This window comes from Trichosurus vulpecula, chromosome 2, assembly GCF_011100635.1.
Source record: "Trichosurus vulpecula isolate mTriVul1 chromosome 2, mTriVul1.pri, whole genome shotgun sequence".
NCBI classification, from domain to species: domain Eukaryota; kingdom Metazoa; phylum Chordata; class Mammalia; order Diprotodontia; family Phalangeridae; genus Trichosurus; species Trichosurus vulpecula.
The window spans coordinates 264,702,923-264,775,011 of NC_050574.1; the positions used below are offsets into that span (position 1 = coordinate 264,702,923).

General features: G+C 36.6%; 2 protein-coding genes and 1 pseudogene across 2 annotated transcripts; all 3 read right to left on the minus strand.

The window, feature by feature from the left end:
* Positions 1–7,055: 7,055 nt before the first annotated feature.
* Positions 7,056–7,997, minus strand: LOC118840166 (olfactory receptor 10G4-like). Its single transcript, XM_036747663.1, has one exon. It carries the CDS (start codon positions 7,995–7,997, stop codon positions 7,056–7,058), a length of 942 nt encoding a protein of 313 aa, XP_036603558.1.
* A 25,919-nt stretch (positions 7,998–33,916) lies between these two features.
* On the minus strand, positions 33,917–35,295 carry LOC118839463 (annotated as a pseudogene).
* Positions 35,296–40,905: 5,610 nt separating this feature from the next.
* LOC118836985 (olfactory receptor 10G9-like) lies at positions 40,906–41,832 on the minus strand. Its single transcript, XM_036744044.1, has one exon. The coding sequence runs from the start codon at positions 41,830–41,832 to the stop codon at positions 40,906–40,908; it is 927 nt and encodes a 308-aa protein (XP_036599939.1).
* Positions 41,833–72,089: the final 30,257 nt, after the last annotated feature.

A 72,089-nucleotide genomic window follows, 5' to 3' on the forward strand; every position in this document is an offset into this window, starting at 1 on the left:
TGTGGTGGTGTGAGGAAAAGTGCTAGGAGAAAAGGGAAAGAAGAAAAGATGCCATGAAAGGGTTAAGGAGAAAAGAGAAGCTTTCAAACAGTTGTGGGGAATGGGACAGATTAAGGAGAAGTAGAATGTTTGCCTTGTTGCTATGAGTGTTCCATTGTTATTAGAAAATTATTAGAAGCAGCTAGGTGATGCAGTGGATAGAGGGCTACACTTGGAAACTAATCTAGTCTCAGATAGTTACTAGCTGTGTTACACTGGGCTCATCACTTAGCCTCTGCCTCAGTTTTCTTTCCTAGAAAATGGTGATGATAATAGTACCCACCTCACGAAATTATTATATCAGATAAAAGATCACAAACACTTTGCAAACACTGAAGTACTACATAAATGCTAGACATTATTATTGTTGACATAAATTTGAAGTGAACCTAGTCAGCATCTTTTCATTATTTCCTCCCATTTACATGAATAGGAGTGAAAGAGGTAGATGGTGGGAGTGACTGAAACTTGGGGTTTGGCAAAGCATCATTAGTGATAGTATAAAAAAGCAAGAGATTTGATAAAGATACATGACAGTCAAATTAGTTCACCAACAAAATGACTTTAAAAAGAGAGAAGTATGCAGCCAATACAGGGGTGATAGCCTGGGAAAGAACAGAAAAGTGGGTAAAATAGAGGTCTTGTTGAAGAGAACAGTTAGATATTGAAAGACATAGGGAAAGATGGAATAATAACATATTATGATTAGATAAAAGAATTTCTGAGTTCATGAACATAGAAGTGGAACACTTGTGGGTTAGAGCAGGATCCAGGGTAGGACTATCTCTGTGTAGCTAAGGTAGAGTGGAGATGTATGTCATGAGAATCAACTAGGTTGAAGAACTGGTGAGAGTGAGAAGTTAAGAAATTTGTGGGAGTATACACACATATGTACAGTATATATACACACACATAGCAATCCTTGCATCCTCTTCCATTTTATAGGTGAATTCATCCCATTCACATTTACAGTTACAATTTCTAACTATGTATTTACCTCCATACCATTCCCTCCTTTTTATTTATCTTTTTTTTACCTTGTCCCCAATCTGAATTTTTCTTTAAGTTTTGCTTGTAGATGCTTTCAAGTTGTTGTCTTCTGATTTTTTCTTAATCTTCCTTATCATCATACAAGCTTTTAATAGTGAGGTTATTTTTCATTTATATGTGAGGCTGTTTGTTCATTTTGCCAGCTTACTTCTTGGCTTTAGACTATATGTTAGAGTTGGGCTCTGCTTGCCACCAGGGTGACTGACTTGAGCTTCTTTTATGTCCTGTTTTCACAGCTAGATCTGGGAGCCTCTAAGTTTGTAATGCTTTCCATGTGGTTTGGTCCACAGTGTAGCCTGGTCATTGTCCTCCTTATCTGCATTTTTGTCTTCACTCAGGTAGGGCCTTGCCCTTTTACGACCACAGTGGTTCCCCTCTTCCCTGGAACTGTGATATAAAACTGGATGGTAGATGATAGAGCTGCCAAAAGGTACCTGATCCTACACCCTGTGCTAGGAGTCCCCCCGGAATCTCTTTCTGACTAGGTTTTAGTCTCTTTACCAGTCCTATGCTTTGAGCATTCCTGGGCTACCACCCTGTTGCTGTTACTGCTATCTCCACCTCTGCATCACAAATCTCACTTTCCAGCATCCTAAGTTATCTGGGAATGGAGAAATGTCTCACTCTGATATTTTGCTGGCTCTGCCACTCCAGAATTCAGTTTTGAAAGTTGTTTGGAGGAGTATGTAGGGAGAGCTCAGCAGAGCGCTTTCCCTACTATGCCATATATTTGAACTTAAAGGTAAGAGTCACTGGAGCTTATTGAGAAAGTGTGGGGAGCAGAATTGGGAGTAATATGGTCAGTCTAACTCTAAAAATTCACTTGGGAGTCTTCCAATTACCATGTCACCAACAAAATGGAGGACTAGAGATTTTCTTCAGTCCTCATGACCTCTCAAATATCTCCAAAATAGCAATTATGTGCAAGAGATAAAAGCAATTTCTGTTGTCTCTACAGGCTGCCACCAAGAACCCAAAGTAAAAACCCAATGAACTTAAAACATAAAATCATCCCTAAACCCTAACATGTTCACCCAGCACAGCATTCCCTACCACCACTCATCATATAGAAGAACTCAACCCTTCACCCCAACTCCACCCTCCTCCCAGTGCCAAGGAGATCCAAATGGCAGAAATGTTCTGAGGCTGTGATAGCATTGTAGCAATGTTCTGTGCCAAACTCAATTTAACCAGAGAATTGAGAAATAAAGAAAAATTAGCCTGGAAGTGCGTGTGGTTGTGTGGTGTTCCACTAAACTGGAGGAAAATAGTTCAAAATCCAGCTGGTGCCAAATCCGACTCCATCCCTAAGCCACTTGGGTCAGGACAGGTCAACCCTGAATGGTCTACTTTGAAAGGAGGCTGAGACACTTTGATGTGACCTAATTCCTACAGAAACCATCATCCAAAGATGATCAAAAGGGAAAAATAAGGGAGTGAAGGAACTAAGATTAAAATAGATTTTAGGAGGAAGAAAATTAAATTAAGACCCTAAGCATAAGCTGATAAATGATCAGGGAAACTATTAATGATAGAAGGAAATGTTGTCTCCCAATGATATAGAGAGTTCAGGCATTTTTGAATAAACATTGTATCACGAAGGAAAATTATTCAACACCTGATGAGGTAGAGGACACTATAGATTCCCAAGAAAGCACGGAATCACAGCATGATATTCTTGAATGGTTTCAAAGAGAAAAAAATCAATAACCATCTAATAAATCATGTTTCCCATATTCCCAGAGAAGTGGAATGGGGGTACAGAAGAGATTTTTCTAGGAAAAGTAAACATGCAAAATTATTTTGCTTGACTATGTTTATTTGTTGTAAGGGAGGTCTTCTATTGTAGGTTAGTGATGGAGATGTTGGGGTATATGTAATAGATAATGATAATGATGCAGGAAAAGCAAGAGAAAAGAAAGAAGAGTGATAATGAAACATTTTAAAATTCATAAGAGAATAGAAGGAAGTTCAATAGGGACATAGAAAAGGAGGACAAGTTTTGTTTTTTTAAAAATCAGTTTATATTTATATATAGGGATTAAAGTATAATTTCATATAAACTCCTCTTTTTATTCTTTGTATATTAAATGTTAATATTTGTTGATGTTTCTAAAATCCACATCAAAAATGAAAAAAATATGAAGAATTGGAAAAAGACCTCCAGAACTGTGTTAGAGAGCATTTCCCCTTACAATTCACTGTCTGCTTTGAATCATTTTGGGGGTTGAGGATCCTCAGAAGGTCCTTTGAAAAAAAGACTTTTAAACGTTTTAAAATCAATCAGATCAAAATTTTTATTCACACAGATGTGCTTGTTAGAAACCAAAACTTTCGTCTCCCAGAAGACACACAATACAAGAAACAAGGGACATGTTTAATATGCTCTACCTCTCTTAAAGTTTCTACTCATACTTCCACCTGCCTTTGTAAACTTGTCATTAACTCAATGCTTGTGGGTTATGTTTTAACTTAGGTTAAATTCCTTTGAATTTGGTTGTTCTTACTCTTGTATTCTGAGTGGCTTATTACTCATTTTACTCAGCATTCATAGAGTCCACACCAATGTCAAGGCTGACAATCTCCTTCTTAGAGCCTGTTGACACTTAGCTTGAATTATTGCCAAGGATATACTTTAGGCTAAGGGAGATAACTGGCCTCAGGTCATTTTTCATCCCCCTTTCCATTAGGAAGAATATCTTTGTTCACTATCCTTAGATTATGCACTGTGTTCTGTTGCCTCTATCTTTTGCTCCTCACCCAATTTCTCTCACCTAGTTCTCTTTGGGTGGCTTGACAGAATTAATCAATTTTCTTTGGTAGAGGGGGTGGAGCTTAAGGCTGGGTCACTAAAAAATGGTAACTGGTCAGGGACCCACCGTAGAGAGACATCCCCTGAATCACAAGCCAACAAAGTTGCTAGGGCTCTCTGTACCCAGCACATAGAGTAGTTTGGGGATGGCAGGGGAAGAGGGAGGGCAAATACTTATATATCACTTGTAGTTGTCACCTGAATGTACCTATGATTGAAAATTAGAGCACCAGGCCTGGAGTCAGGAAGACTCGAGTTCAAATCCAACCTCAGAAACTTGTGACCCTGGGCAAGTCACTTCACCCTGTTTACCTCAGTTTCCACATCTATAAAATGGGCTGGAAAAGTAAATGGCAAAGAACGCCAATATCTTTGCCAAGGAAACCCCCAAAGCAGCCACAAAGAGTCAGACATGACTGAAAAATTACTAACAACGACATACCCCTTTTATTTTTCCAAGAATTACTTGAAGGCTTTGTTGGTTCTAAAGACACACCTTATAGCTTGATGGCTTTGTAGGCTCTAAAGATGCAATGTACAGCAACTAATAGCCACAATGGATCTGCATCTGCCTTTATGAAATATAGGAGAGTATGGATTTCTAATATAATCTAGTCCAATCCAATTTAAGCTAAATTAATCCAAGCCAAACCAAGTAAATCCAAGCCAAGCCAATAACCATTTATGAAGTAACTATCATATGCTAGGCACTTTACTAGGTTCACAGATACAAAGACATGATGGAAAGTATCCTGAAAGTAGTTTTATAGCAATGACTCTCTACACATTTCTCATTGACTACTGGAGCAGTGATTCTCTGCCCAAGTTCTATTATGTCGTAACAAGCTAGAAAGACTTCATGTATAGTTTTGGTGATGGACTGCTTATCTTTTATCCAAGGACCACACTAGGTTATTTCAAAGAATCTTGTTACTAAAAAATAACCCAAAATTTGCACTCCTTAGGAGTCTTAGGCTCCTTTTCCCCTTCCTACTGGCCACAGTAATGGATCTTGGCCTCCATAGGGCACATATGGTCACCCATTCCACTTGATAAGCATAGTGTCACCCACAACAATCCTTCTGGTACGGTGGAAGAATACCAAGGTCTATTATATGGCCTGACAGTACAACCTTCTGACCCCTGAATTTTGCCATCTGATCTGTCAATTCACCATGCTCCCTTGACATCCCCTCTGCAGCTGGGCTTTCCTATATGTCTTGTGTCTACCAGTTAGAATATGAAATCCATAAGAGAAGTGATGGCCTTGTTTTTCTGTTCGTATACTCAGCTCTTGTCATGGTGCTTGGCACATAATTAATATTTAATAATTTCCTCATTAAACTTAATAAACCACTTACTAAAAGAAAGAGGGGTTGTAATTTGTGTCCTGCAAAAAGTATTTCAAATACTCCAATGTATCTATGATTTCATTAGTGTGGACATTGCCTCTAACAATTCAGATGGCAACCCATCCATTCCTGTCCATTTTGAATGATTCTAGTTCATTTCCTTCTATGTTCTTCAGACAGTAGGAGTCCACCCAATATACTTGCAGTGTTAAAGTAACAATTGAAATCATGCCCCAGATATTACTAACTACATCACTCCAGACAAGTCACTTAACCTTTTAGCCTCAGTTTCCTCACCTATAAAATGGAAATAATAATAGCAACTATCACCCAAGGTTGCTGTGAGGATCAAATGAGATAATACATGCAAATCACTTCGAAAATCTTTAAGTGCTATATAAATATTAGGTATTACTATTTTTAATATTTCTTTATAAATCATAGCATTAAGTATTCATTGTAGATATTTTTCCGTGTTTTAAGAGTTACACCATTAGGTGTAGTGGTGATACAAAAAGCCAGGAGAGCAGAAAATTCAATTCACAATAAGATCTTGTGCTTGAAACATTTTTTCTAGCCACACACTACCCTAGAGAATGTTCTTCCTTGGTGGATTGTTATGACTAGCCTATTCTAAGGAGATCACAAACGTGCTAAAAGCAGCTGATAGACCACAAAAGATGGTTAGAGCATGTCTTATTAGATATTGGATGAAAGGAGATGTACACATATATACATACAGATTTCTTAGTAGAAAATAGAAATATAAATTTAATTGACTTTTACTTATTTTGTAGTTAGGTTTTCTGTTTTTGTTGTCTGGTTATATAAAAATGATTCTTCTTCCCTAGCAAAATGGGAGACTGGCCAATAAGCCCAACTCTTATTAGCTCACACAATGCTCAGCTGATGCAAACCATACACGAACTTTGGAGTATGCATAAGGATTCCATAACTGGTTTCAGTCTATCAAGCATATAGTGAAAAGGAGCCTCTTTTATTGACTATGTAGCTAGAACTTAGGGGGAAGGGAATTAAAAAAGTATTAGTCATCTATAGCCTTGCCCTTTTGTTTGCTGACTTCTCCTTTCCTGATGGCTAACGGTAGAGGAAACACACTTGAATGGGGGCTCAAACTGATGATTTGAGAAAGATATATCCAACCCTTTGGGAGTAGCCTAGACCCTTAAGGGGAGACATAGCCGGCAGTCCAGTACATGGAGGAATAATGGAATTTCAATAGAGATGGTGAAAAGAAATTAAATAAATCTTCACTTTCTTCATAATTTTTGCCTAGGAGAGGCCATACCTCTAAGTCCAAGGCATACATTCTCTCTATTCTCTCTCTCTCTCTCTTTCTCCCTCTGTCTCCCTCTCTCTCCATGTACACAAACACACATACACACACACACAAAGTATGTATACATATGCACAAACATAAGTATATGTATTTGTGAGCATACATATATACTTATATACACATATATATCCATATTTGTATGTGTATATTCATAAATATGTATGTATGTATAAAATTGATTCCAGGATATTCTAGTTTAATCTATTATAGAAGCATGAAAAACAGAAGTGGGAAGGAAACTTAGAAACCACTTAGTCTACATCTTCCACACAAATTTTACAGATGATGAAAATGAGGTCTATATAAGAAAACCCAAGACCACAGAGTTTTTTGGTAGCAAAAATTTAGTATCAGAAGTATTTCCACTATGCCATGACACAAACAAACCATTCATAAAAATGTAAAAATTTGTTTTATTGCAAAAATAGCCCATTTACAGATCTTACTTTATTTGTACAAACTTTCCTTGACCTTTTAGCCTAAGCAAAGCTGTTTTTACCTCTTTGTTCCTCAGTGTGTACACCATGGGATTCAACAGGGGTGTGATCACTGTTTGAAAAATGACCACAATCCTATCCACAGCATGCATGGAACCAGGTCTGAGGTAAACAATGAGACCAGGCACAAAGAAACAGAGGACCACAATGCAATGGGAAGCACAGGTCTGGAAGGCTTTGTGTCTGCCCTCTGCTGTGTGGATCTTCAAGATAGCACGAACAATAGATACATAGGAAAGAAAAATCAGGAAACAGCATCCAGAGGCCACTATGCCAATGTTGACAAAGATTACCATCTCATTTACTGAGGTTTCTGCACAGGCCAATTTGAGAATGGGTGGTGCATCACAGAAATAATGCTGGATCTGGTTGGGGCCACAGTAGGGCAGGCGGAAGGTCAGGGCAGTCTGGGCTGCTGAGTGGATAGCACCACTGAGCCATGTGCCTCCAGCTAGAAGGGCACAGGTTTTCCCACTCATCATGGTAGCGTAGCGCAGGGGATAAGTGATGGCCAGGTAGCGGTCATATGACATGACTGTGTAGAGGAAACACTCAGTGCTCCCCAGAATGTGGAAAGAATAGAGCTGAGCCACACAACTGTGAAAGGAGATAGCACCACCATCTGGGGAAAGAAGACCCATGAGTATCTTTGGCACAGTGACAGTGGAGAACCACATATCAATGAAGGAGAGGTTGGCCAGGAAATAGTACATGGGAGTATGGAGGTGAGAGTCTAATTTAATCACCAGCAAGATAAAGAAGTTCCCCACCAGAGTTAGTGCATAGATCACTAAGAAAATACCGAGTAAGGCAGTGTTTAGTTCTGGTGCATGGGGAATCCCCATTAAGATGAATGTGGTCACAAAGCTTTGATTATCCCTTTCCATTCAGACAGTAGACTCTTTCCCTAAAAAGAAAATAAATTGATCAATTAATTAACAAGCATCTATTAGTACCCAAGGCACTGTGCTAGGCACTAGGGACAGGACTACACACATACACACATTTATGACCTCAAGGAACTTATATTCTACTGGGAAAAACAATATTCATATGGAACCTAAATATAAAATATATAGAAATCACAGAATTCTAGGTGTATATATTACACATAGGATAATATATTTGCTCTTTTCCTGTTCATGTATAATAAAGCTACAAAAGTTTAACTGGGGCGGGGTTGGAACTGATATTAGAAAGCAGATGGCTTCAGAGAAACTTGGGAAGACTTTGGTGAACTAATAAGTCTCATATCAGAAGTGAGTAGGACCAACAGAATAATTATATAAATATAATGAAAATTTAACAGTGGGCTTGAATTAGACTATGTACCTGTAGAGGGCATCTGTAGGAGCATGAACTATTTCCAGTCAACCACACAGGAACTTTGTTTGCTTCTAGGGTGTGCAGTTTGAGAGTGCTTTTGATGACTGATGAGTTAGAAATTTGATGACTTAGTGAAATTTTAAAAGGGAGTAAGGTCAAACTCAGTGATTTCATTCCTTCTGCCTTCTATATTGAGTCACTCATTATGAGAGTAGTTTGTCGTATCCTCAACCAGGATTGCCATGGGACACTAAGCACATGTTATTTAAAGTGTAATTCCTGCCTAGTCCACCTCAGCCTGGGTTTTATGCTGTATCTTTTATGTTTTTTCTTTCCTGATCTTAGGAGGACAAGTAGCTATCCAGGGAGCAGGAGTTGTTTGAATAGAGGAGTTTTTAGGATTAGGAGTTTTTCCTTATCTGTAATCCTACAAACTGTTCTTTGTTCTATGGAGGTTTAAGTATGAATTATGTATTTATTTAAGTATGAGTTATTTTAAGTTACTGGATCCTTTTTTAAGTTGTTTTGTCAATGTACACAATAAGTCTTTTCTGTTATAATTTCTTTTTTGCGTAGGAAATAAATGTCCATCCAATAATTACTTTATATTGCATACTCAGTACCTTGTTAACTTCTACTGGGCGACATGATCTAATCTTTAAATAATCTGTAAATCTAATCTTTAAATAATTTTCTCCTGGAAATCTAGGGCAGGGATTTAAGGAATAAAAGCATATGAGAAAAAGCAGCCTAATTCCTTATATTAGAGATCAGGGTGCCCCAGGAATAAACCTAGTCTGGCCCACAAGCCTGCTTTCTCTTAGAGAGGTGGAAGTGTACAGTGTCATAGCACCTTGGAACCAGCAGCAGTTTCTTTAAGGTTAGATAAAGGAAAACAACTCTAAATGGTTAAAGATTGTTGATCAATTTCCATTATCAATAATCACTTCCTTCAGAAAATCAATGATAAGTTTTCCTTTCTGGGCTTACTGGACCAATCCCCACTCATAGTGGTAGGTTAGGTCCCTACATGGGTGGATGTTACTACTTTCTGAGTCCTATAAAAAAAACCCATGGAGAAATTTGCTAGTCTATTAACACTAGCTCACAAGCCCCTAGCAGTGTGCCTCTCATTAACAATAAGTGAGGAGAATTTGTTCTTTAGCAAAAATAGTTACTCAACTGGTATAGCAAGAGCAGTAGTTTAAAAGTATTTCCCTAAAAGCCTGGTGTTTAATGTTCCACAAGCACAAAGAAAGTCTAAGGGAAGAGAGAGTAGACACATATTTAAAATACAACATAGTGGAATGAAAGGAAAGAAAACACATGTGGCCAAGACAATTCACAATTTTGCAACTGCAGGGACCCCGTGCCTTTTCCTTCTCATGAAATGTTCTTAGTATTGGTGATAGATGGCATTCTGCTGATCAGGAACACTGAATCCTTTAAGGGCACGACTTCTTCCTCTGGATGGGTCAATTTCCTGATAGACTAGATGAACCTGAAAGCTCAGTTGCTGCATTAACTTCCTACTGGGGTTGACTGCTGCTAGATAGGGCCAGGAAGACTGCTTTGAAATGGCACAAGTTTTGCTGAACAGTGTCAAGCGGGTCATTCTGTCACATGGTTCCTGCTCAGCCACTTCTCAAGGTGTATGAATTGATCCATTGGACTTCCTTGCTTTTCAATGGACAGCTGCAGTTTTTCTCAGCTTTAACTACTGACTTAGCTAGATAGTACTGTGCTCTCTTCACCTAGAGTTCTTCAGTTGGACTGACTGGCCCGACTATTCATAGTGATAGATTGAGACCCAGAGGGGTAGATGTTACTATTTTCAGGGTCCTATGGAGAACCCTGAGGGTGGTTAGTCACTCAACACAAGCTCACAAGCCCCCACTGTGTATTTTTTAAACTAATCGTCTTAGCTTAGGATCAGAAGAAATAAATCTTCCTTTTGACTTTCTCAGAGGCTTTACTCTTAGGTTATTTACCATTTCCAGTTACAATGTAAGAGTAGTTTAGCCTCCTCTTGATTTAGCAATCCTTTCTAGTTCAAAAGCCCCTTCCTTCAATGAGGCACTCCACTTTGTTTTACTATGATCAGTCTTCTTTTCATTCTCCTTTAGGTACCTTAGGCAGGTGAGTATCTAGGGACAAAAATATAAAAGCATTCTTTGCCCTAGAGGCAAATTCATTTTTTGCTTATCTCTTCAAATGCAGTTGAATTATTCTAGTCTCAGCTCCCTCTAGGGGTGCGGAAATGTTTTTTACGTCTGAAGGTAATTCCTTTTACATTTCAATACCTGTCATACATACATACATGCATACATACGTACACACACATACATACACACATATAGTATTTTATATGATATAATTTTATTTTCTACTATATGCTGTAATTATATATGCTGTAATTATGTAATAAGTGATGTATCACATTTAATACAAATATTACATGTCATATATAATATTAATATACAGTAGATATATTGATATCGTGTGTAGATATATCTATATTATAAATAATACAAAATTCTATAACAAGCTTGTATTATGATCATATATAATCATATAATATGTGTTACATATTATACTTATATATTGTGTATGCTTAGTTGTAGTATACATTATATTATAGTAATGATAGTATATAGCATATACTATATAATATAATAATGTATAGTTTATATAACTACATTATATTTTAATATAATTATATTAATTATATTATATTAATTATAATATTATATATTAATATTATTTATATTAAATGATATAATAAATATAATATAAATAACAAATATACTAAATATAAATAACTATTTGTACAATTTATGTGTGTAGATGTCTTATTTATATACTATATACTATACTATATATAATTTTAATATATAATATACAGTATATCTATTCATAGATAGTTATAGACCTATACAAATATTTATATATGTAAAAGCATATACACACATATACAAAGAGAGGGAGAAAGAGAAAGAATAGAGAAACAGAAGGAGAGAGAGGGAGAAAGAGAATTCTATTAAAAGTCTTAGAGGACTTTGCATGTATAGTGTAGTCTAGAAACAATATTCCCCATAATGCTTGAAAAGAGAACAAAGGACATGTATCAATCCACCTTATTTCCCAAGACACTGAATTTAACACCTATTTTGAGGACAAATATGAAGAAGATTCTTTTTTTTTCTTTTTTTAATTTAATATATTTAGTTTTCAGCATTGATTTTCACAGGAGTTTGAGTTATAAATTTTCTCCACATTTCTACCCTCCCCCCCACTCCAAGATGGCATATGTTCTGGTTGTCCTGTTCCCCAGTCAGCCCTCCCTTCTGTCACCCCACTCCCCTCCCATCCCCTTTTCCCTTCCTTTCTTGTAGAGCAAGATAAATTTCTATGCCCCATTGCCTGTGTATCTTCTTTTCTAGCTGCACGCAAAAACTTTTTTTTTGTTTTTGAACATTTGTTTTTAAAACTTTGAGTTCCAAATTCTCTCCCCTCTTCCCTTCCCACCCACCCTCCCTAAGAAGGCAAACAATTCAACATAGGCCACATGCGTATCATTATGTAAAACCCTTCCACAATACTCATGTCGTGAAAGATTATATATTTTGCTGCTTCCTAACCTATACCCCTTTATCCAATTTTCTCCCTTGACCCTGTCCCTTTTTTGAAAGTGTTTGTTTTTGATTACTTCCTCCCTGATCTGTCCTCCCTTCTACCATTCCCCCCTTTTTTATCTTCTTCCTCCTTCTTTCCTGTGGGATAAGATACCCCATTGAATGCGTATGGTATTTACTTCTCAGGTCAAATCTGATGAGAGCAAGATTCACTCATTCCCCCTCACCTGCCTTCTCTTCTCTCCCTACAAAACTGCTTTTTCTTGCCACTTTTGTGTGAGATAATTTACCCCATTCTATCTCTCCCTTTCTCCCTCTCTCAATATATTCCTCTCTCATCCCTTAATTTGATTTTCTTTTAGATATCATCCCTTCATCTTCAACTCACCCTGTGCCCTCTCTCTCTCTCTCTCTCTCTCTCTCTCTCTATATATATATATATATATATATATATATATATACACATACATATATACATACACACACACACACACATATATATATATATATACATACACACACACACACATATATATGCATATTCCCTTCAGCTACCCTAATACTGAGGTCTCATGAATCATACACATCATCTTTCCGTGTAGGAATGTAAACAAAACAGTTCAACTTTAGTAAGTCCCTTGTGATTTCTTTTTCTTGTTCTTTTTCTGAATTACCTTTTCATGCTTCTCTTGATTCTTGTGTTTGAAAGTCAGATTTTCTATTCAGCTCTGGTCTTTTCACTGAGAAAGCTTGAAAGTCCTCTATTTTATTGAAAATCCATATTTTGCCTTGGAGCATGATACTTAGTTTTGCTGGGTGGGTGATTCTTGGTTTTAATCCTAGCTCCACTGACCTCCAAAATATCATATTCCAAGCCCTTTGATCTCTTAATGTAGAAGCTGCTAGATCCTGGGTTATTCTGATTGGGTTTCCACAATACTCAAATTGTTTCTTTCTGGCTGCTTGCAGTATTTTCTCCTTGATCTGGGAGCTCTGGAATTTGGCGACAATATTCCTAGGAGATTTCTTTTTGGGATCTATTTGAGGAGGTGATCTGTGGATTCTTTCCATTTCTATTTTGCCCTGTGGCTCTAGAATAGCAGGGCAGTTCTCCTTGATAATTTCTTGAAAGATGATATCTAGGCTCCTTTTTTGATCATGGCTTTCAGGTAGTCCAATAATTTTTAAATTATCTCTCCTGGATCTATTTTCCATGTCAGTGGTTTTTCCAATGAGATATTTCACATTGTCTTCCACTTTTTCATTCCTTTGGTTCTGTTTTATAATCTCTTGATTTCTCATAAAGTCACTAGCTTCCACTTGCTCCAATCTAATTTTTAAGGTAGTATTTTCTTCAGTGGTCTTTTGGACCTCCTTTTCCATTTGGGTAATTCTGCCTTTCAAGTCGTTCTTCTCCTCATTGGCTTTTTGGAGCTCTTTTGCCATTTGAGTTAGTCTATTTTTTAAGGTGTTGTTTTCTTCAGTATATTTTTCAGTGTTTTTTTGGGTCTCCTTTAGCAAGTCATTGACTTGTTTTTCATGGTTTTTTTCTCATTTCTCTTTCCAATTTTTCCTCTACTTCTCTAACTTGCTTTTCCAAATCCTTTTTGAGCTCTTCCATGGCCTGAGACCAGTTCATGTTTTACTTGGAGGCTTTTGTTGTAGGCTCTTTGACTTTGTTGACTTCTTCTGACTGTATGTTTTCATCTTCTTTGTCACCAAAGAAAGATTCCAAAGTCTGAGACTGAGTTTGGGCTTGTTTTCACTGCCTGGCCATGTTCCCAAACAACTTACTTGACCCTTGAGTTTTTCAGCAGGGTATGACTGCTTGTACAGTACAGAGTACTTTGTTCCAAGCTTGGGGGGATGCATTGTTGATTTCAGGGCTATTACAGCCAGCTCTGCCACACCAGCACTCCTCCTTCCCCAAGAACCCCCAACCTGGACTGGACTCAGATCTTCAGCAGGCTCTGCACTCCTCCTCTGATCTGCCACTTAATTCCTCCCACCAGGTGGGCCTGGGTCCAGAAGCAACTGCAGCTGTAGTTCTGTAGCTACCCCACCTCCGCTGCCCCCAGGGCAGTGGCTGAACCCCGAACTCTATCACCCTGTCCCCAGCAGCTTTTCCCACTAACCTTCTCTGTTGTCTTTGGTGTTTGTGGGTTGAGAATTCTGGTAACTGCTGCAGCTCACTGATTCAGGGCGCTAGGGCCTGCTCCACCCAGCTCCTGCTCTGGTTGATCCCTGCGGCCCATGCTGGGCTCAGCTTTGCTCCATTCTGCTCCCAGCTCCAGGGGCGAAAGATCTCACCCAGCAACCGTCCAGGCTGTCCTGGACTGGAGCCCTGCCTCCCTCTGCTATTTTGTGGGTTCTGCAGTTCTAGAATTGGTTCAGAGTCATTTTTTATAGGTTTTTGGAGGGACTTGGTGGGGAGCTCGCGCTAGTCCCTGCTTTCCAGCCGTCATCGAAGAAGATTCTTAAGAGATTTTAATCATATGTGGAGTGAACTCAATGGTGATTTTTTTCTTGATAAGGATTCACCTACTATTATATTGAAACTTTTAGATTATTCTGTGAACGTTTCATAATCAACATACTGCTAAAAATTACTTATATCTTTGCCCTACCATTAATTCAGTGGCTTAAAAACTGTATATTAGTACCTACTATTGGGAAAGGACATTATTTTACTCAATCCTCTGCAATTTCATATCTTTTGATTAAAAACATGTTAGTGCAATTTTGTGTTTCTAACACCCATATCATGGAGGTCCATGATTTCCTGCTAAGGATATTGTCTCTTCTCTTAGCCCATATTCCATGACAATGGAAACCCAGGAAAATCAATGCATAAGAAGTTGATGTATGAGGAGAAATCAAAAAAGAGGATGTGTGATGATTGAGAGTGGTTTGAGAAACATCTACAAATTTACGAAGTAAATGGACAATGTTAAACAAATACTAATATTTGTAGGACATAAACCAGTTGAAGATAGAATCACTAATAGGACTAATTTATGGAAGTAGCGGTTCACCCAATCGACATCAATTATAAAGCGTTCAAGTCCATACTTGCTAAGGATTACACATTAATTGTAGGGGGGCGGGGAAACAAGCAAACCAACCATGATCTAAGGAAGTGGGGGGGAGGGGAAATGTTGACAGATAAGGAGAAATCAGGGTAACAGTGGCCCGAACAGAAAAGCTAAATACATTGTAACAGGAATAAAACTTCAATAGTTATTGGTATTCTAGATTTCCTAATCACTCAAAGAAGTCATTATAACCAATAAATGATACACAATGAAAAAAATAGCTTCAAAAAGATTTAGATAAATTCCTTGGTCATAAGTTTTAGGCTTAAAATAGAACATAGAGACCACTTAAAACTACACTATTAATTTAACAGATGAAAAAGAGGAAGATGAAAGAAAGTATAAGTGACTGGCCTAAGATTACATGTCCATCAGGGAAATACAATATCAGACTGGAAGATGTTTCAAAAAGTAATCTAGAACAGAGGAAATAGTAGATAAGAATGATAATATCACTTGCCCAAGATGTATAGCAGGAATAGAGGTTTCAAACTCAATCCTGCTTTTGTGTTCTGACCTGAGTCCAGTTTTCCATATACTGTTTTTTTATAGGATTTGAAACCAAATCTTCCGACCCTAAAGGCAGTCCACACCATGGCCTAATTTACTAGTTAGAATGAAATTGTAATGTTTTATATTGATCAAGGAGAACACCAGAGTCCTCTCATAGCAGATTCCTACATGTTACTGTCAGGGACAGGATCTTGATTTGGATGTAGCATGTTGATAGTCCAGGATAGTTGCTTATCTTGTCATATCATATGATCTAATCTCCCTTTCAGTCTTCTTCTAGAAAAAAAATGTACTTAACCCCAATCTGGATTTCTCCTTTCTTAAGCTAATTCGTAAGGAAAAATTATTTCTGTAGAGCTAAGAACCTCCATTTCTTCCAGCAAAGTAGCATAGCCTAGCTTTCAAAAATGAGTAGCAGCAATTTCACTATGACATGGACAAATCCTATCCATACTGCTATAGTGCCATGGTCCAAGGCCTCCATGGGAAGAAGTAACCCCCACAGGTATATTGAGTAGATCAGCAAGGTCCAGAGAAAAGAGCAATTTTACATCTTTACCTTCCTAAAACTTCTTAGTGGTTGTATCAAAACATGATTCTAAGGAACTCTTAGGAAAAAAAAAGGTTTCAGCAGATAAGAAGAAATTAACCAAACCTGGGCCAAAGAGAACATAACATTAAAAAATGTTGCAAGAGAAAGAAAACTTTAACATTTACCAGTATTGTGGATTTTCTAAACCCTCAACAAAATTCCATTTCCTAATCCTATCCTCTAGTTCAAGTGCTTGCTTTTTGAGATAGCCCCAGAAATTAGAAAAAACCAGGTAAATGAAGTTAGAACAGCAATTTTAACATGGCAAGCTGAACACAATGTATTCTACTAATATAGAAGTTTTATCCAAAGCAATGGATTTTCTTCTTTGATTACTACTCTTATGTTGAATTTGCTGAATTATCTTTCCCTTGCTCAATATATGCCTCACCCCAGATTTTTCATTGACATTCTTCTTTTCTTTCTGTGTTTCTTCTTGTTTTGAAGCCTCATCTAGTCCCAGGTTTCAAGTTATCAACTCATAGGTAATTTATCAGTTGCAAATTTATATCACCCATGACTTCTCTCCTGCATTTCCAACTCCTTGATGGGTATCTTCACTTGGATGCCTCACCAGAACTTCCAACTCACATCCAAAGCCAAATCTAATTCCTTCCAAACTTAACTATGAAATTTTATAGTTCCATTTATGGTATTATTATTTTCTCAGTCATACAGTTTGAAATTCTTTTAATTAGAGTAATTTCTAATTCCTGTCTCTCATTCAACTTCCTTAAATCAGTCACCAAGGCAGCTAGGTGATAAAGGGTATAGAGTGCTAGGATTAGAGTCAAGAAGACCTAAGTTCAAATCCAGCCTCAGCCACTAGCTTTGTGACCCTGGGCAAGTCATTTAATCTTCATTTGTCTCAGTTTCTTCATCTATCAAATAGAGATGATAATAGCACCTACCCTGCAGGATGGTTGTAACGATCAAATGAGACAATATTTGTAAAATACTTTAGTGCAGTGCTTGGATTCCAGTAGGTACTATATAAATGCTTCCTCCTCTTGGTTTTGCCTACATAGTGCTTGAAAAACAAACTGCCCATTTCAATTCCTATTGCCATCATCTTAATTTAGGGCTTTATTCATTATTCTCTTCTGAACTGTTGTAACATCCACCTAATAACTTTATATAGTCCCATCTCTCCCACCCCTACCATTTCCATACCATACAGCACAATTAGGACAGTCTTCCCAATACACAGCTTTGATCATGTATCTCCATTGCTCAAATTCTCTCCATGGTTCCTAATTGCTGATCAAATAAATTCAAATTTTGTAGTCTGGCATTTATCAATCATAAGAAAGGAAGAGCCTTAGAAAGGATCATCTAGTTGAACATTTTGTTTTTTTTAATTTTTTGCTGCTGTGTTTTATCCTCTTATAGGTGGTATAGTGAACAGAAGAATAGTCTTAGGATCAGAAGACCTGAGTTCAAGTGTTTTGTCTAATTTCACTAATCTGAGTCTCATTTTTCATAAAATCACATAATCAGAAGGACCCTCATGAAACATCTAGTCAAATAAGTACCTGAAATGAATCCTCAACATACTATATCCATTGTCTAGTTTCTTTTTATATGGCCTTAAGGAAAGACCACCCATGACCTCTTAAGGCAGTTCCTTTTCCTTTAAGAAAGCTATAATTGTTAGGAAGTTGTTTCTGACATCATCTAAATTGACTTCTTTGCCACTCCAATGAATACTCTTATTTCTGTACTCTGGAGAATAACAAAGCAAATCTAATCACCATAAGAGTAAATTCTAAAAGCCCAAAGGCTCATCTGAAAAAATATGCTTCTTTTGACTAAATTTTCTTGTAATTAAGTATTGAAATAATAATTTTACTCACTATTTCAGAGAATTATTGTGAAGAAAGTACTTTATAAATTTTTAAATGCATTAAAATTTGACATTATTAAACTCCCTGAGAACAGGGACTGTACATTATTCATTTTTGCATTTCCTTCCACACCTAGCACAGAGTCTTGTAGTAGGCATCTAATAAATATTTCTTGGATGGTTGAGTGAATAAATCGATGAATCTTTCCTAAAAGGTGAAAAATATTTGAAATTTTTCCAAATTTTCACTACTGACCTGAAAGTTGGAAGCACTATGTCAGGAGGTATGTTTTAAAGGTTAGAAAAAGATGGAAAGAAGATTCGCTTCTTTTCTATGAAGATTCCCCCTAAGAGTAAGCTCCAAAAGAATAATTGCCTGGAGATAGGCTCACCTGAAAGAGTGGGAGCTTAAATTGGCTTCATCCCTCAGAGATAAGATTGCCCTCTGGACACCTGAACTCCCTTGATGTTCAGGACAAGAGGGAAATCAACTTAGAATTAAGTGTTTACATATTTCCTCTACAACTGGTAACTGTTCATTTCAGATGTCCATGTTGTTAATAGCAAGAATATTTTATGAGAACAAATCAGGATTTTTTTGAATTAATATGTATGCATCTTGTGCTCAAGACTGACCTAGAAAATTTTCTGGATAAGGGTTTTTTTTACAGCATTTTCTGCTAAAATCAAACCAAAAAAAATTGTTCTCATCCTTAAAAAGTGTTATCTCCTAGTGCAATCCACATTTTATTTTTTTAATTATTTTTTAGTTTTGGAATAAAATAAATATTTCCAAAATATAGTACAATAAGAAACATGATTGCATATGAAAGTGTAAATCTACTATGTGCAACTTGCTATTCCTTTCAAATATACAGCACAATTATCACGTAAATTTCATTTGTTTTCTCCCCTCTCCATGGCTACCATTAGACACAAATAGGTGGATATATATATGATACATATATATATATGATACGTACATACATATATATGATACGTACATACATATATATATGATACGTACATACATATATATATATGATACGTACATATATATATATATATATATACACATGTCATACATACTTCTATTTATCAGTTCTTTCTCTGGATGCAGATAGCATCTTTCTACTTTATACTTATTTTGTGTATTTATAATAGTCAAAATGACTTATTTGCTCAAAGTCATTCTTAGAACAATATTAAAGTTACTGTATATGATGATCTCTTGCTTCTGCTCATTTCACTCTTCGTTGTTTTGTACAAGTCTTTCTATGTTTTTCTAAAATCATTCAACTCATCTGTTCAGCCATTCTCCTATTGAGGAGAACCTTGCAGTTTCCAGTTCTTTGCCACCACAGACAGCTGCTATAAACATTTTAGGACATATAGGTCTTTTTCTTTTTCCCTACTCACCTTTGGAGGCTGATCAAGTAGTGGTATTGTTGGGTCAAAGGGTAAAGGACTATAGGTAGTTTAATAACTCTTTGGGTATAATTCCAGATTGCTCTCCAAAATGGTTAGATCAATTCACAATTCCACCAACAACGAATTAGTGTCCCAATTTTTCCATATCTCCTCCAACATTTGTCACTTTGCCCCTCCATTATTTTAGCCAATATGGTAGGAGTAAAATTATATCTCAAGGTTGTTTTTAATTTGCATTTCAATAATCAATAATGGCAGAGTATTTTTCATATGACAATAAATTGTTTTGATTTCTTCTTTAGTAAATTGCCTGTTCATATTCTTTGGCTATTTATCAATTGGAAAATGACTCATATTCTTATAGATTTGACAAAGTTATTTATTTGGTCTAGCTATGAGACTATTATCTGATAAACTATCAAAAAATTTTCCCAGTTTTCTGCTTTTCTACTGATCTTGCCTACATTTATTTTGCTTGTGTAAAACCTTTTTAATTTAATGTAATCAAAATGATCAATTTACACTTAACTTTGCTCTCTATCTCTTGTTTATTCATCAATTGTTCATCCATCCATAAGTATGATAAGTAATATCTTACATGTTCTAATTTTCTTGTAAAATCTCTATATCTTTTTCATGTATCCATTTTGACCTTATCTTGGCAAATGGTGTAAGTTTATGTCCTGTTTCTGCCATGCTGATTTTAAGTTTTCCCCATTATTTTTTACCAAAAAAATGATTTCTTATTTGAAGACCTTAGGTCTTTGCACTTGTCAACTACAAGCTTACTATGTTTATTTGTTACTGTAAATTGTATTTCTATTCTTTTCTGTTGACCTACTTTTCTATTTCTTAGCCAGTATCACATTGTTTTGATAGTTACTGCTTTATAATATAGTTTAAGGTCTGGTACTGCTAAACCTTCTTGCTTTGCATTTTTTTCACTATTTCCTTTAGTATTCTTCATTTTTGGTTCTTCCAAATGAATTTTGTTAGGGTTTTTTTCTAATTCAGTAAAAAAAACCCGGTAAATTAATTGATATGGCATTGTATATATAAATCAGTTTGGGTAAAATTGTCATTTTTATTATATTGGCCCTGCCTACCCTTGAACACTTAATATTTCTCCAATTATTGAAGTCTGATTTTATTTTTCTAAAAAATTTTTAAAAATACTTTTGTTTGTATAATTCTTGGATTTGCTTTGCCAATTGTACTCTCAGTAGTTTTATATTGCCTAGAGTTATTTTAAATTTAGTATTTTTTACTATCTCTTCTTACAGTTTTGTTTGTGACATATAGAAGTGCTAATGATTTGTGTCAATTTATTTTATACCTGCTACTTTGATAAAATTATTAATTGTTTCAAAGAATTTTTTAGGTGAGTCTTTGGGATTTTTCCAAGTATATCATCACATTGTCTGCAAAAAGATAGTTTTGTTACCTCATTCCTTATTCTGATTTTTAAAATTTCTTTTTCTTCTCTTATTACTATTGCTCGGATTTCCAATACAATATTGAATAATATTGGTGGTAGTGGGCATCTTTGTTTCACACTTGATCTTACTGGAAGACTTCTAGTTTATTGCCATTATAAATAATACTTGCTGATGGCTTTAGATAAGTGATTTTTTATCAATTTATGGGAAAATCAATTTATACCAATACTTTCAAGTGTTATTAATAAAAATGAACATTGAACTTTATCAAAAGTTTTTTTCTGCATCTATGTAATCATGATTTTTTACTCTTATTATTGATATAATAAATTATGTTAATAGTTTTCCTTATGTTAAACCATCCCTCCCTTCCTGTTATAAATCCTACTTGATCATAATGTATAATCTTTGTAATATATTGTTGTATTCTTTTAGCTAGCATTTTATTTAGGATTTTTGCATCCATATTCATTAAAGAGATTGGTTGGTATTTTTGTTTTTGTTTTTACTCTACTTGGTTTGGGTTGCAGTATCGTGTTTGTTTCATAAAAGGAATTTTGTAAGATCCCTTCTTTACCTATTATTCCAAATAATTTATTTGATATTGGAATTAGTTGATCATTAAGTGTTTAATAGAATTCACTTTTAAATCCATATGGTCCTGGTGCTTTTCTCTTTGGAAGCTCATTTATATCCTGTTCAATTTTGTTTTCTAAAACAGGTCTATTTAAATATTCTATTTCTTCTTCTGAAAACCTAGGCAGTTAAAGTTTTTGTAAATATTCTTCCATTTTACTTAAATTGTTAAATTTGTTGGCATATAATTGGGCAAAATAATTCCATATAATTATTTTAATTTCATCTTTGTTAGTCATATATTCACCTTTTCCATTTTTAACACTAGTTATTTGGTTTTCTTCTGTTTTTAAAATGAAATTAACCAGTTTTTTACCTTTTATTTTTTTTTTTATAAAACCACCTCCTAGTTTATTTATTAATTCAATGATTTTTTCTCTCATTTTTAAAATCTCACCTTTAAATTTTAGGATTTCCAAATTAGCATTTAATTAGGGAATTTTAATTTGTTCTTTTTCTAGTTTTTTTAATTGTGTAACTAATTCATTAGTCTGCTCTTTCTCTATTTTATTGATATAAACATTTGGAGGTATAAATTTCCCTCTAATTACTGCTTTTGTTGTATCCCATAGGTTTTGATATGTTGTCTCATTATTGTCATTCTCTTTAATAAAATTATTGATTGTTTCTATGATTTGTTCTTTAACACACTCATTCTTTAAGATTAGGTTGTTTAATTTCCAATTAGTTTCTTAATCTATGTTTCCTTAATCCCTTATTAAATACAATTTTATTGCATTATTTTTTGAAAAGGATACTTTTAATATTTCTGCTTTTTTGGTTTTAATTATAATATTTTAATATACTAATGTATGGCCAATCTTTGTAAAGGTACCATAAACCACTTAGAAAAAGGTGTGTTCCTATTTCTTTTCAATTCTCTCTGGATAGCTATCATATCATTTATCTAAAATTCTACTAACTTCCTTAACTGCTTTCTTATTTATTTTTGGGTTATATTTATCTAATTCTGAGAGAGGAAGATTAAAGTTCCCTACCATTAGAGTACTATTATCTATTTCTACTTGTAAATTATTTAAGCTTTCTTTTAAAAATTTAGATGTTATAGTATTTGGTGCGTGTAGGTTCAGTATTGATATTGCTTCTTTGTCTATGTCTATGTTTATCTCTTTTAATTAAATCTATTTTAGCCATAACTTTGTCTGAGATCACAATTGCTACCCCTGCCTTTCTTGCATTGGCTGAACATAATAAATTCTCCTCCAACTCTCATTTTAACTCTTTGTGTATCTCTCATTTTTAAATGTGTTCTTGTAAACAACATATTGTTGGATTCTAATTTTTAATTCATACTGCTGTCCATTTCCATTTTATGGGTGAGTTCACATTCACATTATAATTACTATTTGTGAAGTTCCCTCCATCTTATTTTTACTTAGTATTTTCCTTCTTGGTCTCTCTTTTTTTACCCTATCCTTGTTACTTTATCTTTTCCCCTTGCTCTCTTACTCCTTATTTTACCCACCTTTCTAAAATTCACTCCCTTATCTTCCACCCACATTCCTAATTTTATCCCATACACCCTTTCAAAAGTCCCTCCTCTAACTTATCCACTAGTTTTCTCATCTCTCTAGGAGTTCATAAGACTTCTAAACCTCTTCCCATGTACACTTTGTTTCCTTTTCAACCCAGTTGAAAGGTTCCAACATTAGGGGCCCTCCACTCCCCACCTGTTTCCTCTGTATTAGTTCTTCCTTTCATGCCTCATTTTTATGAGGTAATTGCTCCTTTTTACCTTTTCATACCCAGTTTTCCTTTTTAGAATCACCCTATTGTGCACAACTCAGCCTCAACCTTTCTTTCAAACTACCTTAGTAATGATAATAGTTTTAAGAAAACTGATAACATTTTCATATATCATAAGTAAAAACAACCTTTAACAAACAGTGCCTTATAATTAGTCTTTAATGATTTCCTTATATCTCTTCTGTATCTTTTATATCAATTTTCCCATTCTGGTTTTTTTGTTACAAATACCTGAAAGTCCTTCAGTTCATCAAATATCCATTTTTTTTTCACTCAAGATATACTCAGCTTTGCTGGATAAGCAATTCTTGGATGCAACCCCAGCTTCTTTGTTCTTCAAAATCTAATGTTTTTATATAAGACAGAAATCATATAAATTATTTTGTAATTGTTAAAGAAAATCAGTTATTCAGATGAATCAAGCAAAAACCAGCAAAAGAGATAGGGGATGGACCTGTGATTCTACTGGTAGAGAAAGCTCCCAGATGTAGACAGTCTCTCTACCAATGCAAGTTAGTACCTTCTTTACAAGTTATAGTCTTAAGGAATTGCGTAGAATATTATGAGGTTAAATAACTTGCCCAGGATCACAAAACCAAAACATATCAGAAGCATACTTGAAGCCAAATCTCCCTTGCTTCAAAGTCTACAATCTATCCACCATACCACACTGCCTAGAAGCAATCAAAAACAGCAGGTCACTATTTGATAAATCCAACACAAAATACTAGGGAGAGGACTCCTTAATCAATAAGAACTAATAGGAAATTTTACTGGCAATTTGGTAGAAAGTAGATTGGGACAAACCAATATTGCACATTGTATCACTATATGTATCTAATGGGCCTGAATGTTTCATCATGTTTAAAATTTAAGAATAGATAAATGGACCTTTTGTTATAATAATTGGGAGAAAACTGTCAATTAAATGAGGGTTAGAGGAGATGATGAAAGCAAAAATTACATAATTTTGTTATTTCCCTTGAGATTCTAGGCCTTTATTCTTCAAGTTTTAATAAAAAAAGTTATCTAGCTCTATAACATGCCAGATTGGTAGAAACTAATAAAATTTTAAATTAACATAGATAATATCTTCATTTTATTATATAAGTGCTGCCCCACAATGAGCAATGTATTTCTCTCCTATTATTTGTCATTTTCATTTCACTAAAGAGAGTTTAAGAGAGTTTAACAATTATATTTATATAAACCTTGAAAGTGGCTTGGTAGGTTGACTTGAACATAGTTTATGTGTATTAGTCATTTTCTGATGAAATTTCTCAATTATTTCTTCCTAGATTTTGTTATTTCTCTATAGAAATGGTTATGGTTTATTTTATGGATTTATTTTTGCATCCTAATTCTTTACAGAAACTATTCTTTGCTGATTTTCTAGAGTTTTCTAGGTAAACCATCATGTCATCTATGCATAGGGATAAATGCGTCTCCCTTTTGACAATATTTACTACTTTAATTTCTTTCTCTTAATTTTACTTAATCATCATCTATTAACAACTTTTAATTTATTACTAGGACTCTATTAAATGTAAGAGGTAAAAAGAGACATCTCTTTTATACTCTTGTGTATATTGTTAAATCATTTTAGTCATGTCTGACTCTTCATTACCTTATTTGGGGTTTTCTTGGTTTACCAAGAAATACTGGAATGGTTTGCCATTTCCTTCTCCAGCTCATTTTACAGATGAGAAAATGGAGGCAAACAGGATTAAATGACTTGGCCAAACTCACACAGCTAGTAAGTGTACGAAGCCAGATTTTAACTCAGGTCTTCCTGAATCCAGGCCCCTAACTCTATCAACTGCACTACCCAGCTTCTCCCTGTTACGTATTAGAAAGCTTCAAGTGTTTCTTCACTGACAAAAATACCAGACAAAAAGGAGATAGCTTTTACTTCATAGCCATATATACATAGACACATACCAAACATTTATATTGTGTGTATTAAAATGGAATTTCTGCCTTTATACCTTTTAGAGGTTTTTCACATCAGTAATTTAGCTATTTTTAAAGGATTTTTTAAGCCTCTATGCATATAATCACATGGAAGTGTTTTTCTTTTTAATGTGATTAATGATGTTGATTATTTTCCTTTCTTTGCATCTTCAATACTTTCCTAATGTTGAAGCATCCTTGCATCCCTTGTGTAAATCTAACTTGGTTATGATAAATACTAATTTGCCTAGATTGCTATAATATTCTTGCTAGAATTATTTTAAAATGTTCTATCATTTGTAGATATTGTCTCCCATGATGAGCTGTTAACTCTTTAAGAGAAGGAATAGTTTCTTCTATTTTCTTTGGATCTCTAGTGCTTAACAAAGTACCTATCACATAGTAAGAATACAGTAAGTTCTTGATTATTAATAGTAACATATGGTCCTCTTTTTCTGCTTTACCCTTCCTCAAAATTTAGTTCTTAAGTCTATATTCATTTCATTAAAGGGACAGATAGAATGTTTTCTTTCCTGATTATTAGTAGAATTTGAGGAGGAAAAATATTTATTGATTTTAAATGATGGACAATATTCACCTGTAAATCTGTCTGATCTATAGTAGTTACTCAGTGCACTGAAGATACAAGGAAATACAACAGATAGCCTCTGCTCTTAAGGAGCTCACAATCTAATGGGGGAGGGAAGATATAAACAAGGATGTATAAACAATGTATATAATAGGAAATAGGCAACACAAAAGAGGCATGAGAATCAAGAGATATTAGGAAAGAATTCTTGTAGAAAGTGGGATTTTAGTTGGGATTGAAGGAATCCAGGAAATCCAGGAGGCAGAGATGAGGAGGGAAAGCATTACATATATCATGGAAAGTCAGTAAAACTTTCTTAATCTGAGAGATGAGGTGTCTTATTTAAGGAACAACAAGGAGGCGTGTCATTGGATCAGAAAGTAGAGAAGTATAAGGTATAAGAAGACTGAAAAGGTGAAAGACCCCAAGTTATGAAGGGCTTTGAATGCCAAAAGATTTTATATTTGATCTTAGAGATGATATGGAATCACTGAATTTTAGTGAATTGGGGGAAGGAGGGAGCAGATATGACATGGTTGGAATTGTACATGAGAAAAAATCACTTGGATGGCTAAATGAAGGTTGGACTGGAGAGGGGAGGCAATTGTGGCAAGCAGACCACTCAGCAGGCTGTTGCATTAATCTAGATGAAGAGAAGAGGGCCTGTACCAGAGTGATAATAATGCCAGGGAAGAGAAGGGAGTACATATAAGAGATATTAGGGGGAAAAACTGAAACACTTTGGCGACAGATTGGTTATCTATCAATGGGGAGGAAAATCAAGGATGACAATCATGGTGCAAGCCTGGGTGACTGGGAAGTTAGGAAGGGGAAAGTTTTTTTTAGGTGAAAGAGTTGAGTTTTGGACATGCTGAGTTGAAGATTTCCATGGGGATCTAATTTGAAATGTCCAAAAGGCAGAGTGACAATAATGAAGCTATTCATACTTGATCATTGTACAATATTGCTGTCACTGTATACAGTGTTCTACTGCTTCTGCTCATTTCACTTTGCATCAACTTACATATGTCTCCAGGTTTTACTTAGAGCATTTGTTTGTCAATTTCTTATGTCACAATGGTGTTCCATCATAATCATATACCATGACTTCTTCAGTCATTCTGCAATTGAGGGGCATCCCCTCAATTTCCAATTTTTTGCCAAAAAGAGCCACTATATTTTTTGTACATATAGGTCCTTTTCTTTTTTGTTCTTTTGTCCCTTTGGGATACAGACTTAGTAATGGTATTGATAGTTCAAAGGGTATGCATGGCTTTATAGTTCTTTCATTGTAGTTCCAAATTGTTCCACCAACAGTGCATTAGTGTTTCAATTTTCCCATATTCCCTCCAACATTTGTCATTTTCCTTTTCTGTCATATTAACCAAGCTGATAAGTGTTGGGTGGCACCTCAGAGTTTATTTAATCTCTAACCAATAGTGATTGAGAACATTTTTTCATATGATGATAAATAGCTTTGGTTATTTCATCTGAAAACTACCTGTTCACATCCTTTGCCCATTTATCAATTAGGGAATGATTTGTGTTCTTACAAGTTTGACCCCATTCTCTATATATTTGAGAAATGAAGCCTTTGTCAGAAAAATTGCTTTAATTTTTATACTTATGGTTACCATCTATTATCTATTTCCCCTTGACTCAGTTTCTCCCTCCCTCCCTTCCTCTCTCTCTCTCTCTCTCTCTCTCTCTCTCTCTCTCTCTCTCTCTTCAGAGTTGTCTTAGATCCTTGTATTTCACAGAATAGCTAAGTCATTCACAGCTCATCATCTTACAGTATTGCTGTTGCTTTGTACACAGTACATTTTACTTTATATCAGTCCATGTAAATCTTTCCAGATTTTTCCAAGAGTATCCTGCTCATCAGTTCTTAGAGTACAATAGTGTTCCAGCATAATCACATGCAATAACTTGTTCAGCCATTTCCCAATTGATGGGCACCCCCTCCATTTTTAAATCTTTTCCCCAAGAAAAGAGCTGCCATAAATATTTTTGTACATATAGGTCCTTTTACTTTTTGTTTTTTTATCTCTTTTGAGATATAGACATAGTAATAGTATTGCTAGGCCTGCATGGTTTTATACACCTTTGGGAATATTTCCAAATTGCACTACAGAATGGTGAATGAGTGCACAACTCCACCAACAATGCATTAATATCTCATCTTTCCCCTATCCCCTCAAACATTTGTCATTTACCTTTTCTGTACCATTAGACAATCTAATAGGTATGAGGTAGCAGCTCAAAATTATTTTAATTTGTTTTTATTTTTTAATGTATTTGTTTTAATTTTCATTTCTCCAATCAATAGTGAGTTAGAATATTTTTTCGTATGGCTATAGCTAGTTTTGATTACTTGTTCTGAAAACTGATCACATCTTTTGATCATTTACCAATTGGAGAATGGAACTTATTGTTTAGAAATTTGACTCAGTTCTCTATATATTTGAGAAATGAGGCCTTTATCAGAGAAACTTGCTTCAAAGTTTTTTTTGACACTTACTTTTGCTAACTGTACTTACCTCAATCCAATCCCCCAATTTATTCTATTCTCTTTCTCCTTTCACCCTGTCTCTCCTCAAAGTGTTTTGCTTCTGACTATCCCTTCCCCCAATCTGCCATCCCTTCTATCACAAACCCCCTTCTCTTATCCCCTTCTCCTTCTACTTTCTTATAGGGTAAGATAGATTTCTATACTCAATTTATTGTGTACATTATTCCCTCTTTGAGCCAATTCTGAGGAGAGTAAGGTTCACTCACTCTCCCTCACCTCCCCCTGGTTCCCCTCTACTGTAAAAGCTTTTTATTACTTGTTTTGTGTGAAATAATTTACCCCATTCTACTCCTTCCTTTCTCTTTCTCCAAGGTCATTCCTCTCTCACCTTTAATTTTATTTTTTAGATATCATCTCTTCATATTCAACTCACCCCTTTGACCTCTGTCTATCTATACTCCTAACAACCCTAATAATAAGAAAGGTCTTATAAGTTACAGATGTCATGTTCCCACATAGGAATGCCAACAGTTTAACCTCAACAAATCCCTTAGGATTTCCCATTCCTGTTTAGCTTTTTATGCTTCTCTTGAGTCTTGAATATTGTATCTGAAAGTCAGATTTTCTGTTCTTCTCTGGTCTTTTCATTAAGAATGCTTGAAAGTGGGCAGCTAGGTGGCACAGTGAGTAGAGCACTGGCCCTGGAGTCAGGAAGACTTGAGCTCAAATCCGGCCTCAGACACTTGACCCATGTACTAGCTGTGTGACCTTGGTCAAGTCACTTAACCCCAATTGCCCTACTACTAAAAAAAAAAGACTGCTTGAAAGTCCTCTATCCCCTTGAATATCCATTTTTTTCCTCCTTGAAGGATTATACTTAGCAGTGCTGGGTAGGTGATTGTCGGTTGTAATCCTAGCTCCTTTGCCCTCTGGAATATCATATTTTAAGTCCTCGGTCCTTTAATGTAAAAGCTGCTAAATCATGTGTTATCCTAATCCTGTCGCACCATGATACTTGAATTGTGTCTTTCTAGCTATTTGAGATATTTTCTCCTTTACCTGGGAACTCTGAAATTTGACTATAATATTCCTGGCAGTTTTTATTTTGGGATCTCTTTCAAGATGTGGTCACTACATTCTTTCAATTTCTATTTTACCCTCTGGTTCTAGAATATCAGGGCAGTTTTCCTTGACAATTTCTTGAAAGATGATGTCTAGACTCTTTTTTTGATCATGCCTTTCAGGTAGTCCAATAATTTTTAAATTATTTCTCCTGGATCTATTCTCCAGGTCAGTGGTTTTTCTAATGAGATATTTCACATTGTCTTCTATTTTTTCATTCTTTTGTTTCTATTTTATAATACTTTGCTTTCTCATAAAATCACTAGCTTCCACTTGCTCCAATCTAATTTTTAAGGTGGTATTTTCTTAAGTGGTCTTTTGGACTGCCTTTTCCATTTGTCTAATTCTGCCTTTCAAGGCATTCTTCTCCTCATGGCCTCTTTGGAGCTCTTTTGCCATTTGAGTTAGTCTATTCTTCAAGGTGTTATTTTCTTCAGTATTTCTTGGGTCTCCTTTAGCAAGTCATTGACTGTTTTTCATGGTTTTCTTGTATCACTCTAATTTCTCTTCCCAATTTTTCCTCTACTTCTCTTACTTGCTTTTCCAAATGCTTTTTGAGCTCTTCCATGGCCTGAGGCCAGTTCATGTTTTTCTTGGAGGCTTTTGATGTAGGCTCTTTGACTTTGTTGACTTCTTCTGGCTGTATGTTTTATCTTTTTTGTCATCAAAAAGGGAATCTAGAGTTCAAATTTGAGTCTGAGTTCATTTTCACTGCCTGTTCATGTCCCCAGCCAACTACTTGACCCTTGAGCTTTTTGTCAGGATATGACTGCTTGTAGAGTAGAGAGTACTTTGTTCCAAGCTTTAGGGTCCAAGCAATGCTGTTTTCAGAGCTACTTCTACTCCACCATCACCCCAGGCTCTGTCACAGCAGCACTCCTCCTCCCCCAAAAACTGCCAACCAGGACCACAATCCAGATCCAAGCAGGGCACAGCAAGAGAACCTGCCTTTGTGCCCACAAAGCACTCCTTGCACTCCCATTCTGATCTGCTGCTAGATTCCTCCCACTGTGTCAGCCAGGGACTTGGGAAGCAGCTGATATGGAGCTCTGGAAGCAGGCTCAGGAGCTTCCTGCTGCTGCCACCACAACCACTGCACCACCTCTGCCACCCCCAGGGCTGGTGGTCAGACTGCGCTGAACTCGATCCTGCAGCTTCCCACTAACCTGCTCTTTGGTGTTTGTGGGTTGAAAAGTCTGGTAACTGCCACAGCTCAATGATTTACAGCTCTAAGACCTGTTCTGGTTGGCTGACCCTAGGTCTGGTCTGTCCTGGCATGGCCCAGGCTTGACTGCATTCTGCTCCCAGCACCATGCAGTAGACCCTTCCCTGCGACTATCCAGGCTTTCCTGGGCTGGAGACCTGTTTCCCTCTGCTATTTCATGGGTTCTGCAGCTCTAGGGTTTGTTCAGAGTCATTTTTTACAGGTGTTTGGAGGGATTTGGGGGAGAGCTTACAAGCAAGTCCCTGATTTACAGCCACCATCTTCTAGATTCATTTTTAAAAGGTATTTGGAAGGGTTTGGGGAGTGCTTAGGTGAGTCCTTGACTTCGCTGTGCCATCTTGGCTCCACCCCTTGATTTCTCTTCAATGAATTTTTGTACGTCTTTTTCCATTTGGCTAATTCTCCTTTTTAAGGATTTCTTCTGTTCATTGGATTTTTTGTGCCTCATTTACTATTTGGCCTATTCTATTTTTAAGCTATTGTTTGCTTCAGTGTATTTTGTTGGTACTCCTTTGCCAGTCCAGTGACTCCTTTTTCATGATTTTTTTGGCATCACTCTCATTTCTTTTCCCAATTTTTCTTTTTTGATTTTCAAAATCTTGTATGCTAGTGCTCCTCTTCACCCTAGGACTATGACCTAAGTACGGATGACACAACAGAGTTCTGTACCCGTTGACAGCAAAGATATCCCTGTAATCTCCTTCTGACTAGTTGTCCAACCCTTTACTTTCCTGTGGCCTGAGAGCTCTGAAAGTCACTGATGATGATTCAATTGTCCCTAAAGGTTGCTACTTGATTGCCAGGGATATTGTCTGTGATGGTCTATGCCCCACTCTCACTCTGTTGTGACAGACCTTTCCTGTTGATGTTTTAAGTTGTTTTAGACTGGAAAATTATTTCACCCCCATCCTGTTGTATTTCCTACCACTGCAGAGTTCATTTTGAAATGTTATTTTTAAGTTGTTTTGGAGAGAATTTGGGAGAGTTCAGATGAGTCCCTGCCTATTCTCTGCCATCTTGGCTCTACTAGCCATATCAATTTTTGACCACTTTCCATTCTGAAGACCAGAGTAACTGAATCTACAGGGCTACTTCCCAACTTATCCTCATATTACCAGATTGAGTCTCCAGAGTGTACCTCACAATGTCCTAAGAGTAACCTGAGTGATGAGATATGGTTTCTAGTACTGTTGCTCATGAGCCCCTATCTACTATGTTCCCAATATTATTATCTACCCAGAGTTAGTTTTCAGAAACTGATATTTGCTAATGTAATATAATAAGAAAAATTAGTACAAAACATTCCTCCAAAAGACTTGGGCACACTCTACCATAATCACCCAGAATATCTCTGGAGACATTGGGTTAGACAACACATGTGACTAAAAGGAAAACTCAGAGCTTCTTATTTTTGGATGGAAGTTATTTGTTTTTATTTCTTGGAGTCTTCATGAGGTTTCCCTGAGGTACCTATAGCACTTTCCTAGATTCTGAAGGTTAGAACCTTCATTGAACCATGAAACTGATTCTGTCCTACCTCCAAAAGATAAGGGTCTCTGTATCTGCCTTTTCTTGGTGTGTTTAGTTTGTCCTCACTCTGTGCCCATTTGTATACAATTTTTATTACCAGACAACAATGGGGAGGGAGGAAGGAATATGACACTGCTGAGCTCACTTGTTGTCTGTCCTCTGACTTCAGACACAAGGGTCTAATTTCTCAATGTGCTCCCAAAGCATAACTGATTTCCTTCTCGAAATCTTTCTCTAATATACCTGGGTGCATTGGAGTGTGTGGTGTATGTGTGTGTGTGCCTATGTGTGTTTGTGTGTGTGTGTGTGTGTGTGTACTTATGGACATGTGTGCATGTGATTCAATTGATTCCAAAACGTGTGTTACCTGACTTTAGCCAACGATTTGAAGCATGCCACTCCTTGAATGTAGTTCACATGTTTAGTTGAAGGATTGAATCAGTAGAGGTGTGTAGGAATCATTTGCACTTAGTTTGTGTATTTGACTCTGTAATTCTGTTTAAAAGACATTCCAACCTGACATTATTATCACCTGACAAAAATCATCTTGTTAGTTGCATTAATTGAGACTGGAAGGTGAGATACTCTTCTTTTTTAATATTAGAAGTTGGGAACTTTATTACTATCACATATTAACTCTATTACACCACAAAAGTAACAAAGCAGGTAACATGGCAGTTTTCTGCTAGTGGCACACCTGACATTCATTGCTTTAACTTAATTTTCTAGATTACCTTTCATCACACCCCCCCCCAAGATAGCATCACTTCTATTTGGTACAATTAGAATGAGGGAATGCTAAACTCTAAACAAATAATTCTCGTTTCAGTGTCAGTGAATTTACCAAATAGATGGACAATTACATAAAAATTTCTACAAGACCATGCCAATTTACTTAAAAATCCATCCAATCTTATATAGCCTTTACCAGATGACTTGCTGGTGTTGAGGAGATCTTCTAGCCAGAAAAATTAATGGAACCAAGTCAAAGGCTTTGGAAGAGCATCGTAAAAAAAATTCTAGAGCACTTCCCCCTTAAACTACAAAAAGGGGAATACCATTTTTTTCCATTAAGAGGCTAAAAGTACAGTCCTAAGAGGTCAGGTAACATTTGTTATCAGTCTTGTCCAAAGGTAAACTATACATTTTTTAAACAAAAATTACAGTTGTTAGGCCAAGTGAACTCAGTTGCCTGTTACTTTTGTGCCCCCAAATTGTAGCAAAGATGGCCAAAGGATTGATTTGTTCCAGTTACTTTAAATGCTTTCCACCCCCATTGAATTCTAATAATGGTTGACCCAAAGAACACACAGGTTTCACATTAAACTGTTTTAATGGTCTCGAAATTCTGTGATGGATTTTTGGTCAAGCTGTTTCAATTTAAAAATTACTGATTTTAAAAACTAATAACTTAAAACGGTCATGAAACAAATAGTCCACTAAAACATTCCTTTCCTCCTGAGGCTTTTACCATTCATTGTAATCATTAACTAGTCTTTTACTATTAAACTTAAATGGCCATTTGAGACAAACAGTCCTGAGACTGTTCTTCCACCACTCATTAAGACTGGGGTGGCAGATGTTGTACAGAATATTCATTTAGCCTTCTGAGCCTCCTGGACAGATTTTGTGACCTTGCCAGATCCAGCAGCCTTCTTGTCAACTGCCTTGATGATACCAATTGAAACAGTCTGCCTCATATCATGAACAGCAAAATGACCCAGAGGAGGATAATCAGAGAAGCTCTCCATACACATAGGCTTGCCTGGAACCATGTCATTGCCAGATTTCGGGAATTTAGGGCCATCTTCCAGCTTCTTACCAGAATGATGATCAATCTTCTCCTTCACTTCAGCAAACTTGCAAGCAATGAGGGCAGTGTGACAGTCCAGAACAAGCGCATAGCCAGCACTGATTTGGCCTGGATGGTTCAGGATAATAACCTGTGCAGTGAAACCAGATGCTCCCATAGGTGGGTCATTCTTGCTATCACCAGCCACATTACCACGGCAGACATCTTTGACAGACACGTTCTTGACATTGAAACCAACATTATCCCCTGGCAGAGCCTCACTCAAATCTTGATGTTGCTTTTCAACAGATTTTACTTCAGTCATAACATTGACTGGGGCAAAGGTGACCACCATGCCTAGTTTTAGAACACCAGTTTCCACTCGGCCAATAGGCACAGTACCAATACCGCCAATCTTGTAAACATCTTGGAGGGGCAGATGAAGGGGCTTCTTAGTTGGATGAGTTGGGGCAGGATGCAATCCAAAGCTTCAAGCAGTGTAGTTCCATTAGCATTGCCATCCTTGCGAGTGACTTTCCATCCCTTGAACGAAGGCATATTAGAGCTTGGCTCCAGCATGTTATCACCATTCCAACCTGAAGTTGTCACAAAAGCTACTGTGTCGGGGTTGTAGCCAATTTTTCTTAATATAGATACTGACTTCCTTGACAATTTCCTCATATCTCTTCTGGCCATAGGGGGTGCTCAGTGGAATCCATTTTGTTTACACCAACAATCAGTTGTTTTACACCTAGTGTGTAGGACAGAAGGGCATGCTCATAGGTCTGCCCATTCTTTGAGATACCAGCTTCAAATTCACCAATACCAGCAGCAACAATCAGGACTGCACAGTCAGCCTGAGATGTGCCTGTAATCGTGTTCTTGATAAAGTCTCTGTGTCCAGGAGCATCAATAATGGTCACATAAGTACTTGCTGGTCTCAAATTTCCACAGGGAGATATCAATAGTGATATCATGCTCATGTTCAGCCTTCAGTTAATCCACGACCCAGGCATATTTAAAGGAGCCCTTTCCCATCTCAGCAGCCTCCCTCTCGAACTTCTCAATGGTTCTCTTGTCAATTCCACCACATTTGTAGATGAGGTGGCCAGTAGTGGTGGACTTGCCAGAGTCTATGTGTCCAATGATGACAATGTTAATGTGAGTCTTTTTCTTGCCCATTTTTTGGAAGTTTAGTGATGGTTTTCACAACACCTGTGTTCTGGCAGCAAACCCATTGTGAAAAAGTGAGATACTCTTCTTGCACCAGACCTGTCCAATTGTTCACTTTTCACCTGTGCACTTGGATGGGGCAAATTTCCAGCCTCTCTCTGTTTCTCACCTACCTCTTTCCCATTTGTGTAAATTGTCTCCCTGTAATCCCTAACACAAAAAAATATTGCTTCACTTATATGGAACCATAAAATTTAGTCCATGGATTATTAATTCAACTTTTCCTCTTTCTCTTATGGTTCTTTAAATTCCCTCAATTCTTTTGACACTTAGATTATTTTTTATCCCTTGATGTTATTTCTTTGTTCTTTCTTTTACCCTTCAGTTCAATCTCCTTTTTCAAACTTTCGCCTATATATATACCTGAGAGAATTTATTTCATTATTTAATTATTTTTTTGATAATTTTTCTTATTTAACTTCCCTGAATTTCTTTTATTTGGTATATCTGCAAGGTAAATATTCTACTCAGATGTGTCTCTGCAAGGTAAATATTCCATTCAGAGGTATTGTAGTCAGGTGGCATGCTGGAGCCAGCCAGCTTCAATTGGCTTGAGAGATAACTGTTAAATTTTCAGTGTGAATATTTACACCTTAGAAATGACAATTGCTGTAAATCAGGGTTAATTTATTGTTATGCATATTGTCTAAACTTAAGAAAGTGTTAATTATGTAGATTAAACTTAAAAAACTTATGCACACATTCCCTCATCCCTCCCTAGAGCTCTGCTTCCCAATATACCATGTATTACTCCCTAAATATTGCCTGAGCTTATCAGGAGTGAAGTAGAAAGCCCAGAGAATGAAGTCATCACCAGACTGGACCTGGAGACTGAAATCTAATGGTAATTATATTCATAGGCATTTATATAGTGCTTTGAGGTTTGCCAATTAATTCATTTGAACCTTAAAATATCCCATATTGTAGCTATAATTGAATTTGTAGGAATTTTTCAAATGCCTATTTTTGAAAGCCAATCTTTTTTCATTATTAGGCTCAATTTTGTAGGATGTATCATTTTGGGTTGCAACTTGACCATTTTTTGCTTTTCAGAATATTCTATTTTCTCCTTTCCTCTGATTCCTTATAAGTTGTATAATCCTGGATTATTTGAATTAGCATTCCCTAATACTGGAAGACCTTTCTCTTGACCACTTGCAGAATTTGTTGTTTGTTCTTAAAATTGTCAAATTGACCTGCTTCATGTCATATAGTTTCAAGTATGATTATTTTTCTGGTGTTGAACTGTGCTTTCAATTAGTCATTGCTTTGTTTTCTTTATTCACATCTCTTGACAGTTAGCTAATATTATTTCCTGAATTATATTATAGAGTTGTTTTTTTTTAAAAAACATACTTTTGGGAGACCTATGAATCTTAAATTATACATGCGCATCTTGTTTTGTAGGTTGCTTTGTTTATGTATATAATTTATTTGTTCTTTTAACGTTGTTGCCTTTTAATATTCTTCTGTCAAATTTCTTCTCATTTCTGTATATCTTTTGCTTTAAATATGCTTTTTTTCTTACAAAACCCTACTACTTTGGAGGGAATGTCTATCATATACTCAAAATTTTATACTCTACTATTTATTTCACTGTTTGCTTAGAGAACTCATTTCCTACTTTATGTTGTTCTTGATATCTTTGTTCAATATTTTATTTACTTTGAACCATCTTGATGTGTATTCTCTTCTGTGATTTCTCAGGTGTTTACAGAATTCTCATCTTAAAATTGTATTCCATTTCCCTTCATTGTGTATTTGTCCACAGTGTTCTGTGCTCTCTGATTTTTTTCAAATTCATCTTTTAGTCTTTATGAACTTCTCTGTTGATTCATCTGTTTGTGATATGTTAGGTTTTTATTTAGATTTTCTCCATTAGCAACGTGATCTTTCAGTTTTTCTCTTATATTGCCAGTAACATTTTTCTGGTTTCCATTCTTTGACCTTCGTCTTTAACTGCTAAACAGACACCCATAGATGAAGGCCAGCTACTACCACATATTTAAAGTTGTCAGGGACTGACTTATGTCCCTGACTATAATTGTTGTTGTTGTTGTTGCTGTTCATACTGTGTTTTTGAAAATACCAATAATATCACAAAGGGGATGTAATGACTTGGGGGTTAATTGGATATGAGTTGGACAGAGCTGCAGAGTCATCAGTCTCATTTTCTCCTCCAGAGTCACTGAGATCCAGTGGCAAGACAGAGGTCAAAACAACAGGCAATGGCCCAGGATGCAGTGGGTGACTTTGGCCTTTCTAAATTAAAATCTTTCCTAGGTCTTAGTTTGCCTGAAGCCACACCCCTTCAGTGACAAGTTTTTCATTTCTTTTGTGTATTTGGATTATCTAAGGCTTTTCTATATGTTTTATAGATGCCAGAGAAGCAAACAATGAGTAAATTCTTGATGTAATGGTGCCTCTTTGTTTAGAGGAGATTGGAAGCAGAGGAGGAATAACGATCTAATCCAAGCTGACCAAAGTAAAGTCATCCATGCCAAGAAGCATTTTATTAAACATCTACTATATGTAAAGCACTTTGATACTTTGATAGGTAGTAGAGATAGGAAGACAAAATGTTAAGTCATTTGAAGGTAATTTTATAGCAACAAACTGACACTAAAGTCATCATGCAGTAGTTTATTGATTACAATTATTGTTGCTGTTGCTGTCCAGTCATTCAATCATGTCCAACTCTATGTGACCACATAAATACTGTTCATGGGATTTTCTTGGTAAAGATGTTGGAGTAGTTTGACATTTCTTTCTCCACTGTGTTCCTATTTTAAAGATGAAAAATTGAAACAAAAAAGGGTTGAGTTTCATAAAGCCAGGAAAGTGTCTGAAGTTAGAATTTAATTTAGATTGTACTGACTCCAGGCTTGGTGCTCTATCCACTGCACCACATAGCTGCCTTTATTGATTACTAGGGCAACGATTTACAAATTCTATTCTTATGGAGCACAAGTTCCATCAGGTCTTGGCAAATTGGAAAGATATCTTTTTTTATTTAATTTATTTAATATTTTTAGTTTTTAGCATTGATTTTCACAAGAGTTTGAATTACAAATTTTCTCTCCATTTCTACCCTCCTCCCCATTCCAAGATAGCATATATTCTGGTTGCCCCATTCCCCAGTCAGCCCTCCCTTCTGTCACCCCCCTTGCCCCACCCCATATTCCCTTACTTTCTTGTAGGGCAAAATAGCTTTCTATGCCCCATTGCCTGTGTATCTTATTTCATAGATGCATGCAAAAACTTTTTTTGAACATCTGTTTTTAAAACTTTGAGTTCCAAATTCTCTCCCCTCTTCCCTCCCCACCCACCCTTCCTAAGAAGGCAAGCAATTCAACATAGGCCATGCGTATCATTATGTAAAACCCTTCCACAATATTCATGTTGTGAAAGACTAACTATATTTTGCTCCTTCTTATCCTATCCCCCTTTATTTAATTTTCTCCCTTGACCCTGTCCCTTTTCAAAAATGTTGTTTTTGATTACCTCCTCCCCTTATCTGCCCTCCCTTCTATCATCTCCCCTTTTTATCTCCTTCCTCCTTCTTTCCTGTGGGGTAAGATACCCAATTGAGTGTGTATGTTATTCTCTCCTCAGGTCAAATCTGATGAGAGCAAGAAACCATGGACTCCTTTCACTCTGACCCAGCAGCTTTTCCTACTAACCTTCTCTGTTGTCTTTCATGTTTGTGGTTTGAGAAGTCTGGTAACTGCCACAGCTCATTGATTCAGAGTGCTAGGACCTGTCCAGGCATGGTTCACACTGGGCTCTGCTCTGCTCCACTCCCAGCTCTTGCTCCCAGCTCTGTGTGATAGACCTTACCCAGTGACCATCCAGGCTTTCCTGGGCTGGAGTCCTGCTTCCCTCTGCTATTTCGTGGGTTCTGCAGTTTTAGAATTTGTTTAGAGTCATTTTTTATAGGTGTTTAGAGGGACCTGGTTGGGGGGGGGGGAGCTCACGCAAGTCCCTGCTTTCCAAAATTGGAAAGATATCATATGTAGGTTGGGTGATGGACTAAATATATGTCAATTGTGGACCAGTCTAGCTAATTTCAAAGAATCTCGTTATTAAAAATTTAGGCATGAACTTTCAAAATTGCTTATCCAAAGCAACTTTATTTGCTTATCCTTAGCAACTAGCCTATGGAGTCATTGGATTTTGTATCTTAAGGAAATACCTCTAATACTGGAATGGATCTGTGATATCAATGATATGGCCACTCTCCCCAATGATATCTGTTCATATTTGCCCATCCTAGGTTATTCTTGTCCATAAGCTTCTACAAATTCACAATAGGCAACCCACCCAAAATGCTAAAAAAAAAAAAAAAAAGAATTTACATGAAAAATCAGGAAGTTTCAAGCAAAGAAGCTATAAGTTTATATTCTTTTCTTTTACAAATCACAATATTGGGGATTAAGAATGAACATTTCTCTCATTTTGAAGTTGTCTTTTTAGAGCTATTAAATCTTAAAAGTCACATAAAAGTACAAAATTCCCTCTGGAATGGGGGTCCTTAACCTGAGGTTCATGGACATATTTGTTTTTAAAAAATATTTTATTAACTATATTAAAATAGGATTGATTTTCTTTGTAATCTACATATTTTATTTTCTACAACTAAAAGCACTATTATCAGAAGGGGTCCAAGGTTCACCAAACTGCCAAAGGGATCCATTATACACAAGTTAGAAGCTTCTACTCTAGAATGTTATGCTTAAAATTTCATTCTAACCTCATCACTCTCCTAGAGAATGATATCCTTTTAGGACTGGTATTGTATTTCCACTATGAGAAAGCTGAAGATAGGTTAAGAGCAGTCTTAGGCTGCAAATGGTGCTTTAAAAGTGAACAAAATGACTATTTTAAAGTTTTTTCATAAAAGAAAAATATATCTATACACTGGCCTGTTTTTTTAAACCTCTGTGGGCCACAATTAGATTTTCAGAGTCCTATTATTTAGAAATGATTACCCTTCCCTGGGTTAAGGAATTCTCATCTATTCAAAATAAAAACTTTCCAGGATTGGTAGCATATTGAGTTCTTCCCCATTTCTCCCACTTCAGTCTGCATGCATGTCAGTAACTCAGCTTTTCAAATTCTTCTCTTCTTTTGGCTAGAGAAGTACAGATTTGGATAGGGTAGAAAGAACATTATGGCATGGGGATACAGGGGATGAAGTTTACAAAAACAGAAGGTGAAAGGATATTACATACAAACTTTACCTACTTTATAATATTTGCCTAGAACAGGCATTAGCTTTTGCTACTCAGAATGTATAAGTCTTTGATTTTCAAGATTCCTGAATTTATCACAGAATCTTGAAGTTAAAGCTAGTGGAATCTTACAAACTCCCTAGGGCACACTATTCTCACATATTTTACTGATGAGGTAAAATCCAAGGTCAAACATTGATTTAGTAGATTAGCCTTAGAAATGAGTACTGTTTCTATTGTCCTGTGACATGAAAAAATACAGTCATGACAAGTCAATTACTTTATATTTAAAAAAAAAAAACCTAAGGGAACATTTTCCCAGTAGTTATAGTCTATACAAAATTCCCTTGAGCAAAGCCATCTTTACCTCCTTGTTCCTTAGTGTGTATACTAGGGGATTCAGCATGGGTGTGATCATTGTTTGGAAAATGGTTATAATCCTATCCATAATATGTTTTGAGCCTGGTCTTAGATAAATGATGAGACCAGGCACAAAGAAGCAGAGGACCACGATGCAATGGGAAACACAGGTCTGGAAGGCTTTGTGTCTGCCCTCTGCTGTGCGAATCTTGAGGATAGAATGAACAATGGACACATAGGAAAGGAAAATCAGGAAGCAACATCCAGAGGCCACCACACCAATGTTAACAAAGATTACCATCTCATTGACTGAAGTTTCTGCACAGGCCAATCTGAGAATGGGTGGTGCATCACAAAGGTAATGCTCAATCTGGTTGGGGCCACAGAAGGGCAGTCTAAAGGTCAGGGCAGTCTGGGCTGCAGATTGGATAGCACCACTGAGCCATGTGCCTCCAGCCAGAAGGGCACAGATTTTCCCACTCATCATGGTAGCATAGCGCAGGGGATAAGTGATGGCCAGGTAGCGGTCAAAGGACATGACTGTGTAAAGGAAACACTCAGTGTTCCCTAGACAATGAAAGAAATAGAGTGGAGCCACACAGCTGTGAAATGAGATGGCCCCACCATCTGGGGAGAGGAGACTCATGAGTATTTTGGGCACAGTGACAGTAGAGAACCACATGTCAATGAAGGAGAGGTTGGCCAGGAAATAGTACATGGGAGTGCGGAGGTGGGAATCTGCCTTGGTCACCAGCAGTATGAGGAGGTTTCCCACCAAAGTAAGTGCATATATCACTAAGAAAATCCCAAACAGAGGTGTGCCCAATTCGGGTGCATGGGGAATCCCTGTGAGGGTGAATGTAGCCACGAAGCTCTCATTTTGTCTGCCCATTTAGATAGTGGGCTCTTTTCCTAAAGAAGAGAAAAAATCATTAAATCCATTGACAAGCATTTTAAACACCTACCAGGCAGTGTACTAGGCATTGGAAATACAAACACAAAAATAAAATATTTCCTGGACTCAAAAATTTTATGCCATCTTGGAGAAAATAACATGTAAACCTAAAATTAGAGCAGGGAATGAGAGCTGACATTCCCTACACGTAACTTATATTATCACCCTTCCTTTTATCTTCTACTCAACCATTTTACTTATTTATTCTCCTATCAGGTTCTAAGTCAATGAAGGGATTTTTAAAATATTCTCTCTTTACTAAAATTATAATGACTCTCTCATTACTTAATTAGTTCTAGGCCAGTACCCCAGTTGAATAAAATTATTTGTTAAATATACTAAAGAAATCTTTTCCCATAACTTTTTGCTCATCGCAGTACTAGGCTCCCTAATCTTCTAGGCTTAAATAAGCATCAATTTGTTATATACAATTTATTAGCAATACACCAAATAATAAGACAAAGACATAAATAATTATTTACAATGTATGAGGTCTGAGAAAGATCATAGACATAATGTCTTCTGACCATCTCTGATATATCTGACTTTTCATCAGTTCAGGAAATACAAGACCATACTTTACTTCTCTCAGAATTCCAATCAAATATTCTTACCAAGCATTCTTTTCATTTTTCTTCAAAAGATAAGTTAAAATACTTCTCTTGTGAAAGAAGCTCTGCCATAAAGACAGAATACAAAAGGTAGTAATAAATAAAATCTTCTCTGAACGTAAAGTGAAAGCATCTTTGGGACTATTCAAAATCAATGTTTAGATTTTCATGTTCTCCCTTTTTTATCCCTGTTATCTTTGAAAATTCCTAGGCATCTGATCTGGAGGAGCAAAAAACGAAAAGTGGTAATAACAGATGAGTTTGATAAATGGTAGAAATAAGAGGTGAAATGAAGGGAGTGGGAAAGTTAGGAGCCAAAGAGAGTAGAACAATGATACTTGTGAGCCAAAGAAAATATCTGGAAAGTTTACCCCTCGTCTTGTGCGACAAAGATGACACACAAGGAAAACTGTACAGGTTTTTTCAGACACTGCATAGGGAGATTCTTAAATGGGTGATATTGCTGAAGATCTGAGAAAGCTTTGGTACGAGAAGGTTTAGAAGCAGAGGAGAAATACATAGACAGAAAGGGAATAGACAAGGAGGCATCAGAGGCTAGTTAGAAAGAGGAGATGGGAGGGAGGAAGAAAGACAGAGAGACAGATAGACAGAGAGAGAGAGAGAGAGAGAGAGAGAGAGAGAGAGAGAGAGAGAGAGAGAGAGAGAGAGAGAGGAAGGGAGGGAGGGAGAGGGAGAGCTACCCTCATCCCTTTTTATGAAGAGAGGACTTTCCCAGAGGAGATTTCATATTATGGACTATAAATTACTAGGAATTTGCATTTTACGTAAATTGAACTGAGTAACCAACTCAATAGTTTCTGTTTTATTTTCCTGATTCTTTTAAAAAAAATTCTTCCATGTGATTGTGAATTCCATACACAATTGGCAATTGTAAATTCCTGTTATATTTTCCAATGCCAGGGAGTCTTGGATGCAAAGGTACATTTGTCTATTATTAATAAAAATCTGAAATTGCAAAGCGTAGAGTGAAATTGTCAGTTTGGTAGGTGACATTTAAATGCTGGAGAAATTCATGAGAGCAAAAAGATGAATGTCTGCAATTGTAAATAATATATTAAAGGACAAATAATCTAAACTCTTCTTATAAGACAAAGGCATTTGAGGCATCAGTTGTGATATAGAAAAAGGATCTAGGAAATTTTGTACCACGTCCCTGAGCTTTCTAACCTCAGAGTGTATGCACCTCTGGTATCTCATAAAAATGAAGATAATAATATTTGTACTATGTAGGTCACACTCTTGTTGTGAGGAAAATGGCTCATACACATTAAAAAATTGAACCAATGTGATAAATGTATGTATTAAGTAAATATTATGATCATGATTGCCTGAATACATCAGTTAATGTGATGCTTCAGAAAATAAATGAACAGAAACCATTATCCTCTCTTTCTTCTGGGCCACATGATACTTGTATTTGGAATTTTGTGCCCTGAGTCTGTTTTGCTATAACTAAGGATAAACATATTGGACCTAGAAGGCATGTCTGCAACCAGAAATCAGTTAGGTGTTGTTGCGTCTGGCTTCCAAGGAGAGAATAAAAAGATTCGGAATCCATGTATGTGTGATGCCTGAGAAGAGTTAGCACAACATCTATAAATTTATGATGCAAATAGGTTGAACATATAGTTGGTCATTAAATCTTTACATAAGTTCTGTAGTACACTAGATGAAACCTCCTCAAATTAGAAACACAAATCAAAATAATAAACCAATATTTTGAACAGTGGGTATAAATAATGTTTCAAAAGTAATTTTCCTAAGAAATTTCCTAAATCTGAAATATAAATGTGTTCAAAAAAGATTTAGATCAGTTCCTGGACATTGAGAGTTGAAATATAGCTTAGAGGCCACTTAGTCCAATTTATTCATTAAACATATGAGGACACAGAGGTGGGGTAAGGTTAAGTGATTTGCCCAAAGAAATTAGGTGACAATGGCTAGAAATATCTGAGTTCTACATCACTAACGCCAAAATTTATTTTGTATAACTACATATATTTGGTTTGGAACCTATTTTTTTCCTTCTCCATGGATGAGGGGGTGAAAGGTGAAAGGGAGAGAATTTGGAACTGAAAATAAAGTAGAATTTTAAAATATTTGTTTTTTTAAATCCTATTACATAAAATGTAACTGAGGATATTGTAACAAAATAAGTAGAAAATACAACATAAAAGAGTAAACACGTGAATATGAGTCCTATCTCAGACATTTGCTATCTGTGACCCTGGATAAATCACTCTCTCTGTGCCTCAATTTCCTTAACTCTAAAGAAAATAATGACACTTGGCTCATCTGTGTTTTGGTAAGGATCTCAAAATTTAAAGCACTACATAAACCCTTCCTTCTATTATATGTACATTGCTGAGCCTTAGGTCTGAGCTGGAAAGGATTTAATGATTACCTAGATTCCTGTCCAACCCTTTAACTTTTCAGCTGAGGAAACTTTGGATGAGAAAGTTAATATCACTTGCCCAAGATCACATAACAGGAAATAGAATCAAGTCTCAAAACCAAGTCTTCTGAGAACTGTGACTCCAAGTTCTTTGTTCTTTTGAATGCACCACACTCAGAGGATTGGAGAATTCAGATAGTCTGATTATACATACCATGTCATTACCACAGCACCATTGCAGCCTCTCTAGGTGGGAGGAAATTAGAATATTTTAATTTGGTATCAGAGAAGATAGCTAAGCATATTGCTTCATATCATTGGAAGAGAAAAAATCCTGGGTGGGAAGCTTCATGGACATAATACTGTGTAGCAATTCTCCCATTTTTATTGTCTAATATCTCTCTTATTCCTCTTCTAGAAAAAACCCATACTTTGTCCTCTCCTGGGATTCTCTCCCTTCCTTAAGTTGGTTCTTAGAGGAATACTGTGAAAAAATCTTAGAAGAAAATTAGGTACTTAAAGTCTTCAACAATGCAACAGACCAGAGTGACAGACCAGGATGAATGCTGCCCTTATTTTTACAGTGCCATGAGCCAAGCTCCAAGCTTATTTGAGTTTGTAAAATGCCAAAATACGTTAGTGATGCTACCAGGTCCAGCATTGTATAGGGGCAATGCAACTCCACATCTTTACTTGCATATAAATGAATAAGGGTTGTTACAGATGGGGAGAAATGAAAGCAGCTTTGGGCTAAGGGAAAAGGTTTAATAATCATAATGGAAACAAAACTGTAATAGGTATCAGTTTTCTGGAATTCTAATTTTAACCCTCAATGAAATTATTGTGCCTGGCACTAGGTTTTAGTTAGGTGCCTGACCCTTAGATTTGCAGCAAAAAACCAACAATGACAATACCAACAACAACAACAACAACAAAACTTAACACAAATAAACAAAAAAAATGTATAATGCAGCAAATATAATGTTATGGTAAGCACAGTAGAATGAAATTGCTCTCATGTGCAAGTTTTCTCCTAAGGAAGTGGTATTCTTCCTATTTTTCTGATTTTTATCTATTTCCTTTACTGGTTAATGTAGGTATGATCTAAAATTTTAGCTTTTAGTTCTTCTAGTTTTTTCCTCTGTGTTCTATTCTTTTACCATCTCATACACTACCATGACATCAGTTAAATGTGTATGAACCCCAAATCTGTATCACCATCTATTACCTCTCTCATTTTCACCTCTCTATTGGGCATCCCTATTTTGGAATCTCACCACCACTTAAAACACATACCCAAAGGTAAATTTAATTTCCCTCAAGTTGAGCACCTCCCAACTTTTCCAGTTTTAATATTGGCACTACCAGCTTCTCAGTCACCAAGTATGGAGTCCTTTTAAATTTCTGTCTCTTACTCAATTCCCTCAAATTAATCACCAAGACTAAGTGATTCTGCCACCAGAATGTCTCTTCATTTCACCTGTTCTTTTCAATCCTGTTGCAATCATCCTAGTTCAGGCCCTTATTCATTATCCCTCTTCTACATTATAGTAACAATCTTATATAACTAGTTTGCTTGCCTTCATCCCCTTCTACTTACTCCCCACCAAGTAGCCCAAACTTGCACTGTGTTTGTCCTTTGTTCTCAAAGAGGATCGTGACATCAGGGAAATGATGACATGACTTGCAGTTGACTTCAATTTTGAGTGAGGGAGGGCTGTGCAAGGTCAACAACCTCAATTTCTCCTCCAGAGCCATCTGGGTCCAATGGCCAGATATTTATCAAGATGACTGGAGATGTCCCAGGATGCAAAGGTTGACCCTGGCCCTTTTAGACTAAGGTCTCTGTACTAATGCACAGCTTTAACTATGTTATGCCATGCTCAAGTGCTCTCCATAGCTTCTAATTGTGTGTACACTAAAGCCCATATTTTGTAACATCGAGTTTAAAGGTCACAGAGAATGAAGAGCCTTAGAATGGACTTGCCAGCTAAATATCCTTATTTCACAAGTGTCTCATCTCCTCTACTATATGATAATGTGGAAAAAACAATAGTGTTAGATTCAAAAGACCTTTGTTCGAGTCCTATCTCTATCACATGATCCTAGGTAAATCATTTCATCAATCTGCATCTCCATTTTTCCCATTTGTAAAAATATAAATAATACTTTTAATGCATATTTCACAGGGTGATTGCCCAGAAAGTAGGTTGAAATATTCAAACTTCCTTATAAATAATGCCTAATAATTATTAAATTCATGCTTTTAAACTCCTTCTGGGCAGGAAGTATATCTTATTCATTTTGCATTCTCTAGAACACTTATCAAAATGCCTTGCTCACAGTATTTGCTCAATAAATATCTGTTGAAGAACAAGGTGTTTCAACAATCTGGCTAGCAGCTGTTGCAGGGGTGAAAGACCAACACAAGACCAACACAAGCCCAACAACAAGCATGCTACCAGCACGCTGCAAAAGCCCAGGTTCTTTTGATCTGCTTTACCAAGGAAAGCAACGTTAAGGGGTTGACAAGTTTACTTTAATCCAGCATACAGACATCCTTCACTTAGTTTAGGGGAAAAAAGCCAGCACCCGGAACTTCAGAGCAAAATACAAGCAAATTACAAACATCAACGGACAGACCTTGTCTGATTCAAATCCCAATTCATAGTTACCAGAATTTAACAAAGTCCCAATATCCGGGTCTACGAGCTGGAGGGCTCTTAGCTACAGCTGTCCCAAGCCTCCGCATCAGCACGCCACCAAGAGTGAGAGCCCTGCACAAATGGCCATTTCAGACATCATCAAACATCATCTGAATGACCAGAACTTAGGCTCCTATGATTGGCTCTTGAGTTAGCACCTCCCCTTAGTATCCTGGGAGCTTCACACCCACATAAGCTTAGCACCTAATAAGGGTTTGGGCCTGGGGTTTAGCACCTAGTAAGACTCAATGAAATACACTGAATTACTCAAAGGAAACAAAAGCCAAACTCTTCAAGGGCACTTGGTTAGATAGAGTGCTGAGTCCATTTTGTTTACCAACACAGAAGGGAGGAAGGGATGGAGGGATAGATGGAGAGTGGGAGGGAGTGAATGAATGACTATATCTAGAAACTTTTTCCAATGAGGAAAATATGGGTTTTTCCAGTCTTTGCTATTGACCTGCTAGATGTAAACTCTGAGTCAGGGGTACATTTCAAAACCTAAAAAAAAGGTGAAAGGGGGTAGCTGTTTCTTTGCAACGGAGATTCCTCCTAAGACCAAACTCCAAAAGAATAATAATGTAAGTAGTCCCACTCTCCCACCACTCCAAAGTATGTGAGCCTAAATTGCCTTTATCCCACAGGGGATGTGATTACCCCGATCTCCCTCGGTGCTCAGGAGAACAAGAAGCAAAACAACTAAGATCTAAGTGTTTATACATTTCATCTACATTGGATTATTGATACTTATACATACATACATATATATATATGTATATATATATATATTATTTAGAACATGAAGGTTCCTTTAAGAAAAACCATGTTTTATGAACAATTGTCTCTGCACAGTTTGTACATGAAGAGTTTAGGAACTCTTTTCTCGCTAAAATATTTTTAGAATATTTTCAACCAGATGATAAGCAATAGTAAAGTTCTGATCTATAAAGATGTTATGCTTTAGTTTGATCCTCAGTCTCTTTGGTGATATCTCCTTTTCTCCCCAGAAGTAATTTTTAGTCACAATCAGAAAAAAATGCCAGTGTGGGCCAACAAGAGGCAGAGTTCTTCATTCTCATTATTTCATGTTTACTGTGCAAGTGAAACCTTTCCAGTCTCATCTTTTGAGCCTAAGAAAGTGTTAAGTATGCAATTTCCTTGGAGGAGGGATGAGCATGAAGCATACAGGCCTGAATTCTTCCATCTACCAGACAGGCAATTGTTGACATGGTTTCCAATGTGGCAGGCACCTTGCTGCCACTAATCTTTGAACTCAGATCACAGCACAGTAAAATTACAGTCACAAAATCAAAGAGTAGAAAGGAATAGCACATATTTTCTAGTCTAGTCAGAATTTGAACTGGATGACCCTCTGCAAAATGTCTGACAATGATAAATCCAACATCTTACCTTTTGTCTCAGTCCTCTAGGGAGTAAGAATCCTTTCTTCTCAAGGCAGTCCCTTCTGCTATTGCTAGCTAGCTCTAATCATACAAGTTTCTTTTTTCTCCTTATAACAAGTCTAAATTTATGGTTGTACAAATCCCATGCATTTCTACCAGTTCTGCCTTTTAGGACCAAGCCCAACAAGTCTAATTCATCTTTATAAAATGTCACCTTTCTTATTCTCAAAGATCATCCCCGCCCCTATTTTTCCTTGAACTTCTTGGAAATTGCAATTAGAGAGAGATTTCTACCCCTCCCCTCATTGCCTATGCATTCTTTTTTTTTTTTTACCAATTATATGTCAAGACAAGTTTTAGAATTCATTTTTATAAGATTTTGAGTTTTGATCTGAGAAACAGATCAAAAGGGAAAAAGGCCATGAAAAAGAATAAAATAAGGGAGAAAAGTGTGCTTTGATCTGCATTCAGAGTCTATCAGTTCTTGATCTGGATATGGATAGAATTTTTCTTCGTGAGTCCTTTGTACTTGTCTTGGATCATTGTGTTGCTGAGTAGAGCTGATTCATAGTTGATCATCACATGATGTTGCTCACAGTGTCTACAATGTTTTCCTGGTTCTGCTCATTTCATTTTTTTAAAAAATTTATTTATTTAACATATTTGGTTTTCAGCATTGATTTTCACAACAGTTTGAATTACAAATTTTCTCCCCATTTCTACCCTCCCCCCCACTCCAAGATGGAGTATATTCTGGTTGCCCTGTTCCCCAGTCAGCCCTCCCCTCTATCACCCCCCTCCCCTCTCATCCCCTTTTCCCTTCCTTTCTTGTAGGGCAAGATAAATTTCTACGCCCCATTGCCTGTGTATCTTATTTTTTAGTTGCATGCAAAAACTTTTTTTTGTTTTTGAACATCTGTTTTTCAAACTTTGAGTTCCAAATTCTCTCCCCTCTTCCCTTCCCACCCACCCTCCCTAAGAAGTCGAGCACTTCAACCTAGGCCACGCATGTATCATTATGTATAACCCTTCCACAATACTCATGTTGTGAAAGGCTAACTACATTTTGCTCCTTCCCAACCCATCCCGCTTTATTGAATTTTCTCCCTTGACCCTGTCCCCTTTCCAAAATGTTTGTTTTGATTACCTCCAGCCCCATCTGCCCTCCCCTCCATCATCCCCCCCTTTTTATTTTTTTTATCTTCCTCCCTCTTCTTTCCTGTGGGGTAAGATATCCAACTGAGTATGTATGGTATTCCCTCCTCAGGCCGAATCTGATGAGAGCAAGGTTCACTCATTCCCCCCTCACCTGCCCTCTCCCCTCCTCCCACAGAACTGCTTCCTCTTGCCACCTTTATGCGAGATAATCCACCCCATTCTATCTCTCCCTATCTCCCTCTCTCAGTATGTTGCTCTCTCATCCCTTAATTTCATTTTATTTCTTTTACATATCTTCCCTTCATCTTCAACTCACCCTGTGTCTTTTCTCTCTCTTTTACATATATATATGTATATACATATATAAAAGCACACATATATATATATATATACCTACATACACATGCATACATATACACATAGATATATACATACATACACATTCACTTATATGTATACATAAACATATATATATATATGCATATTCCCTTCAACTACCCTAATACTGAGGTCTCATGAATCATATACATCATCTTTCCATGTAGGAATGTAAACAAAACAGTTCAACTTTAGTAAGTCCCTTGCAATTTTCGTTTCTTGATTACCTTTTCATGCTTCTCTTGATTCTGGTGTTTGAAAGTCAAATTTTCTATTCAGTTCTGGTCTTTTCACTGAGAAAGCTTGAAAGTCCTCTATTTTATTGAAAATCCATATTTTGCCTTGGAACATAATACTCAGTTTTGCTGGGTAGGTGATTCTAGGTTTTAATCCTAGCTCCATTGACCTCCGGAATATCGCATTCCAAGCCCTTCGATCTCTTAATGTAGAAGCTGCCAGATCTTGGGTTATTCTGATTGGGTTTCCACAATACTCAAATTGTTTCTTTCTGGCTGCTTGCAGTATTTTCTCCTTGATCTGGGAGCTCTGGAATTTGGCGACAATATTCCTAGGAGATTTCTTTTTGGGATCTATTTGAGGAGGTGATCGATGGATTCTTTCAATTTCTATTTTGCCCTGTGGCTCTAGAATAGCAGGGCAGTTCTCCTTGATAATTTCTTGAAAGATGGTATCTAGGCTCTTTTTTTGATCATGGCTTTCAGGTAGTCCAATAATTTTTAAATTATCTCTCCTGGATCTATTTTCCAGGTCAGTGGTGTTTCCAAGGAGATATTTGACATTGTCTTCCATTTTTTCATTCCTTTGGTTCTGTTTTATAATATCCTGATTTCTCATCAAGTCACTAGCTTCCACTTGCTCCAATCTCATTTTTAAAGTAGTATTTTCTTCAGTGGTCTTTTGGACCTCCTTTTCCCTTTGGGTAATTCTGCCTTTCAAGTCGTTCTTCTCCTCATTGGCTTTTTGGAGCTCTTCTGCCATTTGAGTTAGTCTGTTTTTTAAGGTGTTGTTTTCTTCAGTGTATTTTTCAGTATTTTTTTGGGTCTCCTTTAGCAAGTCATTGACTTGTTTTTCATGGTTTTCTCTCATCCTTCTCATTTCTCTTCCCAATTTTTCCTCTACTTCTCTAACTTGCTTTTCCAACTCCTTTTTGAGCTCTTCCAAGGCCTGGGACCAGTTCTTGTTTTTCTTGGAGGTTTCTGTTGTAGGCTCTTTGACTTTATTAATTTCTTCTGTCTGTATGTTTTGGTCTTCTTTGTCAGCAAAGAAAGAATGCAAAGTCTGAGACTGAACCTCAGTGCGTTTTCGCTGCCCGGCCATATTCCCAGCCAACTAACTTGACCCTTGAGTTTTTCAGTGGGGTACGACTGCTTGTAGATTACAGAGTTCTATGTTCCACGTTTGGGGGGGAGGTGCCAGCTCTGCCACACCAGCACTGCTCCTTCCCCAACCCCCAACCCGAACTGGGCTTAGATCTTCCGCAGGCTGTGCACCCCTGCTCTGATCTGCCACTTAATTTCTCCCACCTGGAGCCGGAGGTAACAACAGCTGTAGCTGCCCCACCTCCGCTGCCCCCGGGGCTGGAAGCCGAACCGAGAACTCCTTCCACTCCCGCAGCTTTTCCCACTAACCTTCTCCGCAGTCTTTGGTGTTTGTGGGTTGAGAAGTCTCATACCTGCCGCAGCTCACTGAATCAGGGCGCTAGGGCCCCCTCCGCCTGGCTTCTGGTCTTGTTGGTCCACTCTGCTCAGGCTGGGCTCTGCTCCACTCCGTTCCCAGCTCCCAGCTCCCAGCTCCCAGCTCCGAGCTCCGTGTGGGATAGACCTCACCCAGAGACCATCCAGGCTGTCCTGGGCTGGATCCCTGCTTCCTTCTGCTGTTTTGTGGGTTCTGCCATTCTAGAATTGGTTCAGAGCCATTTTTTATAAGTTTTTGGAGGGTCTCCGTACGGAGCTCACATTATTCCCTGCTTACCAGCCGCCATCTTGGCTCCGCCCTGCTCATTTCATTTTACATCGGTTTGTGCAAGTCTTCCCAGGTTTTTCTGAAATGTGCCTGTTCATCATTTCTTATTGCACAATAGTATTCTATTGCTCTCATATGCCACAGTTTGTTCAGCCATTCCACAATTTGTGGACATCCCCTCAATTTCCAATATTTTGCCGCCATGAATTGGACTGCTATAAACATTTTTGCACACATAGGTCCTTTCTCTTTTTTAATGGCCTCTTTGGGAAACAGACCTTGTAATGTTATTGCTGAATCAAGGGCTATGTCCTTTTGGCATCATTCCAAGTTGCTCTCCAGAATTGTTGAATTAGTTCACAACTCCACCAACAATGTATTGATGTCCCAATTTTCCCACATCTTCTCAAACATTTTTTAAATTTTCTTGTTTTTGTCATATTAGCCAAACTTATAGGTGTGGGCTGGTACCTCAGAGTTGTTTTACTTTGTAATTTCCCAATCAAAAGTGATTTAGAGCACTTCTTCATATGCCTATAGATTGCTTTGATTTCTTTATCTGAAAACTGCCTGTTCATATCCTTTGACCATTTATCAATTGGGGTATGGATTGTATTCTTATAAATTTGACTCAGTTTTCTATATATTTGGAAAAATGAACCCTAGATTGTTTCCCAGATTTCTTTCTTTCTAATTTTAGTTGCATTAGTTTTGTCTATGCAAAGCATTTTAATAATATAATCAAAATTATCTATATTATATTTCATAATGCTCTCTTTCTCATTTGGTCATGAATTCTTCTCTTCTCCATAGATCTGACAGGTAGACTATTTCTTGTTCTTCTACTTTGCTTATGGTATCACCTTAATGTCTAAATCACGTACCTGTTTTGACCTTATATTGGTATCTGGTATGAGATATTGGTCTATACTTATTTTGCACTGTATTGTTTTCCAGTTTTACCAACAGATTTGTCAAATAATGAGTTCTTATCCCAAAGGCTGGGGTCTTTTGTTTTATCAAATGCTAAGTTATTATGGTCATTTACTACTGCGTCTTGTGTACCTATTTTATTCCACTGATCCACCACTCTATTTCTTAGCCAGTACTAGATACTTTTGATGATTACTGCTTAATAATATAGTTTAAGATTGGTATTTCAACCCCCACTTCCTTTGTATTTTTTCATTAGTTTCATTAATTTTCATTAGTTCCCATTCTTGACCTTTATTCTTCCAGATACATTTTGCAACTAAACTCCATTGCTGGAGTCTGACATATCATCAAGCTGAGCTGAGGTCATAAGAAGATTTAAGAATATAACACCTGGAGCTGGCACCTTCCTCCTAATACAGCAAGGCCTAGAACTGAGATTCTTGATAGTTTTAGGATATGACTTCCAGTTTTTTTCCAAAAACAGCAGAGGAGAGGGATCCTTGGAGGGGGGAAGGCAAGTAATAGGAGGGCAGAGTGGTTGGTGAAGGAGGGGGATAGGCAAGTAATAGGAGGGCAATGTAGAAGTAAAGTGTAGAAGAAAGGGTAGAAGTAAAGGGTAGAAGTAAAGTAGAGGATGCAGGAGGGATAGGAAACAAGAAATATGCAAAAACATAAAAACAAAGATCAGGAGTAGAGTATGTTTGGGAAAGTATATGTTTATATATGCATGTATATATGTATAAGTGTCTGTATATGTCAGGAAACATTTCTAAACCATATGTAGCCTTCTTGGAGGTGGGGGGAAGTAAAAAAGAACAAAATTAAAAAGTATACAGCAGAGAACAAAAGAATAACACAAGGAAGCAAAGAAAAGATGGACAATTCTCAACACGACGTGTATTATTTATCATACAGGCTTTCTTGAAATGAAAATTTATTGTTACATATTTTGAATCCTCTCCTGTTCTGCTATGCTCATGACATGCTTTTTTTCTTTCTTACTTTATATTTAAGTTTCAATATTTAAGTTTATGATATGTTTTTGTTTTTTTTTTTCTCTGTTCTATGTTTGTGTTCTGGTAAAGTAAAAAAAAATTAAAAAAGAGAACAGCAGTATCCTAGGTCACAATTTTAGCTGAATCTGATGCTGAAAAATGTGGAAAACATGACTAAACATTGTCACACACCTCACTCAGGAACAGGCCTAAGAGGCTCAGGAGAGATAGCTTAAGGAGCAACAAGTGGACATGACAGAAAGATATCAAGGTCCTATAGGCCATATGTGTTCTTATTAAAAAAGAATTAAATATTTTATTGTTTTAATCAGCCAAGATCCACCTTTTGCCCTCAAACCCCACCTCACACATACACTATTGTCCCATAAAACTGAAAACATGAGAAAAATAAAACTCATTATCAACATGTTTACCCAATCAAAACAAATTTCCAATTGGCCTTGTACAGAAACAAATGATATCATTCTGTATTTTGAGTGCCTCTCTTCTCTATCAAGAGATAGGTAGCATATTTCATCTCTAGTTCTCTGGAAATCTGGTTAATCATTATACTTAAAAGAGTTTAGCACGGTAGTATTCTATTGATAGGAAAGATTATTATTTTCTTATATTAATAGCCAATTTTACATACAGTACTGAAACTGACCAGCAGCTTCGGGTGCTCCGTGGAGAAATGACACAAGTTGGGTGGAGTCTGAATCAGAACTCAACTTTATTCAAGCAAGCAACAGACTTTTATACTGTTTCTTAACCATTACCTAATGTTTCTGAACCATTACCTAAAGCATTGCCTTGTTACTTTACTGGGACATCCTGCCTTGTGTCTCATGTAGCCCACGTAGCTCCGATACATAGATGCTGACTATATTGCAGCATTCCTGATCATTCCCATGCAGATACCCATGCTGAAACATTTCTGTTCTTTTTCATGCGGATCACAGCCACAAGGGTCGTTTCGGACCCATGACGTCTTATCTTGTATGGTCTTGCCTTGCACAGGCCTAGGAGGCTTACCAAGATATAGTTCGATCTCTACATGCCATTCAGCATGTCCTCAAGTGTAGCTGGAGGCTTAGGCTTAAAGGAAAACCTGTCATTTACCTCTCTCACTATGGACCATCTCAGAGCTAACCCCCTACACAGTACCAAAAGATCCTCTTTTTATTATTAATAATAATTTTCTTAGGAGGTCAGTTGTTAGTGGGGTAGGGGGAAGGGTTCTCTTTTTTACTTCCTTGTGAAGGACAGGGCTGTCAATGAAACATTTTCTTTGATCTTGGGCGAGACCCCACCCAACTGGGACAACTTATTTCTAATTAAAGGATGAAGATAATCTAAGCTATGTGAATTACAACCCATTGTTCAACTCAGATAGGACTGGATGGAGAATAGATTCTTTTGTATGCATATATTCTGCTGGAAGCAGAATGATCTGAAAAAATGTTGACATGATCAAAGTCAAGTCCCCCAGCCCTTCATTAGAATAAGTCCACCTCTCATTGTAATATTCATTTTCTCATTAATTGTAAGCCCATCAGAACTGATTTTCTACCCATGTGATATCTCCTTTTCCAAGGGTATTTAAACATTCGGCAGTGTCCATATGGGGTCTTTGGTTTCTGAAAGAGCCACTGGCCTAAATTTATTGATTATCTGCTAACCTAATTAATAAATTGATTATTAATTACCCAGAAACTATATATTTCAGAGTTTTCATTCATCTCACTATTACCTTATATGCCATAATATGTTCATCCATTCCCCAATTTATGAGCAATCCCTCAGATTCCCATTGGTTTTCATCTGGAAAAGTGTTAGGAATATTTTTGTATATCTTTAGAGCTTGTTTTACTTAGTATTACTCCCCCCTTAAGCTACAATCCCTCTAAGTTCCCCTTTTCAATTTTCTTTTTCCCCCATTTTCCTTTTGAGTAAAATGTATTTTTATATCTAACTCCATGTGTATGGATAATCTTCTTTCTTTTGACTAGTTCATATGAGAGTGAAGTTCAAGTGTCAGCCACTTTCCACATTCTTCCCCCTCCTTGTTTGTGCACTTACACAAATATATAGATATTTTGAGCTACTTGTGCACCTTCATTATGTAAGATAAATTTCCCTAAACTTCTTTCCTCTTTTTCCTTCCCTCCTCACTGTATTGCTCTTCCCCTTTTCCATCCCTTTTTAAGATCAAGATATAACAGTACTACTCCCAAGCCTTGTCTAATTGAAATCCCTTTGTGAACCCTGATGATGATGAGATTTAGATGGGAAAATGTATCATCTTCCCGTATTTGAATATAAGCAATTTATCTTTGTTTAGTACTGTAAAACCATTCACTTATATTCACCTTTTTATGCTTTTCTTTACTCATGTGTTTAAACTTCAAAGATTTTCCACCCTTGTCTTTTTATCAGGAATGTTTGGAAGACCTCTATTTCATTAAAGGTGTATTTTTCCCCTGTACTATAATACTCAGTTTTGTTGGGTAAGTTTTTTTGGGCTGTAAGTCCATATGAATATACATAATAGTACATTCTGGAATATGTTATTCCGAGATCTTGATTCCTTTGTAATGGTGGATGCCAAATTACATGTGATCCTGACTATGTCTCCTTGATACTTGAACTCTTTCTTTATGGCTATTACAGTATGGTTTTTTTCCTTTGACTTGGAAGCTTTGCCTTTTGACTATGGTGTCTTTGGAAGTTTTTATTTTGATGATCCTTTCTGGAGGTAACTAGTGTATTCTGGTTTGCATTCTGTTTCTAAGAGATCTGGGAGATTGTTTATATGCATGTGTGTGTATGCATATACATGCATATGTATGCATACACACACACACTATACATATATATACATATATATATATATATATATATATATATATATATATATAGAGAGACAGAGAGAGAGAGAGAGAGAGAGAGAGAGAGAGAGAGAGAGAAAGAGAGAGATGTCTCTCTGGCACATTTGAATTTTTAATAGTTTGTTGCTTAGGCAAGGTTCTGAATCTCTTGTGCTAAGATATTGACTCACTTTGTCAATCTTTCTTCCAAAGGCCTCATTTCTTTTTCATTTTTTCCCCAAATACCCTCAGTCCATTTATAAAAAAGAAAAATTTCTAAAATATATTTATTTTTTGTGGGGTTATTTTTGGGAAGGCAGGGCAATTGGGGTTAAGTGACTCGCCCAAGGTCACACAGCTAGTACATGTGTCAAGTGTCTGAGGTCGAATTTGAACTCAGGTCTTCCTGACTCTAGGGCCGGTTCTTTACTCACTGAGCCACCTAGCTGCCCTAACATATATTTCTTAACTCTTTCTTCATCTTTTTCATAAATTCTAGTTGAGTTTGTGCCCCTGTTGTACTTTTCTCTTAGGCATTGTTTGTTCTGGAGTCAAATTCTGGAGATGTTCTGTAGTCATTCTCGTCTGTGTTTGTATCTTGAGCATTACTGCCACCCTTCTGGTATAGCTAATTATGGAATGATTCTTTTCTGGTTTGCCCATTGTTCCAGCCCTCTTTCTGACTTCAGACTTGATGTTAAGGCTGTTCTCTATGGAGGACAGGTTTGGGCTCGTCATATTGCTGCTTTTTTACTGAACTTTGTGTTATGCCAGGATCTCAGGGGCAGGCCGGAGACTTCAAAGTTTTCAGTACTCCCAGAGTAGTCTGATCCAAGGCAAAGCATGGTTATTACCTTCCTGGTATAAACTCTATAAGCCTCATTTCACGGAAAAACCTTCAAAAATTTATATGAACTTTTGCAAACTGGAGTGAGCACAGCCAGGAGAACAATCTCCGTAGTAACAGCAAGATTATAATCAACCATGAAAGACTTAGTAACTGTGATGAATACAATGATCACCCACAACTCAAAACGACTCATAACGTAAAATGACAGTCACAACCACATAGAAAACTAATGAAGTACAGATTGAAAGAAAATTTTTAACTTTATTTTTCTTACTTTTTTGGGATCATATTTTATGTGGAAGTATGTTTTGCATCACATCATATTTGTAATGGGTTTTCTATTTCTTGTCTTCTCAATGGGTAGGGGAGGGCTAGGGGCCTGGGAGAGGATTTAGAAGTAAAAACAAAATTGAAGAAAGAAGGAAAAAAATAATGTGTTTATGTAGAATGAGTCAGAAAAACAAGATAATATCTATGAAGACATTAAACATTTTCATAAAAACAGAATAACTATGATATAAAATCATGTCTTCAATTAAATTTAGTGCTAGTAGTGGTATGTGTGATACTACTATTACTACTACTACTACCACCACAATGATAATAGTAGTAACGACAACAAAGGCAGTGCTCAGACCTGAAGCTGATCCCTTTTGTTTAACTATGGCAGAGTGCTGAGTAGTTACCAACACATTTACATTGCATATTCTACCTCCCTAAAATCAAATTAAATATTACTTTTGAAGTCTTTTAAATCCCCAGAAATTTGAAAGGGCCCCCCCACTAGTTTTCTTTTATCTAATTGCTAAGTTTTTATTTTCCATGGATCTGAAATATTCCTTTCAGTAACATCCACCCAAAGCTCTTGGTTCTTTCTGTGGCCAGGTAGGACAAGGGATCAACATTGCCTATTGCCAAATTTGTGTGTCTGTGTTTAATTAATTCTTTGATTTAACCATTATGTGTTGAATATTTCTTTATTTTTCTTCCCTGTATTTTTTATATCTTTTGTTATCTCCCTACCTTGGTTTTATTTTTCTTTTTAGAGATTTTTAATGAATAAATGGGCATGGAGGTACAATGATATCCATAGCAACTAACTGGACTTTGTGTTCATCTGGTACCATTGAAGATAGGGTATTTTCTGTGGTACCATCTTATATTCTGTTCTGGGCAACACAATTTCAAAAGGACACCATCCTCCTAGTCACCCAGGCTCACAACCTAGGCTAAAATCCTCACTCTCTCTCTTGCCCAATATACAATTAGTTGCCAAGTTCTGAAATCATTTCTACCTTCATAATATCTCTCCTATATGTCTCCTTTCTTCCTCTGACAATGATACCTTTCTGATGCACACTCTCATCATCTCATGCCTGTACTATTGTGATTGACTTTTGGTTAGTCTCCATTCCTGGTTTCTCCACATTTTCATCCACCCACCACTAACCTGTGAAATTGATCCTCCTAAAGCACATTTCTAACCATGTCAGCCCCTACTCCTGGGCTGTCCAAAATGTGGCCCTCATTGTCATTCATGGGCCCACCTACAAGCATAGAAATTTACATAAATGCTTTAGTAAATGAAGCCAAGCTACCGCAGAGCTCTCACTAAAATGGCAAATCAAAATATACAGACAATATTGTCTATTGTTTCAATAAAAACCTAAGGTTGGACAGCCCTGCCCTATTCAATCAACTATAGTGGCTCCCCATCACTTTGAAAATCAAATATTAAATCCCCTGCTTGGCATTCAGAGCCCTTCATAACTTGATCCTCTCTTGTTTTTCCAGTCTTCTTACACCTTTCATCCTATGGGGACTCTATAAACCAATGGCACTGGCCTGGGACTGTGAGGAACTTGCTGTTCCTCACACAAAACATTCTGTCTCCTAACTGCTTTTTTACTGACTGTCCCCCATGACTCGAATTCTGTCTCTGCCTCCTGCCTTCCCTGGCTTCCTTTAAATCCCAGATAAAATCCCACCTTCTATAAAAAGGTTTTCCTAATACCCTTTAATGCTAGTGTCTTCCCTTTGTTGGTTATCTTTCATTTATCATGTATATGTCTTCATTGTACATAGCTCTTTGCATCTTGTATCCTCATTCTTGGAAGTAGGTATTATAGAAGATTCTGGGAAGATGGCAGACAAGGTCAGAAAATTCCAGGCCCTCCAAATTTCTTCTACAGATAGAACAAAGCCTCAAAATGAATTTGGAGTGGCAAAAAATAAAGGAGTAAAGCAGTCTTCCTCCTAAGGCAACTTGAGAGGACCTCAGGAAAGATAGGACCTCAAAAAACTAAGGTTTGGCCAGAGTGGAGTGTAGATGCTGCAAGACTGACTCCATTGAATCAACAAACAGCAGGCCCTGGGGGCAGCTCAGTTGGAAAGCAGAGTAGGCCTCAAGAACTTTCACTTCACAGACTCAGGGACTTTCACCTCATGAGCTTTCACCTCACAAACTTTTATCTAACAACAGTGTGAGGATCAGAGGACTGAGTGGAAGGAAGAAGTTTGAAGGACCCCCACTGTTTCTGGAAAACAGGCTACGTGGTACTGACCAGGTATGATCCTAGGCTATGGCTGTGGGTAAAGAGGAGCCCAGTGAGGGGGAGCAAGAGTATTTTTTAACAGTGTGGCTGGGAGCCCAAACTGTGATTCAAGGGAGGAGAGGAATTCCTGAGGTTAGGTCCACTGACAGAATTCAGAAAATAATGGTAAAATGGACCTGAGGCCTGGGGCACAATTACCCACAATGTGGGATTAAAAAGTGATTACAATAATAAGTTGCTAAAAAATAAAGCAAAATAAAAATGAATAAGCAAAGGAAAAAGAACTCAACCATAGCTAGATACTATGGAGTAAAAGAAGATCTGGATTCATATTCAGAAAGAGGAAAATAGTGAGGTAAAAAAGCCACTCCTACTCCATAGAGTCACATCAGATGGTCACTAGCCCAAAAAGAGTTTTGGGAAGAACTTTAAAAGGACTTCAAAAATCAAATAAGAGAGATTAAGGAAAAGTTAGGGAAAAGATGAAAGCAATTAACAGAAAATTATGAAAAGAAAGTTAATTACTTGGAAAAAGTAGTCCAAAATCTTAAGGAAGAAAACAACTTCTAGAAAACTAGACTTGGGCAAGGGGAATCAAATTATGTTATGAGGCACCAATAAATAGTAAAACTAGAAAAAAAAGAAGAGAATCTGAAACATCTTATTAGGGAAAAAAAACTGATCTGGAGAACAGATCAAAGAGATACAATATAAGAATTGTTGGGCTATATGGAAGTTATGATAAAAAAGAATCTTGATACAATATTACAAGAAATTATTAGGGAAAGTTGCTCTGAAATTATAGAACAAGAGGGTAAAGTATAAATAGGGGGGGGAAATCTACCATTCATTACCTGAAAGAGATCCAAGGTGGAAAACTTATAGGAATGTCATTGCCAAGTTTCAAAGCTTCTAGGTTAAGGAGAAAATATTGCAAGCAACAAGAAAAAAAAACAATTTGAATACTACAGAGATTTAAAATCAGGATTTCACAAGACCTAGAAACTTCTACACTAACAGAGCATAGGGCTTGGAACATTATATTTCAAAGAGCAAGAGCTGGGGTTGCAATCAAGAATAACTTACCCAGCAAAGTTGAGTGTAACCCTGAATGGAAAAAAAAATTACATTTAACAACAAACTGAAAGACTTTCAGGTATTTGTGACAAAAAGACTAGAACCAAATGGAAAATTCAATATATAAAACCCAGAAGAAATAGAAGGAAAATATTAAAGAGTAATTATAAGGGATGAATTAAGGTCAGACTGTTTACTTCTTATATATGAAAAGGTTATCAGTATTCTTAAGGATGTCATCATTAATAGAGTAGTTTAAAAGAAAGTTTGGGGCTGAGTTGAATATGATGGGTGATTCTAAAAAACTCCTTTGAACATTTGTCAATTGAGGAATGTTTCCTAATTCTACAAATTTGAATTGGTTATCTATATATTTGAGAAATGAGTTCTTAATCAGAGAAGCTTGCTGTACATTTTTTTGTTTTGATTACTATGTATTTCCCTCCATCCTATTTTCCCCATTTCTCTTACTTTCTCTTTTACCTCCTCCAGTCCATTGACCCTTCTATCAGACCCTTCTCCTTTATCTTATCTCCTTCTTCCTTCCTGTCTTAACTCCTCCAATTTTCTTGTAGGGCAAGATAAATTTCTTCACCCCAATGATAGTGTATATTATTCCCTCTTTGAGCCAATCCTGATGAAAGTAAGGTTCACGAGGTCCTCCTGCTTCCTCCATCTTCCCCTCCACTGTAAAAGCTCTTTCATGTCTCTTTTATTTCAGATAATTTGTCCCATTCTATCTTTCCCTTTTCCCTTCTCCAAGCGTCTTCCTCTTTCTCACTCCTTAAGTTTATTTTTTAGATATCATCCCATTGTATGCAATCCACACTTGTGCCCTTTGTCTATATGTACTCCTAATTGCCTTAAAATGAGAAAGTTTTAGGAGTTATAAGTATCATTTTACAATGTAAGAATGTAAATAGTTTAACTTTATTGAATCCTTCTGTGTGGTCTCTATTTCTGATTTGGTCATTAATTCTTCCCTTCTCCATAGATCCGACAAATAAATTGTTCTTTGCTCTCCTAATTGGCTTACAGTATCACCCTTTATATCTAAATCATGTACCCATCTTGGTGTATGGTGGAGGATGTTGGTCTATACTTAGTTTCTGCCATATTGTTTTCCTGTTTTCCCAGTAGTTTTTCTCAAATAGTGAATTCTTTTCCTAGAAGTTGGGGTCTTTTGGTTTATCAAATTCTGGATTACTATGATCATTTACTACTGTGTCTTGTGTACCTAATCTATTCTACTGATCTATCACTTTATTTCTTAGCCAGTGCCAGATAGTTTTAATGTTTGCCACTTTATAATATAGTATAAGATCTGGTACTGTTAGGCCCCCTTTTTGCATTTTTTCATGAATTCCCTTGATGTTATTGGCCTTTCGTTCTTCCAGATGAATTTTGTTCTTATTTTTTCTATCTCTGTAAAATAATTTTTGGTAGTTTGATTGGTATGGCACTGAGCAAGTAAACTAGTCTAGGCATAATCATCATTTTTATTATATTGCCTCAGCCTACCCATGAACAATTGTTATATTTCCAGTTGTTTAAATCTGACTTTATTTGTGTGAAGTGTTTTATAATTGTGTTCATATAGTTTTTGGGTTTGTCTTGGCAGGTAGACTCCAAAGTATTCTATATTGTCTATAGTTCTTTAAAATGGAATTTCTATTTCTATCTCTTGATACTGAGGAGGAGTTCTTTCTTTAGTGAATTTTTGTACCTCTTTTTCCATTTGGCTAATTTTGCTTTTCAAGACATTCTTTTCTTCAGTGGATTTTGTACCTCTTTTACCCCTTGGCCAATTCTGTTTTTTAATATATTACTTTATTCAGTATTTTTAGTACCTCCTTTTCTCAAACTGTTGACACTTTTAATGATTTTCTGGCAACACTTTCTCAAACCATTGACTTTTTTCATGATTTTCTGGTATCACTCATATCTCTTGCCAATTTTCTCTACCTCTCTTACTTGATTTTAAAAATCCTTTTTGAGCTCTTTCAAAGCCTGAAATAATTTCATATTTTTGAGGCTTTGGAAGTAGCAGTTTTGACTTTGTTGTCATCTTCTGAATATGCGTTTTGATCTTCCCTGTTGCCATAGTAACATTCTACATGCAGGACCTTTTTCTGCTGTTTGCTCTTTTTTTCCAGTCTATTTCTTGACTTTACTCTGTGATAAAGTAGAACTCTGCTTCTGGAGTGGAGGGGGCATTGTCTTAAGCATCAGGGGTTTTTTGTGCAACTGTTTTCAGAGATAATTCTAAGTGGGTGTCCTTTAGCAAGTCATTGACTTGTTTTTCATGGTTTTCTCACATCCTTCTCATTTCTCTTTCCAATTTTTCCTCTACTTCTCTAACTTGCTTTTCCAAATCCTTTTTGAGCTCTTCCATGGCCTGAGACCACCTCATGTTTTTCTTGGAGGCTTTTGTTGTAGGCTCTTTGACTTTGTTAAGTTCTTCTCGATGCATGTTTTGGTCTTCTTTGTCATCAAAGAAAGAATCTAATGTCTGAGTTTGAATCTGGGTGCGTTTTTGCTTCCTGGCCATGTTCCCAGCCAACTAACTTGACCCTTGAGTTTTTCAGTGGGGTATGAGTGCTTGTAGAGTTTAGAGAACTATGTTCCATGCCTGGGGGGATGCTCCAGCTCTGCCACACCAGCACTGCTCCTTCCCCAAGAACCCCCAACCCAGACTGGACTTAGATCTTCAGCAGGCTGTGCACTCCTGCTCTGATCCGCCACTTAATTCCTCCCACCAGGTGGGCCTGGGGCCAGAAGCAACTGCTGCTGTACTTCTGTAGCTGCCCCACCTCCACTGCCCCGGGGACGGTGGCTGAACCGCAAACTCCTTCCACTCCCGCAGCTTTTCCCACTAACCTTCTCTGCTGTCTTTGGTGTTTGTGGGTTGAGTAGTCTGGTAACTGCCGCAGCTCACTAATTCAGGGTGCTAGGGTACACTCCACCCAGCTCCTGGTCTGGTTGGTCCATGCAGCTCATGCTGGGCTCTGCTCCACTCTGCTCCACTCTGCTCCCAGCTCCGTGCAGGATAGACCTCACCCAGAGACCATCCAGGCTGTCCTGGGCTGGAGCCCTGCTTCCCTCTGCTGTTTTGTGGGTTCTGCAGTTCTAGAATTGGTTCAGAGCCATTTTTTATAGGTTTTTGGAGGGACTCGGCAGGGAGCTCATGCTAGCCCCTGCTTTCCACCGCCATCTTGGCTCCGCCCCCAGAATTTATTTTTGTAAAATTTCGAGTTCCAAATTTTTCTCCCTCCCTCCCCTTTCTCCTCTGCAAGTCAGTAAGAAATCTGAAATAGGTCATACACATACAAATTATTTCAAACATATTTCCACATTAATCATTCTATTGAAGAATCAGAACAAAAGTGAAAGATGAGAAAGAAAAAGTTAAAAGAGTATGCTTTGATCTGCATTCAGACTTGATAGTTCTTTCTCTGTATTTGGTTAGCATTTTCCATCATGAGTCTTTTGGAATTGTCTTGGATTGTTGTATTGCTGAGAAGAGTTAATCATCACATGATGTTGCTGTTGCTGTGTACAATGTTCTCTTGGTTCTGTACACTTCATTCAGTATCAGTTCATGTAAGTCTTTCCAGATTTTTCCAATATCCACTTGTTCTTCTTCATTTCTTATAGCTCAATAGTATTCCATTACATTCATATACTACAACTTTGGCCACTTAAATGATGGGCATCCCTTCATTTTCTAATTCTTTGCCACCACAAAAGAGCTGCTATAAATATATTTTGTATATGTGGGTCCTTTTCCCTTTTTTATGACCTCTTTGGGATACAAACCTAGTAGGGGCATTGATGGATCAAAAGATCTGTACAGTTTGGTTATCCTTTGGGTATAGTTTCAAATTGCTCTCCAGAATCGTTGGATCAGTTTACTACTCCACCAATAATACAATAGTGTGCCAATTTTCCCACATCTTCTCCAACATTAATTCAATCTGATAGGTGTGAGGTGGGACCTCAGAGTTGTTTTGATTTTCATTTTTCTAACCAATAGTGATTTAAAACATTTTTTTCATGTGATTAGAGATAGCTTTAATTTCTTCCTCTGAAAACTGTCTCTTCATATCCTTTGACCATTTATCAATTTGAGAGTGTTTTGTTTTCTTATAAATTTGATTGGCTCTCTATATATTTTAGAAATAAGGCCTTTATCAGAAACACTGGCTGTAAAAATTGTTTCCCAGTTTTTTGTTTCCCTACTAATCTTGGTTGCACTGGTTTTGTTTGTGTAAAACTTTTTAATGTAATGTAATCAAAATTATCCATTTTGCATTTCGTACTGTTCTCTATCTCTTGTTTGGTCATAAATTATTCCCTTCTCCATAGATCAGAGAGGTAAAGTATTCCTTGATCTCCTAATTTGCTTATGGTATTAGCCATTATGTCTAAATCATTACTCATTTTGACCTTATTTGGGGATAAGGTGTGAGCTGTTGGTCTATGTCTTCCCTCTTTTTTAACCCTTATTGTTTCTCTGCCCATGTAAGGATGTAATTGAATGTTTTCTCTCTGCCTAACTTCCCTTCCAATCTTTTATTTTAAATGATATATTTTTTTCTGTGCCCTTTTCCCAAAATGTTTTTCTTTGTTTTGTCCTCATTTTTCTGTTCTACTTTCTTGTGAATTTTATTTTATGATTTGTGGCCTTTTTCATATTTGTACCCTCTATTTTTCTCTATATGTAAGGTAGAACTTCTTAACTACTATATTTTAAATCTCTCTCTTCTATTTCTACGTTTCTGCATCTGTAGTTCTATTCCCATTCTTACTGTTTCCTGTCGTGCCTCAATCATAAAAATATTAATTCAAGAAGAAGCATTGTTAAATATAAACAGTGACATTAAGCTGGGAGTCACCATGTGCCATAAGTCAAGAAACACAATCTCATCTCTTCTCCATTTTTATCATGAGCACACTTAACTTTGAAGATCAGTATAATACATACTCTGGGAATAATTCCAAACTTCTGACATTGGCAGATTGCATTCAAAGAAGAAAGTGTCTACTGTTCCTCATGAGGTTCTACGGGTAACCTGAGTGGTTAGAGATGATTTCTAGTACTTTTACTCATGAGCTCCTATATACTATGTTCTCAATGTTAATTACCCACTCAGAAGGGATATTTGCTTATGTAGTATATTAAAAAAATTGGTACAAAGCATTCCTCCAAAAGACTTGGGCATACTCTCCCAGAATTATACAAAATGTCTCTGGGGACAGTGGGTTAGAGAGCACATGTGACTAAGGGCCGAACTCAGACCTGCTTATTTTTAGATAGAAGTCATGTTTTCCTTCCTGGAGTCCACATGAGGTTGTTCTGATATATCAATGACACTTTCTTGGGTCCTGAAGATTGGGACTGCCATGGAATCTTGAAGCTGTGCTTCTCTCCTGCCCCCCAAAAGCTTCACTCCCTGAAGCTTCCTTTTCTCAGTATGCCTAGTTTGTTCTCACTAAGCCCCCATTTGGAAACAATTTTTACCACTTCTGTCTATCTAATGGTATAGTCAAAGATGAGGAGGAGGGAAGGAATATGAGACTCCCTCTGGGATGCTCACTTCTTTTCTGTCCCCTGGTTACAGACATGAGGGTCTGATTTCTCAATGTGATTCTAACACTTAATTGATTTCTTGCTAAAAATATTTTTCTTAAACAACTAGGCCCAGAGGAGTGTGGTTGTGTGTCTGTCTGTTTATCTGTCGGTATATGAGATTATTTCAGTGGATTCCAATACATGTGTCAACTAGTTTCATCCAGTGACTTAAAGCATGCCACTCCATGAACCTAACATACATGTTTAATTGACAGATTTGTTCAGTGAGGCTGTCTAGGAATTGTCCACACTTACTTTACATATTTGACTGAGTCTGTTCAATCTGAAAAAACATTCTTACTTGGTATTCATATTTATCAGGTCTGAAGAGATCATCTTTTTAGTTACATTAATTGAGGCTGGAAGATGAGATACCCTTCTTATACCAGACCTGTTCACTTGTTGACTGTTCACCTGTATGGTGCAAATTTTCAGCTCCTCTCTGTCTCTTAAATACCTTTTACTCTTCTGCCCAAAGTATCACTTATCCTTCCCACAAAAATAATTGATTTATTCATATGGAGCCCTTAAATTTAATCCATGGAGTATTAATTTAGCTTTTCACTTAATTCCTTGAATTCCTTCTAATCTTTGCACACTTACATTTTGGTTTTTTATCCCTTGATGATCATTCTTTTTCGTTTCTTTTACCATTTCATTCAATCTCCTTTTTAAACATTCCCCTACAAACATGAGAGAGTTGATTTCATTAATCATTTCTTCATGATTTTACTTAACTTTTCTGAAATTCTATAATTTGTTATATTTGCAAGTTAAACATTGTTGTGCATATTGGTTGAACTTAAGAAAGTGTTAATAATGTAGATTAAACTTAGAAGTGCATATGTTACATCCCCTCCCATCCCCAGAGCTCTGTTTACCAGTACACCTCTGTATTGCTCTGTAAATATTGCCTGAGCTCAACAAGAATACAGTAGAAGGCTCAGAGAGTGAAGTCATCACCAGACTAGAGGTCTGGTGTCTAAAGTCAATAATAATAATTATAATAATAAGCATTTATATAATGCTTCAAGGTTTTCAAAATGCTTTACATACATTATTTAATTTGAAGCTCACAATATTCCATGTTTTAGCTGTAGCAAATTTTGCAACAATTCATCAGATGCCTCTTTTTGAAGGAAAATTTTTTTTTCATTGATTATTAGGTGGTTTTCTAGGATATATTGTTTTTGTTTGCAACTTGTCCCCTTTTCCTGTTCAAAAAATCCTACTTCATCCTTTGGTCTGATTTCTCATGACCATGGTATAATCCTGGATTATGTGAATTAGCAACCCTGCATAATGGGAGATCTTTTTTTCTGACAACTTGCCACATTTATTGTTTATTATTAAAATTGTGATATTGACCTGTGACATACCTTGTATTTCCAAGTATGAATACTTCTTCTGATGTTGATCTGTGTTGTTGTTTTTATTCAGAATTCTGAACAGTTTGCTAAAATTATTTCTTGATGTGTATTATAGGACTGGGTTTTTAAAAAAACATATTTCTGGGAATCCTATGAATCTTAAGTTATATATAAACATCTTGTGTTTTCAGTTGCTTTGTTTACGTATGTAAATTATATGCTCTTTTAATATTTTCTCCTTTGATTTTGTTATTTCAAATTTTTCTCACTTCTGTATATTTTTCTGCTTTAAATATTTCTATTTTTTTCTTACCAAGCCTTTACTTCTTTGAGGGAATGTTTGTCATATACTCAAAGTTTTATATTCTACCATTTGTTTCATTTTTTTGCTCTGATAACTTATTTCCTAATTCATATCTGATAAATTCATATCATACCATCTTAATATCATTGTTCAACAATTTATTTTACTTTTGAATCATCATGATGTTTCTTTTTGTTGTTCCACGATTTCTGAGGGTGCTACAAATTTCTTTTTTTGTTCTTGGAATTCTGTTTAATTTCCTTTCATTGCATATTTGTCCATAGTTGTCTGGACTCTCTGATTTTTTTTAACTCATTCTTCAGTCTTTGTGAGCTTCTCTACTGAATTTTCTGCTTGGGATAGGTTTTGGACTAGGTTTTTATTTTGATTTTTTTTCTCTTGGCCTGTCAGTCTTTAAATCATTCTCTTATAATACTCTTAACTTGTTTCCTGTTTCCATTACCATCGCCAAACTTCTCCTTTAACTACTAAATAGACATTAGTGGGTGGTAGCCATCTACTACCATACATCAGGGGTTGTCAGGGTCTGACCTAGGTTTTTGACTAGAGTAAATGATGAGAGGAGAGGAGAAGAAATATCCAAGGTACATTTTCAAACCCATTTCCCTTGGACAGAAGCTCTTCCCATTCTATCCTAAGGCTCCAAACTCTGATCCATACTATTTGTGTCTTTCACTCACTCCTTTCTAGTTGCTATTCATTCTCTCTCTCTCTCTCTCTCTCTCTCTCTCTCTCTCTCTCTCTCTCTCTCTCTCTGTGTGTGTGTGTGTGTGTGTATATACAGAATCTGTATTTTCCTTATCACTGGGTTGCGAGTGTGTGAGTGCAGCCCGAGTCACCATTATGGGGGATAGAGAAAACCAGGCAAGATTCATCAGGTCCAGAATTCTATCCATTCTACCATCAAGCTGCGAGCTGACACCCAGGTTTCAGTCTGTTTACTCTTGATTAGGTGTAACATGTTCTGTATTGAAACTATTATGAGTCATAATTATAATTTTGTAAACCTTACAAAGTGACCCAGAGCACCCATTTCCTTTTCTCTGTCTTTTCTACATGTTTTACATGATCCAGAGAAGCAAATAATGAGTACATATCTGATGGAGTTTTGATTCTTTGTTAAAAGAATACTGGTAGCTAAAGAGGAATATCAATTTAATCCATGTTGACCCATGTAAAGTCAATCCATGACAATAAAGATTCATTAACCATCTACAATCTGTAAGGCACTTTGCTGGATTCTAGCCATAGGAAGGTAAAAGTTGAGTCATCTGAAGGTAATTGTATAGCAATAATCTTCCACTAAAGTCATCACTAAATAAATACCTTATTGATTACTATCGTTGTTCAGTTGTTCAGTCATGTCTGATTCTGCATGATGTCATGGACATTGTCAATGGATTGGCAAAGATACTGGGATGATTCACCATTTCCTTCTCCAGTGTGTCCCCATTTTAAAGATTTGGGACTGAAACAAATAGGAGTTAAGCGACTTGCCTAGAATCAGACAGCTAGTAAGTGTCCAAGGCTAGATTTTATCTCAGATTGTCCTGACTCCAGGTCTGGTGCTTTACCAGCTATCTCATCTTGCTGCCATTATTGATTACTAGGGCAATGATTTTCAAATTACATGCATATGGAGTGAAAGTGCCAGCAGGCCTTACCAATTTTGGAAAGGTTTCATGAATAGGTTGGTCGATGGACTGCATATATGTAACTTCAAGACCCATCTAGGTAGTTTCAAAGAAACTTATTATTAAAAAATTAGGCATGAACTGTCAAATTTGCTTATCCAAAGCAATTCTTTTTGCTGATCCCTAGTAACTAACCTATGGAACAATTGGATTTTGTGTCCTAAGGAAATACCTCTGATACTGAAATAGATCTGTGACATAAATGTTAAGGCTATTCTCCCCAATGATATCTGTTCAACTTTGCCCATCCTAGGTTACTCTTGTCCACATCCTCCTGCAAATTCACTATAGGCAGCCCACTGAAAATCTAAAAGAAGATGCCATATTGAAGAAATCAGGAAGTTGCAAGCAAGAAAGTTACAAGTCTATATTCTTTGACAAATCATAGCATTGGGTATTAGGAACAAACATTTCTCTAGTATTAAAGTTATCTTTTTAGAGCCATTAAATCTCAAAAGTCACATGAAAGTACAAAATCCAATCTGGAGTGGAGGTTCTTAACATTAACATGTTTTTCTTTAAATATTTTGTTAACTGTATTTCAATAGGAATTGGTTGGTTTGTAATCTATGTATTTTATTTTCTGCATCTAAATGCATTATTCCAAGAAGGGGCCCAAATTTTCACTAATCAGCCAAAGGGATTCATTATACACAAAATGTTAGAAGCACCTACTCTAGAATATTATGCTGAAAATCTCATTCTAACTCATTACTCTCCTAGAGAATGGTATCCCACTTTTAGGACTGCTACTGTATTGCCATTATGAGAAAGCTGAAGAGAGGCTAAGAGCAGTCTTAGGGCTCCTAATAGAGCTTTAAAAGTGAACAAAATAAATATTTTCTATTTTTGTCATAAGTGAAAAATATATTTGTACACTGGCATCAATTAGATTTTCAGAGTCTTGTTATACAGAAATGATTACCCATCCTGAGGTGAAGGGATTGTTCCCTATTTAAAACAAAATTTCCCTGGATTGGTAGCACATTGAGTTCTTTCCAACCTCTCCCACCTTAGTCTGGCTGCATGTCAGTAATTCAGTTTTTCCAGTTCTTCTCTTCTGCTAGCCAGAGAAGTATATGTTTGGATAGGGTAGAAAGATCATTAAGGCATAGGAATACAGGGGATGGAGGTTATAAAAATGGAAGATGAAAGGATATTACAAACAAACTTTACCTACTCTATAATGTTTCCCTAGGATAGGCATTGGCTTTTGCTACCCAGAATATATGA

What these genes read in the sequence shown, in the direction of transcription:
- LOC118840166 (XM_036747663.1), bottom strand. Translation starts at nt 7,997, where the DNA reads ATGGAAAGGGATAATCAAAGCTTTGTGACCACATTCATCTTAATGGGG.
- LOC118836985 (XM_036744044.1), bottom strand. Translation starts at nt 41,832, where the DNA reads ATGGGCAGACAAAATGAGAGCTTCGTGGCTACATTCACCCTCACAGGG.